This window comes from Triticum urartu, chromosome 7 (assembly GCF_003073215.2).
Source record: "Triticum urartu cultivar G1812 chromosome 7, Tu2.1, whole genome shotgun sequence".
Lineage (NCBI taxonomy): Eukaryota > Viridiplantae > Streptophyta > Magnoliopsida > Poales > Poaceae > Triticum > Triticum urartu.
In genome coordinates this window covers 407603948-407676036 of record NC_053028.1, presented here as the reverse complement: position 1 = coordinate 407676036, position 72089 = coordinate 407603948, and the positions used below count along the sequence as shown (strand labels likewise).

The following is a 72089-nucleotide window of genomic DNA, read 5'->3' as shown; positions in this document are numbered from 1 at the left end:
GACGATGTCCGCGGTCGGCGTGAGGACGGCGTTGGAGAGGTTGCGGCAGCGAAGCGCTTCGTCTCCGGCGTCGTCGAGTGCTAGCGGTGGCGCTAGGGTTCGTGAGAGGGTGGAAGAAGGAGATAATGACCGCGGTAAGTGTGAATTTATAGGCTCAGGGGCGGCACTGTGCTATTACACAGGTGCCCCTGGCGGTTCGCATTTGAGGAACGCGTGGCCAGTTAGCGGAAGTTTGGGGTTTGTTCCACGTCCCACGCACGCCTAAATTGTCGGGCGGTCGTTCCTGCTTCTCCGGATTTTATGTGGAGGAATGAGCATTAAAAACGGACTTTATGATTGTCTCTATATCTTCAGCTGACAAGGACACAGTGAAGACATTCGACAGTTTCAATAGAATGCATATGACTTGGAGAGATAGAATTTGAGATAGACAGCATAGAGAGATTAGGGTCCGATCACATTCACTTAGTTCAAAAGATTCAACCAAGAAGACATAGCTATAAGTGAATGCTGTAGAGGACAGAACACTAGTATGTATATATCTATATAATCAACATAGTGAAGATAATCATGAAGACATGTTGAGTTCGAAGCCAAACCAAATGTGAAGATATTGCAAGGTAACGCCATGAGTGAAACACTTCAAAATGGAACGTTTGGTGGTGGCGTTACCCACCGTATAGGAAGTATTAGACCCAGACACGGCGCACAATTATCGTGGCGCTCCGAAGTCAAATTCCATATTAATGTATTCACACTTAGAATGTATGTCTTCATTGATTGAAGATACACTTTACTTTGTGTGTTGCACATCTAAGTCATCAATATGCATAAGTGTTAGGATGTGTGCCTGATCACAGAACATTTGAGGATTCCAAGATATTTAGCTCACACCGTAACTTGCAAAATCTCTTCTCATCCAAGGGCTTGGTGAAGATATCCGCCAATTGCTCTTCAGTGTTGACGTGTATGATATCAATGTCTTCCTTCACAACATGATCTCTGAGAAAGTGATGACGAATTTCAATGTGCTTTGTCTTCGAGTGCTAAACTGGGTTGTTGGCAATCTTGATGGCGCTTTCGTTGTTGCAGTAAAGTGGCACTTGCTTCAGATGAATGCCATAGTCCTTGAGTGTTTGCTTCATCCACAGAAGCTGAGCGCAGCAAGATCCAGCAGCAATGTATTCAGATTCAGCAGTGGAGAGAGATACACAGTTCTGCTTCTTTGAAGACCAACATACAAGTGATCGTCCCAGAAAGTGACATGTGCCTGATGTAGACTTGCGATCAACCTTGTCACCAGCATAATCAGCATCCGAAAATCCAACCAAATCAAACTCTGAGCCCTTTGGATACCATAATCCTAGAGTTGGGGTGTGAGCCAAATATCGAAGAATTCGCTTCACAGCTAAGTGATGCGACTCCTTTGGTGCCGCTTGAAATCGAGCACACATGCAAACACTAAGCATAATATCTGGCCTAGATGCACATAAATAAAGCAAAGAACCAATCATGGAGCGGTATACCTTTTGATCGAACTCTTTACCATTGTCGTCAGGACCTAGATGATGTTTGGCTGGCATTGGTGTTGTGAAGCCTTTGCAGTCTTGCATACCGAACTTCTTCAGGCAATCTTTGAGATACTTCTCTTGAGATATGAAGATGCCATTGTGTTGTTGTCGTATTTGAAGGCCAAGGAAGAACTTCAGCTCCCCCATCATGGACATCTGATATTGCTCTTGCATCATATATCCAAACTCTTCACTGTACTTCTGATTTGTGCAGCCGAAGATAATGTCATCCACATATATTTGGCACACAAAAAGTTCACCATCATATGTCTTCGTGAAAAGAGTGGGATCCAGGGAACCAGGTATGAAGCCTTTGCTCTTCAGGAAGTACTTGAGTGTGTCATACCAGGCCCTAGGGGCTTGTTTGAGGCCATACAGTGCCTTGTTGAGCTTGTATACCATGTCAGGATGTTTTGGATTTTCAAAGCCAGGCGGTTGTGCTACATACACTTCTTCTTCAATCTTGCCATTGAGAAAGGCACTTTTCACATCCATTTGATATAGAAGTATGTTATGATGATTTGCATAGGCCAGCAGAATGCGTATGGCTTCAAGCCTAGCCACAGGAGCAAATGTTTCATCGAAGTCAATGCCCTCCACTTGAGTATATCCTTGAGCAACGAGACGAGCTTTGTTTCTGACAACTTGACCATGCTCATCTTGTTTGTTGCGGTATATCCATTTAGTGCCTATAATGTTGTGCTTCCGTGGATCAGGACGCTTAACCAGTTCCCATACATTATTCAGCTCAAACTGTTGAAGCTCTTCTTGCATAGCTTGAATCCATTCAGGTTCCATGAAGGCTTCTTCAACTTTCTTGGGTTCTGATATTGATACGAATGCGAAGTGCCCACAGAAATTTGCTAGCTGAGTTGCCCTTGAACGAGTGAGTGGACCAGGTGCATTGATGCTGTCAATTATTTTGTCAATCTGCACTTCATTGGCAACACGAGGATGTACAGGGCGAAGACTTTGCTCTTGCTGATCTGCGTTGTTGTTGGGAGGAATGTCTTCAGGCTGAGCATTGTCTTCATGTTGATCAGGTGCTGAGATGATAAGTTCTTCTTCAGGATGATCTTCAGAAGGTATAATCTCTCCAGTTCCCATAAGTTTGATTGATTCACTAGCTGGAACTTCATCTAGCACATTTGGCAGTTGCTCTCTTTGTGAACCATTTGTCTCATCGAACCACACATCCACTGTTTCAACCACTTTGTAATGAAAGAGATTGAAGACTCTGTAGGAGTGCGAATCCTTTCCATATCCAAGCATAAAGCCCTCATGTGCTTTTGGTGCAAACTTTGAGGTGTGGTGTGGGTCCTTGATCCAGCACCTTGCGCCAAATACTCTGAAGTAACTGACATTTGGCTTCTTGCCAGTTAGGAGCTCATAAGATGTCTTGTTCAGAAGCTTGTGAATATAAACATGATTGATTGTATGGCATGCAGTGTCAATGGCTTCAGTCCAGAATTTTCTTGGAGTCTTGTATTCATCTAGCATAGTTCTGGCCATCTCAATGAGTGTTCTGTTCTTGCGTTCGACGACGCCATTCTGCTATGGTGTGTACGGAGCTGAGAATTCATGTGTGATGCCCAAGGTATCAAGATATGTATCAAGGCCAGTGTTCTTGAATTCAGTGCCATTGTCACTTCTGATGTGCTTTATCTTGGCGCCAAAATTGGTCATAGCTCGATTGGCGAAGCGTCTGAAGACATCCTGCACTTCAGTCTTGTAAAGGATTATGTGCACCCATGTATATCTAGAGTAATCATCAACGATGACGAAGCCATAGAGGCAAGCAGAAGTAGTAAAAGTTGAGTAGTGAGTGGGACCGAAAAGATCCATGTGGAGCAGTTCGAAGGGTTGTGTAGTAGTCATGATTGTCTTCGAAGGATGTTTTGCCCTTGTCATCTTCCCTGCTTCACAGGCACCGCATAAGTGATCTTTCTTGAACTTGATTCCCTCGATGCCTATGACATGCTTCTTCTTCGCAAGAGTGTGGAGGTTCCTCATGCCAGCATGCCCAAGCCTCCGATGCCAAAGCCAGCATTCTGAAACTTTTGTAAGAAGACATACTGCAAGTTGTGACCCTGCTGAGAAATCTACCACATACAAATCATCCTTTCGGTACCCTTCAAACACTAGAGACTTGTCAGATTCCATTAGTACTAGGCAACGATATTTTCCAAACATTACGATCATGTTCAAATCGCAAAGCATTGAGACAGACATTAAGTTGAAGCCAAGGGATTCAACAAGCATGACTTTATCCATGTGTTGATCCTTTGAGATTGCAACTCTACCTAGACCCAATACCTTACTTTTACCAATGTCAGCAAATGTGATGTGGCTCTTGTCGGATGGACGTAAGGTTGAGTCCATAAGAAGGCTTCTTTTGCCAGTCATGTGATTTGTACACCCACTGTCAATAATCCATTCTGAAGACTTTGAAGTCGCTGGTGTCGTACCCTACAGTGCAGTTAGGGGGATAGGCTTCACGAAGGGAATTGTGAAGCAAAAACATTTGACGAACCAGTGGGTTATGAAAACTTAGATCCAGATTAGGACTAATAGGGAGAGTAGCATGCGATTCAGGAACGAGGTACATAATGATGCCATTCGGGCATTTTATCTTGCGCCCTACAAGATTTTTAAGGTCCTCAGCAATAGCGTCAGGAGATTTTGTTTTTCTGCTGGAGACCTTTCCCTGCAAAAGAGAGTTAAGCTTTCTTAACCACCCACATCTTCAAGGGTGGCTTAGAAGCAATAAGTCTAAGTGCAGCATCTGAGAATTTTGGCTTTGAAGCCTTAGCAAACAGTCTAGCAGGTGGACAATAATACTCATAGGAATAAGCAGAATGATTTTTGGTCATATGAACATGACGATTCGAAGAACCGCTCTCATATTCATATGCCTGAGTATGGTTTCCCTGCAAAACATTTGCGTTAGTGTGACTCAGGTGAGTCCTCTGTTTGTATGAAGCCTTTGGACCATATGAAGCCTTTGGTCTGAGGTTTGTCTTCTTCAAGTGAGGTGTCATGAAGACATTCACAGGAAGATTTTCCAAACACTTTTTCAGAACCCAGATCTTCTTCGTAGGCGGTCCATTCCTGCAGTCAGTACCAATGTACCTGGCAAACACTTCACCATTCTGATTCTTAAACAGTTTATAGTTTGCATCAAAGGATTCATCAATGATAATGGGGTTAGCACAAGTGAAGCCAGATAAATTGGATGGATCTGCTAAAAGTTCCTTTGCAGCAACCCATGTGGTTTTGGGGTACTGCTCAGGTTTCCAGTAAGAGCCATCTGCATTTATTTTCCTCACGAACCCAACACCCTCTTTCCTAGGGTTTCGGTTCAGAATCTGCTTCTTGAGGACATCACATAATGTCTGATGTCCTTTAAGACTTTTGTACATCCCTGTTTCAAGCAATGTCTTCAACCTAGCATTCTCATCAGCAATAGCAGTGGTATCCTCAGCAGAGGGGTTAGTTACCACATCAACAGTTGAAGATATTGGAACAGCAGTAGCAGTGGAACATTCAGCAACAGAAGTAGCATTATCACGCTCAATGCATTTAAGACATGGTGGTTCAAATCCTTCCTGAGCGGAACTGATCTGTTCGGCGCGAAGTGACTCGTTTTCCTTTTGAAGATCTTCATGAGCCGCTCTCAATTTCTCAAGTTCTTGCTTCCTTTGAAGATAATCATAGGAAAGCTTCTCATGAGTTGTTGAGAGAGTATCAAGACGATCTTCAAGTTCCTGATACTTAACGTGAAGATTTTTTATGTCTTCAATTAAGGATTCAGATCGAGTCATTTCAGCACCCAACAGATCATCGCTTCTGTCTAATAGTTTTTGAATATGTTCCATAGCTTTCTGTTGTTCAGTTGCAATTTTAGCAAGTGTTTTGTAGCTGGGTTTTGAATCACAGTCAGAGTCATCATCACTAGATGTTTGATAGTGAGTAGTGCGTGTGTTTACCTTGGCACCGCGTGCCATGAAGCAGTAGGTAGGAGTGGAGTCGTTCTTGTCACTTGCATTGGTGTCGGTGATGAAGTCATTGTCTTCAGTGTTGAAGATGGACTTGGCGACTTATGCTGTAGCCAGACTCGCAATGCCAGAATCAGACTCCTCCTCAGACTCCACCTCTGCCTCCTCAGAAGCGGACTCCTCCTCTGAGTCCATTTCCTTGCCAACAAACGCACGTTCCTTGCCAGATGAGCTCTTCTTGTGTGATGAAGACTTTGAGGAAGACTTGGAAGAAGATTTTGAGTATTTCTTCTTCTTTTTGTCGTCAGAATCATATTCCTTACTCTTCTTCTTCCTTCTGTTCTCATTGTCCCACTGTGGACACTCAGAGATGAAGTGTCCAGTTTTCTTGCACTTGTGACATGTTTTCTTCTTGTAGTCATGAGCAGAAGCTTCATCATTCCTTGAGCTTGATCGTGAAGATTTTCTAAAGCCTTTCTTCTTGGTGAATTTTTGGAACTTCTTCACTAGCATTGCAAGTTCCCTTCCAATGTCTTCAGGATCATCAGAACTGCTGTCAGATTCTTCTTCAGATGAGGAAACAGCTTTTGCCTTCAAGGCACGAGTTCGCCCATAGTTTGGACCGTAGATGTCTCTTTTCTCAGAAAGCTGAAACTCATGTGTGTTAAGCCTCTTAAGTATGTCAGACGGATCGAGTGTCTTGAAATCAGGACGTTCTTGAATCATCAGGGCTAGGATGTCAAATTAACTATCAAGTGATCTCAGCAGCGTCTTGACGATTTCATGTTTGGTGATCTCAGTGGCGCCGAGGGCTTGAAGCTCATTTGTGATGTCAGTGAGCCGGTCAAATGTGTGTTGGACATTCTCATTGTCATTTCGCTTGAAGCGGTTGAAGAGGTTGCGAAGAACACTGATTCTTTGATCTCTCTGGGTTGAGACGCCTTCATTGACCTTGGAGAGCCAGTCCCAGACCAGCTTGGATGTCTTCAAGGCACTCACATGGCCATACTGTCCTTTTGTCAGATGGCCACAGATGATATTTTTGGCAGTAGAGTCCAGTTGAGTGAACTTCTTGACATCAGCAGCAGTGACACCTTCTTCAGCCTTGGGAACGCCGTTCTCGACGACATACCATAGGTCGACGTCAATGGCTTCAAGATGCATGCGCATCTTATTCTTCTAGTAGGGATATTCAGTTCCATCGAAGACGGGGCAAGCAGCAGAGACTTTGATTATCCCTGCAGTCGACATAGCTAAAACTCCAGGTGGTTAAACCGAATCACACAGAACAAGGGAGCACCTTGCTCTGATACCAATTGAAAGTGCGTTATATCAACTAGAGGGGGGGGTGAATAGGCGATTTTTATGAAAGTCTTCAAAACGTGAGAGTTATGAAGACAAACAGCGAAGATTATGCCTATTACTATGCAGCGGAAGTTAGATTACACTAGGCCAGCCATGGTCATGTATTCAATAGAGTGAAAGCACAATGAAAAACAGCTTCAGTGTAATAAGGATCAGGTAGGAAGAAGTTATGAAGCCAAACAGATCATACATTCACGTTGTGAAGACAAAAGATAAAGCAAGCATGCAATGGCTTCACAATGAGTAACAGTAAGAAAAGGAAGTGAAGATGAAACCAGTGACTCGTTGAAGACAATGATATGTTGGACCAGTTCCAGTTGCTGTGACAACTGTACGTCTGGTTGGAGCGGCTAGGTATTTAAACCTTAGGACACACAGTCCCGGACACATAGTCCTGAACACGCAGCTCAGGACACCAAGTCCTCACCGTATTCTCCTTGAGCTAAGGTCACATAGTCCTCGCCCAATCACTCTGGTAAGTCTTCAAGGTAGACTCCCAAACCTTCACAGACTTCGTTCACTTGCAATCCACAATGTCTCTTGGATGCTCTGAACGTGACGCCTAACCGTCTGGAGGATTCATAGTCCTCAAGTGTAATAAGTCTTCAGATCACACAGACAAGAAGACTTAAGTGATGCCCAATTTACTCTGGCTCTGGGTGGTTAGGGCTTTTCTCCTCGCTAGGAATTTTCTCTCAAAGGCTTCGAGGTGGGTTGCTCTCAAACGACAAAAGCCGTGCACTGAAATCTGAGCAGCCCACATTTATGGTTGTGGGGGTGGGCTATTTATAGCCACTTGGCAACCCGACCTGATTTGTCCGAAATGACCATGGGTCACTAAGGAACTGACACATGTCTCAACGGTCAGATTTCAAACTCTCATGGCAACTTTACTTGGGCTACAAGCAAAGCTGACTTGTCCGGCTCTGGACAAGGTTCGCTCTCGTTGTCTTCACTCGAAGACTTAGGTTTTTGTTTTAGGCATCACTTCAGTCATTCTGACTGGTTCTCCTGGACCCCACTTAACAGTACGGTGGTTCCTATGACTCAACACAAAAGAAAAAGAACTACGAAAGATCTAAGTCTTCGAGCTCCATATGCTTCATAACGTGTCTTCTTTTGTCATAGTCTTCAAAGTGAATATCTTCATGTACCACCTTTGTCTTCAATGTCTTCATACCTTTTTAGGGGTCATCTCTGGTAGTAAAACCGAATCAATGAGGGACTTCTACCTGTATTATCCTGCAATTCTCACAAACACATTAGTCCCTCAACTAGGTTTGTCGTCAATACTCCAAAACCAACTAGGGGTGGCACTAGATGCACTTACAATGACGCAACATAAAAAGACAAAAAAAGTAGAAAGAAATTTGGAGGATGTCAAGAAGTCACCTCGGCTATAGAGCAGCAAAGGCCAAGAACCAGATTCCTCCAAAGGGAGTTTAACATTCTAAATAACTTCATAAACGAAATCTTTCGGATCCATATCTTTGGTCTAAAAAAATCTCCACTTATTTCTTTCCAAATCTGTCTCACTGCATAAGGTCATTTTATAATGATTCATAAAGAAATCAAAATAGAATTAAACGATTGAGAAACCATGACAAGCACAAGGTCATTTTATAATAATTCAGAAAGCGCAAATACAAACGCTTACAAGCTTTATGTCATAAAGGATCACAAAGATGTATTTGAAATTTTAACTGGACTTGCCACAAATACAATAGCATATTTAGATGAAAATAGTATAAAAGATGGCACGCAATTCTTTTATCTATTGCGCCAGAAAACTAACATATAGGAGCAAACACTTCTATTCTCTGTCTTGGTTGTCGATAGGATAAGAGAATCCCCTTACCAGCAGCTGGTTGCATCGTCAGAATCTTCTTGTTTACCAATCCTGAAAATCACAACAAGGACCAAACCAATATGTCGGTGATCGACCACGAGAGGGCAACAACCACTGACCAGAGTACTTATCACTGTCAAAAGTTGTTGTGCTTCCTTGCTGAACTGAATGTTGGCATTGTTCTTGCGAAAGCCAAACTACTTGACTAGGAAGCATGTGTTCTTAAATGGATCGCAGAACAGATTATGCAAAATTGCCGCGATTTATTATACTAACCTAAAAATCATATAACCAACAAATACGAAGCCTAGCAGAAAAAGGAGACACGGTATAGCTACAAGTGTAAGGAATGTGCAGTTTTTATCTCACTATAGCAGGGAAACAGATGAGGAAGCAGATGGCCGTGCATCTGCAGGAGTAGCCTCCACCTGTCGCCGGAACCACGGCCGCTCTTCCTCTGTGGCACTTAGGCCAGCACCGCCACTCTTCCTCGGTGGAGAACCGCTGAGCACCGCTGATGCGCTCCTTCCTCTTTCTGCTGTATGGTTGTATCTCTCTTCCACGGAGGGGATGGAAGGCATCCCCTTCCCTAGATCCGGACGGCACGAGAGAGCGGATCGCGAGGTAGCGTGGAGAGGTGTAGGAGCGGGATGGTGGCGACGATTTTTGTCCGGAGAGAGATGGGATCGGGTGCGAGGGTTTGAGGAAGACGGGGCAGGACGCGTGCGCGCGTGTGGCGGCAGTTTTTTTTCTTCGAGCGGCGAGATGGGTGGGACCGTGGGAGCGTGGGCAGGTTTCGTCGTGCGCGGGATGGACTACCCTTTTTTTCTCCATGTGGTCGAGGGGTGGGAGGAGGTATCAATAGGGGAAGGCCTGGTTGAACCATCACGACGACGACGACAGATCCCCCTTTAATAGTAGAGATAGTGGCCATGGGAAGCAGTTTCCCTCCTCAGAGGCCAGCACACCAAGGGGAGGGGGATCCAAGGATCCCACACACACCCTATCCCCTCCAAGCCAGGTTAGTGTGCAGCCTACTACTAGTGAAGGGGGCAACCACCTTGGGCTACATGAACGTAGTTTTAATACCTCCTAGTAGTCTATCAAACCGCTAATCATTAAAAAAACAATTAACCGTGTGACCCTGCAAGTTCGGTACTTGTGGAATTATTTTAAATAAATCTTAGGCACATTTTTAGACTTTTTATTTACAAAAAACACACTCAATTTTTTTACAGATCGATTCAAACCGATGATATATATATATATATATATATATATATATATATATATATATATATATATATATATATAGGGTCGCGCTATTTGTCATCCTGGGTGAGGAATAGTTATTCTTCACCCCCTCTATTTTACCATCAATACACCGTAAATTTACGTTCCGTAAGTTTTGTCTTATTTCCGACGTAAAAAAGGACCATAAGAAAATATATAATCACCGTAAAAAATATTTTATGTTATGTAAAATTAGAAACGTAAAAACATAGTCTAAAATACACATAAACTGTAAATTTTTTGTCTTATCACCTATTTTTTTTATTTTTTTATGTCAAATTTTACGTAGTGAATCAATAGGAATATAACTATTTGAATTCGAAACGTAATTTAATTATGAAATTATCGTAAGATTACCTCGGGTGAAGAATAACTTATTCTGCACCCTGGATGATGAATAGTAACACACTATATATATATATATATTATATATATATAGAGGCGGTTTGGAGGAGGGCTCCCGCTAGCACATCGAGGCCCACACACCCCCGTCCCCTCCAAGTTATGTCGGTGTGCAGTCTACTAGCGAAGGGGCCAGCCACCTTGGGCTACAGGAACGTACTTTTAATACCTTCTCATAGTCTATCAAACTGCTAACCATTAATCGTGTGACCCTGCAAGTTTGGTACTTGTGGACATGACTCGAAACACATTTCAGCTAATAAACAACAGCGGGATCTAAACACATATATTGATTCTCACATACGCATGAACATATCTCTCAGGTGAACCTTTTATTTGTGTACACAATTCCTTTTGCTTCGCGATAATTAACAAAACCCGAGGCGAGACTTTTATCGTTATCTTTGTAAAAGAACTATTTGATCACAACACCAAGTTATCCTAGTTACCACTTTTTGTTCTCTTCTGTCATTTCAGTATTTCGGTATCATGTGATCGTATCATGCTGTGTCTGGCCAGATGATGATGAATACTGTAATACCAAGTGGGCCTGGAAAAGTATCTCTCCATCGTCGGAGAAGCAAATTCTAGTCTTGAACTATCATGTCCCTTGACATATTTTTTGATGTACCTAAAAGTTACTGTTATGATCACTCACTTACGAGTATCGTTTGGCAACCCCAAAGTAATCATCAAGTATGAATGAAGGTGCATGACATTCGCATGGTCTAAGAATGTGAGTATACGTTAACACATGACATGATAGTCCTGATAACAAAGTTACGAAGGGATCTTGTAGTATACCATTAGTTGGGTTTGTCCAACACTATTGTACAACCAACAATGTGCTCTCGTTGTTGAATATATTCTTGTTACTTTAACAACGCAATGCATGAGCTAGTCTTAGAGGGGAAACTAGGAAACCACTTGGGATTTATATTTCGACACATGCAACTGAGTTTTTCTCTGAATTTTACTTTAAAGAAACATTGCAATTATAGCATTAAAGTAAACGTTAACCACGAACATAGAAATAAAGCAATACTTTATTATTGCCTTCAGGGCATATTTCCAACATCTCTCTCTCTCTGTGTGTGTGTGTGTCTCCCTAACCCCCCTCTCTTGATCTCAAATGCATTATATTCACAAGAAGGCCCTAGCGCTCCAGTAGCTTCCTCGAACTAGTCGTCATTGTAGTTGTTGTTGGTAGTGGCAATGAGGAGGAGGAACCCTGCAAGAGGCTGTTGATGCTCTTGATCTCCTCCCTGTGGTCACCATCACCATTTCTTGGCGTGGCGTTCACCAATGCCACCACAGTGCCAACTCCTTCATGTATAATAGAGAAAAAAATAGAAATATCTATCTCGGAATGAATATTGTTTGTTATTCCATGTATTTCACAAACTTCATCAAGTAAAGGTAGAGAATTCATGTTGGCAACAAAGAGAAGATCTAATTCTAGAAACAAAAAAAATCTTTTTTTGAGAAAACACAATGGGGAAAACCCCCATTGTTACTCTATTTTCATTAATAATGGCGAAATAGTTACATATGGTTGTACAGGTTGAAGACCAAAAAATAAAGATCTACAAGTAATCTAGCCATGATAGTGTTCCCTCTTTCAAGCTAGGTTTGGCTTTCTTTATGATGGTATCAAAGTGCTCCTTGAAGCGGGCAATGCAGTACTCCATGTTCTTGGTCCTGTTATCAAAAACTATTATGTTCCTGTGTTTCCATAGACTCCAACGCCCTGCTATTAGGCATTCTTTGGAACATTGGATGTTATTTCTTCTTTTCCCATCCATGAACATTTATGTGAGGTCATAATCAGTGTTCCATTGGAATCCAATAGCTAACGAGAAGTTCTGACTGAAATCACAACTAAAGAATTGGTGCATTAGCTGCTCATTTGGTTCATGCCCACATAATACTCATCTATCAGTCTCAATGTGGAAGTTCTTCCTCAAAAGAAGGTCTGATAACCCACAAGTATAGGGGATCGCGACAGTCTTCGAGGGTAGTATCTCACCCAAATTTGTTGATCCGACACAAGGGGAGCCAAAGAATATTTATGAGCCTTAGCAGTTGAGTTGTCAATTCAACCACACCCGAGAAATAATATTTTTGCAGCAAAGTGTTTAGTAGCAAAGTAGTCTGATAGTTTTGATAGTAGCAGTAATAGTAACAGGGACCGTAACACAAGCAGTTTGTGATGATTGTAACAGCAGCAACAGTAGTAACTTAGCAAAGATCAATATGAGAAAAAGCATAGGCATTGGATCATCGATGGATATTTGTGTTGGATGACATTCATCATATAATAGTCACAACCTAGAGCGATACACAATAGCTCCAATTCATCAATTCAATGTAGGCATGTATTCCGTATATAGTCATATGTGCTTATAATAAGAACTTGCATGGCATCTTTTGTCCTACCCTCCCCTGGCAGCGGGTTGCTACATCTTGAGCTTGCGTTGGTTTTCCCCGAAGAGGAAGGGATGATGCAGCAGAGTAGCGTAAGTATTTCCCTCAGTTTTTGAGAACCAAGGTATCAATCCAGTAGGAGCCCACGCTCAAGTCCCTCGTACCTGCACAAAGCGATAGCTACTCGCAACCAACGCGATTAGGGGTTGTCAAGCCCTTCACGGTCACTTACGAGAGTGAGATCTGATAGATATAATATTTTTGGTATTTTTGGTATAAAGATGCAAAGTAAAATGTAAAAGCAAAGTAAAAAGCAAAACAAGATTAAAGTGATGGAGATTGATATGATGAGAATAGACCCGGGGGCCGTAGGTTTCACTAGTGGGTTCCCTCAAGAGCATAAGTATTCTATGGTGGGTGAACAAATTACTGTTGAGCAATTGACAGAATTAAGCATAGTTATAAGAATATCTAGGCATGATCATGTAAATAGGCATCACGTCCGTGACAAGTAGATCGAAACGATTCTGCATCTACTACTATTACTCCACTCATCAACCGCTATCCAACATGCATCTAGAGTATTAAGTTAAAAACAGAGTAACGCCTTAAGCAAGATGACATGATGTAGAGAGATAAATTCATGCCATATGAAATAAACCCCATCTTGTTATCCTCGATGGCAACGATACAATACGTGCCTTGCTGCCCCTTCTGTCACTGGGTAAGGACACCGCAAGATCGAACCCAAAGCTAAGCACTTCTCCCATGGCAAGAACTACCAATCTAGTTGGCCAAACCAAACGAATAATTCGAAGAGACTTGCACATATAACCAATCATACATAAAAGAATTCAAAGAAGATTCAAATATTATTCATAGATAGACTTGATCATAAACCCACAATTCATCAGTCGAGGGGCTAGGATGATGTAGAAGCCCTCCGTGATGATGGCCCTCTTCCGGCGGAGCTCCGGAACAGGCCCCAAGATGGGATCTCGTGGATACAGAAAGTTGCGGCGGTGGAATTAGGTTTTTGGCTCCTGTTCTGATCGTTTGGGGGTACATGTGTATATATAGGAGGAAGGAGTACGTCGGTGGAGCACCGAGGGGCCCACAAGGCAGGGGGCGCGCCCTAGGGGGGGCACGTCCCCCACCCTCGTGACCACCTGTTTGATCCCTTGCAGTAGGGTCCAAGTCTCCTGGATCACGTTCGGTGAGAGAATCACGTTTCCGAAGATTTTATTCCGTTTGGACTCCGTTTGATATTCTGTTTATCCGAAACACTGAAATAGGCAAAAAAACAGCAACTCTGGGCTGGGCCTCCGGTTAATAGGTTAGTCCCAAAAATAATATAAAAGTGGAAAATAAAGCCCAATATAGTCCAAAACAGTAGATAATATAGCATGGAGCAATCAAAAATTATAGATACGTTGGAGACGTATCAGGCTCCCCAAGCTTAATTCCTGCTCGTCCTCGAGTAGGTAAATGATAAAAAAGAAGTTTTGATGCGGAGTGCTACTTGGCATAATTTCAATGCAAATCTTCTTAATTGTGGTATGAATATTCAGATTAGAAAGATTCAAGACAAAAGTTTATATTGACATAGAAAATAATAATACTTCAAGCATACTAACAAAGCAATTATGTCTTCTCAAAATAACATGGCCAAAGAAAGTTATCCCTACAAAATCATATAGTCTGGCTATGCTCCATCTTCCCCACACAAAGTATTTAAATCATGCACAACCTCGATGACAAGCCAAGAAATTGTTTCATACTCTACCTTTTTCAAAACTTTTTCAATCTTCACGCAATACATGAGCGTGAGCCATGGATATAGCACTATAGGTGGAATAGAATGGTGGTTGTGGAGAAGACAAAAAGGAGGGGAAGATATTCTCACATCAACTAGGCGTATCAACGGGCTATGGAGATGCCCATCAATAGATATCAATGTGAGTGAGTAGGGATTGCCATGCAACGGATGCACTAGAGCTATAAATGTATGAAAGCTCAACAAAAGAAACTAGTGGGTGTGCATCCAACTTGCTTGCTCATGAAGACCTAGGGCAATTTGAGGAAGCCCATTATCGGAATATACAAGCCAAGTTCTATAATGTAAAATTCCCACTAGTATATGAAAGTGACAACATAAGAGACTCTATATGAAGAACATGGTGCTACTTTGAAGCACAATATATGAGACTCGCTATATCATGGTGCTACTTTGAAGCACAAGTGTGGAAAAAAGGATAGTAGCATGCCCCTTTTTATTTATTTTATTTTTGGGCCTTCTTTTTTTGGCCTTTCTCTTTTTTTATTGGGACAATGCTGTATTGAATGATGATCATCACACTTTTATTTATTTACAACTCAATGATTACAACTCGATACTAAAACAAAGTATGACTCTATATGAATGCCTCCGGCGGTGTACCGGGATATGCAATGAATCACGAGTGACAAGTATGAAAGAATTATGAATGGTGGCTTTGCCACAAATACTATGTCAACTACATGATCATGCTAAGCAATATGACAATGATGGATATGTCAAGATGAACTAGATGGTGGAAAGTTGCATGGCAATATATCTCGGAATGGCTATGGTAATGCCATAATAGGTAGGTATGGTGGCTGTTTTGACGAAGGTATATGGTAGGTGTATGATACCAGCGAAAGTTGCGCGGTATTAGAGAGGCTAGCAAGGGTGGAAGGGTGGGAGTGCGTATAATCCATGGACTCAACATTAGTCATAAAGAACTCATATACCTATTGCAAAAATTTAGAAGTTATCAAAGCAAAGTATTACGCGCATGCTCCTAGGGGGATAGATTGGTAGGAAAAGACCATCGCTCGTCCCCGACTGCCACTCATAAGGAAGACAATCAATAAATAAATCATGCTCTGACTTCATCACATAACGGTTCACCATACGTGCATGCTACAAGAATCACAAACTTCAACACAAGTATTCTTTAAATTCACAACTACTCAACTAGCATGACTTTAATATTATCACCTCCATATCTCAAAACAATTATCATGCTTCAATCTTTTCTTACTATTCAACACACTCAAAAGAAAGTTTCACAAATCTTCAATACCAAGCATATTATTATTAGGCAAATTACCATGCTATTAAGAAACTCTCAAAATAATTTAAGTGAAGCATGAGAGATCAATAGTTTCTTTAAAACGAATCCACCACCGTGCTCTAAACAGATCTAAGTGAAGCACATAGAGCAAAATTATCTAGCTCAAAAGATATAAGTGAAGCACATAGAGCAAAATTATCTAGCTCAAAAGATATAAGTGAAGCACATAGAGTATTCTATCAAATTTTAATTCATGTATGGCTCTCTCAAAAGGTGTGTACAGAAAGGATGATTGTGGAATACTAACAAATAAAGACACAAATAATACAAGACGCTCCAAGCAAAACACATATCATGTTGGTGAATAAAAATATAACTCCAAGTAAATTACCGATGGAAGTGGACGAAAGAGGGGATGCCTTCCGGGGCATCCCCAAGCTTTGACTTTTTGGTGTCCTTGATTATCTTGGGGATGCCATGGGCATCCAAAATCTTAGGCTCTTGCCACTCCTTGTTCCATGGTCCATCAAAAGAATTCACCCAAAACTTGAAAACTTCACAACACAAAACTCAAAATAGAAAACTCGTGAGCTCCATTAGCGAAAGAAAACAAAAGACCACTTCGAGGTGCTATAATGAACTCATTCTTTATTTATATTGGTGTTAAACCTACTGTATTCCAACTTCTCTATGGATTATAAACTATTTTACTAGCCATAGATTCATCAAAATAAGCAAACAACACACGAAAAACAGAATCTGTCAAAAACAGAACAGTCTGTAGTAATCTGTAGCTAGCGCAAGATCTGGAACCCCAAAAATTCTAAAATAAATTGCTGGACGTGAGGAATTTATCTATTAATAATATGCAAAATTAATTAACTAAATAGCACTCTTCAAATAAAAATTACAGCAGTTCTCGTGAGCGCTAAAGTTTCTATTTTTTACAGCAAGTTCAACAAGACTTTCCCCAAGTCTTCCCAACGGTTCTACTTGGCACAAACACTAATTAAACACAAAAAACACAACAAAAACAGAGGCTAAATAATTTATTTATTACTAATCAGGAGCAAAAAGCAAGGAATAAAAATAAAATTGGGTTGCCTCCCAACAAGCGCTATCGTTTAACGCCCCTAGCTAGGCATAAAAGCGAGGATAGATCTAGGTGGCTCTCATGATAGTTTCATAAGGTAATTTTATTTTATTTCTTGGAAAGTGTTCCATGCCCTTTTTTAATGGAAATTGAAATCTAATATTCCCTTCCTTCATATCAATAATTGCACCAACCGTTCTAAGGAAAGGTCTACCAAGAATAATAGGGCAAGAAGGATTGCAATCTATATCAAGAAGAATGAAATCTATGGGCACATAGTTCCTATTAGCAACAATAAGAACATCATTAATTCTTCCCATAGGTTTCTTAATAGTGGAATCCGCAAGATGCAAGTTTAGAGAGCAATCATCAAAATTACGAAAATCTAGTAAATCACACAAAGTCTTGGGAATAGTAGAGACACTAGCACCCAAATCACACAAAGCATAAAACTCATGACCTTTAATTTTAATTTTAATAGTTGGTTCCCACTCATCATAGATTTTTCTAGGGATAGAAACTTTCAACTCAAGTTTTTCTTCATAAGATTGCATCAAGGCATCAACAATATGTTCGGTGAAGGCTTTATTTCGATTATAAGCATGTGGAGAATTTAGCACGGATTGCAACAAGGAAATACAATCAATCAAAGAGCAACTTTCATAATTAAATTCCTTGAAATCCAATATAGTGGGTTTAGAAACATCTAGATTTTTATTTCTTTCAATCCAACTTTCATCAATTTCATCATCAAGATCTAAACACTCCAAATTTTTAGAATGCCTTCTAGGTAAAGGAAGATGATATTCAGTTTCATCAAGATTCATATTGCAAAATAAAGATTTAATTGGAGACACATCAATAACTTTTAGATATTCATCTTGATTTTCATAGGAATTGGAAGAACACGCTATAATAAAGGCATCTTTGGAAGCACGCAACCTGGCGGTTCTTTCTTTACACTCATCAATTGAAATTTTCATGGCTTTTAGAGACTCATTAATATCATGCTTAGGTGGAATAGATCTAAGTTTCAAAGCATCAACATCAAGAGCAATTCTATCAACATTCCTAGCCAAATCATCAATCTTAAGCAATTTTTCTTCAATCATAGCATTAAAATTCTTTTGCGAAGAAATAAATTATTTAATATTAGATTCAAAATCAGAGGGCATCTTATTATAATTTCCATAAGAGTTGTTGTAGGAATTCCCATAATTATTAGAATGATTACTAGGATATGGCCTAGGATTAAAATTCCCTCTATAAGCGTTGTTACCAAAATTATTCCTACCAACAAAATTCACATCCATAGATTCATTGTTATTCTCAATCAAAGTAGACAAAGGCATATCATTAGTATCGGAGTAAACACTCTTAGTAGCAAATAATTTCATAAGTTCATCCATCTTTTCACTCAACACATTAATTTCTTCTATCGCATGCACCTTTTTATTAGAAGTTCTTTCAGTATGCCATTGAGAATAATTAACCATAATATTTTCTAGGAGTTTAGTAGCATATCCTAAAGTGATTTCCATAAAAGAGCCTCCCGCGGCCGAATCTAAAAGATTTCTAGAAGCAAAATTCAATCCGGCATAAAGTTTTGTATAATCATCCACAAATTCAAACCATGAGTAGGGCAATTATGTATCATTAGTTTCATTCTCTCCCAAGCTTGTGCAACATGTTCATGATCAAGTTGTGTAAATTTCATTATATTGTTTCTAAGAGAGATGATCTTAGCGGGGGGAAATACTTAGAGATAAAAGCATCTTTACACTTGCTCCACGAATCAATACTATTCTTAGGCAAAGACGAAAACCAAGCTTTAGCACGATCTCTAAGCGAAAAAGGAAATAGCTTCAATTTAATGACATCATTATTGACATCTTTTTTATTTTTCATATCACATAAATCAATGAAGCTATTCAGATGAGTAGTGGCATCTTCACTAGGAAGGCCGGCGAATTGATCTTTCATGACAAGATTCAACCAAGTAGTATTAATTTCACAAGATTCAGCATCGGTAAGAGGAGCAATCGGAGTGCTAAAGAAATCATTATTATTGGTATTGGTGAAGTCACACAATTTGGTAGTATCCTGAGCCATCGCGACAAATAAGCAATCCAACACACGGGCAAACAAAAAGCAAGCGGACAAAAAGAGGCAAACAGAGAGGGAGGATAGTGAGAGAGAGAGCGAATAAGATCGCAAGGGTGAATTGGGGGGAGAGGAAAACGAGAGGCAAATGGCAAATAATGTAATGCGAGATATAGGGATTATGATGGGTACTTGGTATGTTGACTTTTTGCGTAGACTCCCCGGCAACGGCACCAGAAATCCTTCTTGCTACGTCTTGAGCTTGCGTTGGTTTTCCCCGAAGAGGAAGGGATGATGCAGCAGAGTAGCCTAAGTATTTCCCTCCGTTTTTTAGAACCAAGGTATCAATCCAGTAGGAGCCCACTCTCAAGTCCCTCGTACCTACACAAAGCGATAGCTACTCGCAACCAACGCGATTAGGGGTTGTCAAGCCCTTCACGGTCACTTACGAGAGTGAGATCTGATAGATATAATATTTTTGGTATTTTTGATATGAAGATGCAAAGTAAAAAATAAAAGCAAAGTAAATAGCAAAACAATATAAAAGTAATGTAGATTGATATGATGAGAATAGACCCGAGGGCCATAGGTTTCACTAGTGGCTTCTCTCAAGAGCATAAGTATTCTACAGTGGGTGAACAAATTACTGTTGAGCAATTGATAGAATTGTGCATAATTATGAGAATATCTAGGCATGATCATGTATATAGGCATCACGTCCGTGACAAGTAGATCGAAACGATTCTGCATCTACTACTATTACTCCACTCATCGACCGCTATCCAGCATGCATCTAGAGTATTAAGTTAAAAACAGAGTAACGCCTTAAGCAAGATGACATGATGTAGAGAGATAAATTCATGCAATATGAAATAAACCCCATCTTGTTATCCTCGCTGGCAACGATACAATATGTGCCTTGCTGCCCCTTCTGTCACTGGGTAAGGACACCGCAAGATCGAATCCAAAGCTAAGCACTTCTCCCATGGCAAGAACTACCATTCTAGTTGGCCAAACCAAAAGGATAATTCGAAGAGACTTGTAAAGATAACCAATCATGCATAAAAGAATTCAGAGAAGATTCAAATATTATTCATAGATAGACTTGATCATAAACCCACAATTCATCGGTCTCAACAAACACACCGCAAAAAGAAGATAACATCGAATAGATCTCCACAAGAGAGGGGGAGAACTTTGTATTGAGATTCAAAGAGAGAGAGAGAAGAAGCCATCTAGCTACTAACTATGGGCCCGAAGGTCTGAGGTAAACTACTCACACTTCATCGGAGGAGCTAGGATGATGTAGAAGCCCTCTGTGATGACGGCCCTCTTCCGCAGAGCTCCGGAACAGGCCCCAAGATGGGATCTCATGGATACAAAAAGTTGCGGCGGTGGAATTAGGTTTTTGGCTCCTGTTCTGATCGTTTGGGGGTACGTGTGTATATATAGGAGGAAGGAGTACGTCGGTGGAGCACCGAGGGGCCCATGAGGCAGGGGTGCGCCCTAGGGGGGGGCGCCCCCCACCCTCGTGACCACCTCTTTGATCCCTTGCAGTAGGGTCCAAGTCTCCTTGATCACGTTCGGTGAGAGAATCACGTTTCCGAAGATTTTATTCCATTTGGACTCCGTTTGATATTCTGTTTATCTGAAACACTGAAATAGGCAAAAAACGGCAATTCTGGGCTGGGCCTCTGGTTAGTAGGTTAGTCCCAAAAATAATATAAAAGTGGAAAATAAAGCCCAATATAGTCCAAAACAGTAGATAATATAGCATGGAGCAATCAAAAAATTATAGATACGTTGGAGACGTATCAACAAGCATCATACATGATTTTGCATCATGCCATGTTTATGTGATGGTTGTTTAGCATGATGTTTGCTTCTTTCCGGTTGCGCTTCTCCTTGATAGTTCCAGTTATGTTGCGATTGTGAGGATTCGTTCGACTACGTTGGTTCGTCTACTTCATGGACTCGGTCTTCTTCCTAGCAGGATTTTAGGCAAGATGATCGTCACCTTGTATCTCACTACTATCTTTGCTATGCTAGTTGTCTCTATGCTATCGCTATCTCGCGCTACCTGCCACTTGTTTATCAAGCCTCCCAAATTGCCATGATAGCCTCTAACCTTTTCCACCATCCTAGCAAACCGTTGTTTGGCTATGTTACCGCTTTGCTCAGCCCCTCTTATAGCATTGCTAGTTGCAGGTTGTTCCATGCTGGGACATGGATATCATGGATATCATGGGATATCACAATATATCTTATTTAATTAATGCATCTATATACTTGGTAAAGGGTGGAAGGCTCGGCCTTTTGCCTGGTGTTTTGTTCCACTCTTGCCACCCTAGTTTCCGTCATACCGGTGTTATGTTCCTTGATTTTTTGCGTCCCTAACACGGTGAGGGTTTATGGGCCCCTCTTGACAGTTCTCTTTGAATAAAATTCTTCCAGCAAGGCGCAACATTGGTTTTACCATTTTCTCAACATAATAACTAAACCTGATATTAAATTTGACGCATAGGGAGTTAGCGCTACTCGAGGAGTAAATCAACATAATACAGAGGGCAGTGATGATGGTGTTGGTCCCAAACTAGAGTCATGTGTGGCTTCCCCCAGGGAAACTCGGGTCTCAGTTGCTGTACGCTGAGCTCATCCGGTCGTGGCCTGAGACGAGATACGCGCGGCTACTATCAGGGTGTCGGCATGCCGGGAGGTCTTGCTGGACTTGTTTTACCATTGTTGAAATGTCTTGTGCACCAGTATTCCGAGTCTGATCGGAGGCTCCCGCAATGGAGGATTGTCTCCGCAGATTGTGAGCTTGTCATGGGCTAAGTTGGGACACCCCTGTAGGGTTTAAACTTTCGAGAGCCGTGCGGTTATGTGGCAGATGGGAATTTTTAATATCCGGTTGTAGTGGACTTGAACTAAACTCAATTAAAATACACCAACCGCGTGCGTAACCGTGACTGTCTCTTTTCGAGTGAGTCGAGAAGAGAACACGGTGGGGTTATGTTTGAACGTAAGTAGTTCAGAATCACTTCTTGATCATTACTAGTTTGCGACCGTTTGCGTAGTTTCTCATCTTATTCTTGTACTCGTAAGCTAGCCACCATACAATGCTTAGTCGCTTGCTGCAACCTCACCACTTATCCACTCCATACCCTTTAAGCTTGGCTAGTCTTGATACCCATGGTAATGGGATTGTTGAGTCCTTGTGGCTCACAGATTACTACAACAACATGTGTAGGTACAGGTAAGAGCAAAGCTTTGACCTGAGAGCGATGCTTGCTTGTCTTGGAGTTCTTCTGCTTCTTCTTCTTTGATCAAGGGATAGGTTCCGGGTCGGGGAGCCTGGGATTACTAGGGTGGATGTCGTTCTTCTTTTTCATTTGTTTTCATCCGTAGTCGGATCCTGCTCTTCTGTATGATGATTGCTATGTATTGATGAATTGTTGTATTCATGTTGTAGCCTATGGCGAGTGTAAGCCTTTACCTTGTATTCTCATCTATTCAGTACATGGTATGTTGTAATGATATCCACCTTGCTATGCGCTCGAAATGCGATTTTGCCCCGATCATGAATTCATCAGGTCATTGGGATAGAATCGCATCTTGAGCGCTACAAGTTGGTATCAGAGCCTTACGACCTTAGGAGCCCCCTTGATTTATCGAACTGCTGCCGTTGTTGTGTCTAGAAGAAAACTATTTTGAGTCTTAGTTATATCGGAGAGTAGGACTTCTTTTTACTCCTTATCCCCTTCGTCGCTCTGGTGAGGACTCCTGACGTGGATATTTTGACTTGACTCTCCTCTTTTTCACTCAATTTTTTTAGGATCACGTGGGTATTGTTGGATCGTTGCGATATCATTGTGATGGGGATTCTGTCTTGGTGCCTCCTATCATTTAGGGGTTGTGGCAGTGTCCCGGGGAGTTGAGCTCCAAGGTGTTTTTGTCGCAGTGCTTATCATTTCAGTTCCAGAATACCAGAGTTCGCCGACATCAAAAACGCTTCTATGCTCTTTGTGGTGAGAGTAGTTTGACGACACCCAGTACTGGAGAGAGTGATCAGATGCATTGCCACATCTAGTATATCGGATGTTTTCGAAGGTCTGAGGTACACGATTTCCGAGGTTTTCTTGGTTATGTGTTGACGGATGGATACAGTTGGAGTGTAGGACTTGTTAGTTGTGTGAGATATTTGTGTCTCCCTCTATCCCCAACACCAGATTGCATAACCAAAAATTCAGGAGTTAATAGGTGGGAATTCAAGTAGTTATCTAGGATATCTTTCTGATAGATGCATGATATGAGATTGGGGTTCGACGTCTAGTGGTCCGCCTGTCCATGGTTGGTTTTACAGTGGTCTCATGTGTCTTAAAGAGTCCTTGGCTATGCTGACTCGGGGACGCTTCGTATGTCATGTGCACTGCCTTGTACATGATGGTGTTGTATGATCGAGCCCGTGCGGGCCCCACCACAAAAATTTCTGACGAAATCTCTATCATATGTTTGTTTTGGCTTATTCCACAAGCCAATCCTTTGTTTTGTTTTGAGTTGTGGTATTCAAGTTGCTTTGAAGTCAAGTGTTGATTCCATACCTTTTCCTAAGCGGTGTTCTCATATTTCTATGGGAGTGCTAATCATTCTTGTTTATCGAGATTGTCATGTCAATCCCTTTTCGACCGATGCACTTCTCTTCAAGTTATTCCATACGGGCGCCGTTGAGGAGCCTGAGGATTGTCCATTTCATCCGGCCCAAGTTGCCTTTGTTTTTCCCGCCCTCCCATCCTTTTTCTTCAAGGACTCAGATTTCTTAATCAAGTATCCATCTTTTGGATGTGAAGTTTCTTCGTTCTTTCCTTCAATGTTCATACCCGGTGATTATCATGAAGATGGTCAGGAGTTTCAAGTTTATCATTCTTCTTTCTTTTTTCTTCTCCGGTAGATTCAATTCAAGCTTTCGGTGTTGATCATATTCCTTTCCTTGTTTCAAATGCTTTCTCATGCTGATGCACCTCTTAATCATTCACTTCTCGCTATTCATTTGTTTTGGAGTGCTGAAGATATCTCAGAAAGCTCATCTTTTCATTCAAGATTCAATCAACCTGTTTCGAGGTTGTTATCTCATTCAAGCCATTTAATTAATCGGTGCAATCTCCCTTTCAAGTAATCATCCAATGGTGTATCTTTGAGTGGGCCCTAACCCACATGTCTTTTCCCAGGATCTTATTTAACTATTCTAATTTTTTCGGAGTTATTCTCAAAGTGTGACGTAAGAATGAATTATCATCAGTCATATGTCTTTCTCCAAGATCTTTCAACTTTTCATCGTTGGTTCAACCTTTCTATTCTTCATTCCGGAGTGCCTCAACAATTCATGGTGGTGTTTCTCATCGTCATTATCGGATTTGAAGACCGAAGAAGAGTTTCTCTTCAATCTTATCCGTTCTCTCAAAGATGCGTACTTCTAGCTTTATGCCATCCTCTCATAATTGTTTTCGATTATGATAACTCTTTCCACCCATCCATAGCAATTCAGGAGACTTTTCAGTTTGATTCTCCGGAGCCCATCATGTCAGAATTAGTCATGCTTAGCTTTCAGCTCTCATTCTTCAAATCTTACCGGTACATCGCTCAAGTATTCTCTAGTCAGCTCGTGATTTCTCCATTCTCTTGTATCTAAATTTTCCCAAGTATCTTCATTCGTTTTCTAATTCTTCCCAGTGATTCGTTCTGTTTTCTTCATTCGTTTTCAAATCTTACGGTGGTTCGTTCAAGATTCCCCGTTCGTTGTTATCGTTTCAATTCATTTATTCTTTCCAAATCCTATCGGTGATTCTTTGAAGAATTTCTCAAGTTTGCGCTATATCTTCCATGACCCTGTCAACGAGAATGAGTAGTATGCCAAATCCATTGCTTGTCATCAATTTAAATTGGTGAAAGGATACGCATATCATAATTCTTATTCTTATTTCATCAAGATGATTTAATTCCTTCTTCCGGAGTTCATTCGTGATATCAATTTGTCGGCGCTAAGTTGTTAATCTTTTGTTTCCGGAGTTCCAATCTCTCTCATTTAACTCGCGTGAAGCTCCATCTAAATCATTGCAAAGATTCACCTTGTGTTTTCAACTTCTCTTTCTTTCTATCATACTTTTAGTACTGGAGTTCTTTTCAGCTTACCTTTCGTTTGATCATTCTTTTATTACCGGAGTTCTCACGAAGACTCAACATGGTGCTTCGTCAAGGGTTCTTTTCATTCTTCAATTGTTCTTCAAGATTCATCTTGAAGCTAAGATCTGCCAAGCTATACTCTAAAATAGACATGGTGCTCAACACATGTTTTGTTTTGAGGAGTTCAAGCATTCTTCATGTTTCATCTGAAGTGCAATTCTTCCTACCTTATCTTTTGAGGTGGTGTTATGTCATTCTTGGTAATTTCCCTTAGTGTTTCATGATTCACAACTTTTCAAGAGTGATATATCTAAATCCAACATTTTCTCTTTGTTCAAGAGATCTTTTCAACCAATCAATCTTTTTTTTGGAGTTATATTGGGTTATATTTCACCTACGGCCTTCCCTAAGGAATGTAGCTATTTGTGGTGCTTATCAATGATCCAATTTTCTCCCTCTCATCTCGGTGAAGAAGTTTTCATCTCCTTGTTTATCTCAATCCAATCAACTGTTTCCGTTAGTGGCCGGTTGTCACCTCATAATTTTGGGATGTTTTCCATAAGCCCACTACAAGCTTATTCGTTTGGTTGTTGATTCGTTCAACAACTCCGTTTGAGTCTTCCTAGCAAAGTTGCTCTTCAAGTTTACTTGTCATGGAAGAATTATTTTCTTCTTTGTTCTTTTCATTCTATTCTTTCATTTGTTCCGGAGGCTTTGCATTGTTGCTCTCGTCAAGTATCACCCCATCATCTCGTTTTGCCAAGATCGTGTTCTTTTCTTTTCCTTGTTTATCCATTTAGCCGGACTCTTGTGTCGTCTCTTCAAGTTCTTCACACCTTATCAAGTCTTGCCTCTCTTTTCAACCGGAGTGTTCTCTGAGTTCTTTCGTTCTTATTCCTTCTCTATTTCGTTTAACCAGAATGGTTCCAAAGCCTATCTTATCCGTTCAGCCTCTTTGTTCTCATCGTATTCCTTGTTACTCTTGTCTAACGGAGTGTTTTCATTTTCATTATCTCCGTCATGTCATTTCTTCAAGTTTCAACCTCTCAAGGTTCCTGGTTATGCTCATTTGCCAAAGAAGCAACTTTGGTCTACCTCTTCCTCTTCCGCTTCTCTTCAGTGCCATCCTTAGATCTCGGGACGAGATATCTTGTAAGTGGGGGAGTGTTGTGATGACCCGAGACCGACGCTTTAGATGCCTTCCATTTATTCCTGTTGGTACCGTGTGTTTTAGTTACTTTGTTGCATTCATCATGTCATCTCTTGCATCGCATCATGCCATCATATCATTAATTTTATAACTCTTTTAAATAAATTGTATGGATCTTCGATCCATTTAAATTGAGGAAGGGTGACTTCTCTTTATAACTTATCCTCCCAATATTAGGGAGCTATTATAAAATATTCCATTAACGTGGAATTACCTTTGGCACACTTGTAAAATATCCCCCATGCCCAAATTCTATCCCTAGCACCTCCTTTCTTCTCCTTTTCTTCTTTGTTATTTTCTGCTTTTTAGAAAATAAGAGTAAGAGGGGGAGAGGAGCAAGCCCACCTGTAGCCTCAGGCCGGCCGGCCCAAGGTCCAGCCAAGGCCCAACTCTAGTGCCTATCTAACCGTACCCCCAATCCCGATCGATCCCCTCTGCTACCTCTTGAGCTTGCGTTGGTTTTCCCCGAAGAGGAGAGGATGATGCAGATGAGTAGCGTAAGTATTTCCCTCAGTTTTTGAGAACCAAGGTATCAATCCAGTAGGAGGCCATGCTCAAGTCCCTCGTACCTACACAAAACGATAGCTACTCGCAACCAACGCGATTAGGGGTTGTCAATCCCTTCATGGTCACTTACGAGAGTGAGATCTGATAGATAGTATTTTTGGTATTTTTGGTATAGAGATGCAAAGTGAAAAGTAAAAGGCAAAGTAAAAAGCAAAGCAAGATTAAAGTGATGGAGATTGATATGATGAGAATAGACCCGGGGGCCATAGGTTTCACTAGTGGCTTCTCTCAAGAGTATAAGTATTCTACAGTGGGTGAACAAATTACTGTTGAGCAATTGACAGAATTGAGCATAGTTATGAGAATATCTAGGCATGATCATGTATATAGGCATCACGTCCGTGACAAGTAGACCGAAATGATTCTGCATCTACTACTATTACTCCACTCATCGACCGCTATCCAGCATGCATCTAGAGTATTAAGTTAAAAACAGAGTAACGCTTTAAGCAAGATGACATGATGTAGAGAGATAAATTCATGCAATATGAAATAAGCCCCATCTTGTTATCCTCGATGGCAACGATACAATACGTGCCTTTCTGCCCCTTCTGTCACTGGGGAAGGACACCACAAGAACGAACCCAAAGCTAAGCACTTCTCCCATGGCAAGAAAAACCAATCTAGTAGGCCAAACCAAACTGATAATTCGAAGAGACTTGCAAAGATAACCAATCATACATAAAAGAATTCAGAGAAGATTCAAATATTATTCATAGATAGACTTGATCATAAACCCACAATTCATCGGTCTCAACAAACACACCGCGAAAAGAAGAAGATTACATCGAATAGATCTCCACGAGAGAGGGGGAGAACTTTGTATTGAGATCCAAAAGGAGAGAAGAAGCCATCTAGCTACAAACTATGGACCCGAAGGTCTGAGGTTAACTACTCACACTTCATCGGAGAGGCTATGATGATGTAGAAGCCCTCCGTGATGACGGCCCTCTCCGGTGGAGCTCCGGAACAGGCCCCAAGATGGGATCTCGTGGATACAGAAAGTTGTGGCAGTGGAATTAGGTTTTTGGCTCCGTCTCTGTTCGTTTGGGGGTACATAGGTATATATAGGAGGAAGAAGTACGTCGGTGGAGCTTCGGTGGGCCCACGAGGGTGGGGGTGCGCCTGGGGGTATAGGGCGCGCCCCTACCTCATGCCCACCTCGAAGCTTCCTTGGCATAGGGTCCAAGTCTCCTGGGTCATATTCGGTGAGAAAATCACGTTCCCGAAGGTTTCATTCCGTTTGGACTCCGTTTGATATTCCGTTTCTTCGAAACACTGAAATAGGCAAAAACAGCAATTCTGGGCTGGGCCTCCGGTTAATAGGTTAGTCCCAAAAATAATATAAAATTGGAAAATAAATCCCAATATAGTCCAAAACAGTAGATAATATAGCATGGAGCAATCAAAAATTATAGATACGTTGGAGACGTATCAGGCATCCCCAAGCTTAATTCCTGCTCGTCCTCGAGTAGGTAAATGATAAAAAGAGAATTTTTTATGCGGAGTGCTACTTGGCATAATATCAATGCAAATTTTCTTAATTGTGGTATGAATATTCAGATTAGAAAGATTCAAGACAAAAGTTCATATTGACATAGAGAATAATAATACTTCAAGCAAACCAACAAAGCAATTATGTTTTCTCAAAGTAACATGGCCAAAGAATGTTCATCCCTACAAAATCATATAGTTTAGTCATGCTCCATTTTTGTCACACAAGAATGCTCTCATCATGCACAACCCCGATGACAAGCCAAGTAATTGTTTCATATCTTAATAATTTCAAACTCATAAACTTTCACGCAATACATGAGCGTGAGCCATGGATATAGCACTATGGGTGGAATAGAATATAATGATGGGGGTTATGTGGAGAAGACAAAAAGGAGAAAGTCTCACATCAACGAGGCTAATCAATGGGCTATGGAGATGCCCATCGATTGATGTTAATGCAAGGAGTAGGGATTGCCATGCAACGGATGCACTAGAACTATAAATGTATGAAAGCTCAACAAAAGAAACTAAGTGGGTGTGCATCCAACTTGCTTGCTCACGAAGACCTAGGGCACTTGAGGAGGCCCATTGTTGGAATATACAAGCCAAGTTCTATAATGAAAAATTCCCACTAGTATATGAAAGTGACTAAACACGAGACTCTCTATCATGAAGATTTTGAAGCACAAGTGTGGAAAAAAGGATAGTAGCATTGCCCCTTTTTATTTATTTTCTTTTCTTTTTTTGGCCTTCTTTTTTTTCTTTGGCCTTTTTTTGGGGACAATGCTCTATTGAATGATGATCATCACACTTCTATTTATTTACAACTCAATGATTACAACTCGATACTAGAACAAAGTATGACTTTATATGGATGCCTCCGGCGGTGTACGGGGATATGCAATGAATCAAGAGTGACAAGTATGAAAGAATTATGAACGGTGGCTTTGCCACAAATACTATGTCAACTTCATGATCATGCTAGCAATATGACAATGATAAACGTGTCATGATAAACTGAATGGTGGAAAGTTGCATGGCAATATATCTCGGAATGGCTATGGAAATGCCATAATAGGTAGGTATGGTGGCTGTTTTGAGGAAGATATAAGGAGGTTTATGTGTGAAAGATCGTATCATATCACAGGGTTTGGATGCACCGACGAAGTTTGCACCAACTCTTGATGTGAGAAAGGGCAATGCACGGTACCGTAGAGGCTAGCAATGATGGAAGGGTGAGAGTGCGTATAATCCATGGACTCAACATTAGTCATAAAGAACTCATATACTTATTGCAAAAATCTACAAGCCATCAAAAACCAAAGCATTACGCACATGCTCCTAGGGGGATAGATTGGTAGGAAAATACCATCTCTCATCCCCGACCGCCACTCATAAGGAGGACAATCAAATAACACCTCATGTTTCAAATTTGTTGCATAACGTTTACCATACGTGCATGCTACGGGACATGCAAACTTTAACTCAAGCACTTCTCAAATTCACAATTACTCTACTAGCATGACTCTAATATTACTACCTCCATATCTCAAAACAATTATCAAGCATCCAACTTTTCTTAGTATTCAACGCACTCAAAAGAAAGTTTCACAAATCTTGAATACCAAGCATGTTATTATTAAGCAAATTACCATGCTATTAAGACTCTCAAGATAATTTAAGTGAAGCATGAGAGATCAATAGTTTCTTTAAAAAAACCACCACTGTGCTCTAAAATATCTAAGTGAAGCACATAGACCAAATTATAACGCTCAAAAGATATAAGTGAAGCACATAGAGCAAAACTACATAGCTCAAAAGATATATGTGAAGCACATAGAGTATTCTATCAAATTCTAATTCATGTATGGCTCTCTCAAAAGGTGTGTACAGCAAGGATTATTGTGGCACACTAGCAAACAAATACACAAATAATACAAGACGCTCCAAGCAAAACACATATCATGTTGGTGAATAAAAATATAGCTCCAAGTAAATTACCGATGGAAGTAGACGAAAGAGGGGATGCCTTCCGGGGCATCCCCAAGCTTTGACTTTTTGGTGTCCTTGGATTATGTTGGGGGTGCCATGGGCATCCCCAATCTTAGGCTCTTGCCACTCCTTGTTCCATAATCCATCAAAAGAATTCACCCAAAACTTGAAAACTTCACAACACAAAACTCAATAGAAATCTTGTGAGCTCCGTTTGAGAAAGAAAACAAAAGACCACTTCAAGGTACTGTAATGAACTCATTCTTTATTTATATTGGTGTTAAACCTAATGTATTCCAACTTCTCTATGGATTATAAACTATTTTACTAGCCATAGATTCATCAAAATAAGAAAACAACACACGAAAAATAGAATCTGTCAAAAACAGAACAGTCTGTAGTAATTTGTAACTAACGCAAACTTCTGAAACTCCAAAAAATCTACCAAAATTGGAAGACCTAGACAATTTTTTTATTGATCAGAAGCAATTCGAATCAGTATTTTATCACGTTCTGATGATTTTTAATAATTCGGGCACTGAACGTAATGTTTCTGGAAATTACAGCAAGATCAAATAACTATCATCCAAGAAGATCCAATAGGTCTAACTTGGCACAAACACTAATTAAAATACAAAACCACATCCAAACAGAAGGTAGATGGGTTATTTATTCCCTAACAGAATAAAAACACAAAAAACTAAAAATAAAATTGGGTTGCCTCCCAACAAGCGCTATCGTTTAACGCCCCTAGCTAGGCATAAAAGCGAGGATAGATCTAGGTATTGCCATCTTTGGTAGGCAATCCATAAGTGGCTCTCATGATAGTTTCATATGGCAATTTTATTTTCTTTCTAGGAAATTATTCCATGCCCTTTTTTAATGGAAACTGAAATCTAATATTCCCTTCCTTCATATCAATAATCGCACCAACCGTTCTAAGGAAAGGTCTACCAAGAATAATAGGGCAAGAAGGATTGCAATCTATATCAAGAACAATAAAATCTACGGGCACATAATTTCTATTTGCAACAATAAGAACATCGTTAATTCTTCCCATATGTTTCTTAATAGTGGAATCCGCAAGATGCAAGTTTAGAGAGCAATCATCAAAATCGCGGAAATCTAGCAAATCACACAAAGTTTTGGGGATAGTGGAAACACTAGCACCCAAATCACACAAAGCATAAAACTCATGATCTTTAATTTTAATTTAATAGTTGGTTCCCACTCATCATATAGTTTTCTAGGGATAGAAACTTTCAACTCAAGCTTTTCTTCATAAGATTGCATCAAGGCATCAATGATATGTTCGGTAAAGGCTTTCTTTTGACGATAAGCATGTGGAGAATTTAGCACGGATTGCAACAAGGAAATATAGTCAATTAAAGAGCAACTTTCATAATTAAATTCCTTGAAATCCAATATAGTGGGTTTAGCAACATCTAGATTTTTATTTCTTTCAATCCCACTTTCATCAATTTCATCATAGAGATCTAAATACTCCGAATTTTTGGAATGCCTTCTAGGTAAAGGAAGATCATATTCAGTTTCATCAAGATTCATATTGCGAAAAAAAGATTTGATAGGGGACACATCAATAACTTCTAGATCTTCATCTTGATTTTCATAGGAATTGGAAGAACGCGCTTTAATAAAGGCATCTTTGGAAGCACGCATCCTAGCGGTTGTTTCCTTGCACTCGTCAATGGAAATTCTCATGGCTTTGAGAGACTCATTGATATCATGCTTGGGAGGAATAGATCTAAGCTTTAAAGAATCAATCTCAAGAGAAATTCTATCAACGTTCCTAGCCAAATCATCAACTTCAAGTAATTTCTCTTCAAGCAAAGCATTAAAATTCTTTTGTGAATCCATAAACTCTTTAACACTATTCTCAAATTCAGAGGGCATCTTATTATAATTTCCATAAGAGTTGTTGTAGGAATTTCCATAATTATTAGAAGGATTACTAGGATAAGGCCTAGGATTAAAATTCCCTCTATACGCGTTGTTACCAAAATTATTCCTACCAACAAAATTCACATCCATAGATTCATTGTTATTCTCAATCAAAGTAGACAAAGGCATATCATTAGGATCACAAGAAACACTCTTAGTCTTAGTAGCAAATAATTTCATAAATTCATCCATCTTTCCACTCAAAACATTAATTTCTTCTATCGCATGCACTTTTTATTAGAAGATCTTTCAGTATGCCATTGAGAATAATTAACCATAATATTATCTAGGAGTTTAGTAGCTCTCCTAAAGTGATTTCCATAAAAGTGCCTCCCGCGGCCGAATCTAAAAGATTTCTAGAAGCAAAATTCAATCCGGCCATAATTTGTATATCATCCACAAATTTAAACCATGAGTAGGGCAATTACGTATCATTAATTTCATTCTCTCCCAAGCTTGTGCAACATGTTCATGATCAAGTTGCTTAAAATTCATAATATCGTTTCTAAGAGAGATGATCTTAGCGGGAGGAAAATACTTAGAGATAAAAGCATCTTTGCACTTGTTCCATTCCAAGAATCAATACTATTTTTAGGCAAAGACAAAAACCAAGCTTTAGCACGATCTTTAAGCGAAAAAGGAAATAGCTTCAATTTAACGACATCATTATCGACATCTTTTTTCTTTTGCATATCACATAAATCAACGAAGCTATTCAGATGAGTAGCGGCATCTTCACTAGGAAGGCCGGCAAATTGATCGTTCATAACAAGATTAAACAAGGCAGTATTGATTTCACAAGATTCAGTATTGGCAAGAGGAGCAATCGGAGTGCTAAGGAAATCATTATTATTGGTATTGGTGAAGTGACACAATTTGGTAGTATCTTGAGCAATCGCGACAAACAAGCAATCCAACACACGAGCAAATAAAAGGCAAGCGAGAAAAAGGCAAACGGAGAAAGGAGGAGGAGAAGGAGAAGGAGAGGGCGAATAAAACGACAAGTGTGAAGTGGGGGAGAGGAAAACGAGAGGCAAATGGCAACTAATGTAATGCGAGAGATAGGGATTGTGATGGGTACTTGGTATGTTGACTTTTTGCGTAGACTCCCCGGCAACGGCGCCAGAAATTCTTCTTGCTACCTCTTGAGCTTGCGTTGGTTTTCCCCGAAGAGGAGAGGATGATGCAGCAGAGTAGCCTAAGTATTTCCCTCGGTTTTTGAGAACCAAGGTATCAATCCAGTAGGAGGCCATGCTCAAGTCCCTCGTACCTACACAAAATGATAGCTACTCGCAACCAACACGATTAGGGGTTGTCAATCCCTTCACGGTCACTTACGAGAGTGAGATCTGATAGATAGTATTTTTGGTATAGAGATGCAAAGTGAAAAGTAAAAGGAAAAGTAAAAAAGCAAAGCAAGATTAAAGTGATGGAGATTGGTATGATGAGAATAGACCCGGGGGCCATAGGTTTCACTAGTGGCTTCTCTCAAGAGTATAAGTATTCTACGGTGGGTGAACAAATTACTGTTGAGCAATTGACAGAATTGAGCATAGTTATGAGAATATCTAGGCATGATCATGTATATAGGCATCATGTCCGTGACAAGTAGACCGAAACGATTCTGCATCTACTACTATTACTCCACTCATCGACCGCTATCCAGCATGCATCTAGAGTATTAAGTTAAAAACAGAGTAACGCTTTAAGCAAGATGACATGATGTAGAGAGATAAATTCATGCAATATGAAATAAACCCCATCTTGTTATCCTCGATGGCAATGATACAATACGTGCCTTGCTGCCCCTTCTGTCACTGGGTAAGGACACCACAAGATCGAACCCAAAGCTAAGAACTTCTCCCATGGCAAGAAAAACCAATCTAGTAGGGCAAACCAAACTGATAATTCGAAGAGACTTGCAAAGATAACCAATGATACATAAAAGAATTCAGTGAAGATTCAAATATTATTCATAGATAGACTTGATCATAAACCCACAATTCATCGGTCTCAACAAACACACCGCAAAAAGAAGATGATTACGTCGAATAGATCGCCACGAGAGAGGGGGAGAACTTTGTATTGAGATCCAAAAAGAGAGAAGAAGCCATCTAACTACTAACTATGGACCCGAAGGTCTGAGGTAAACTACTCACACTTCATCAGAGAGGCTATGATGATGTAGAAGCCCTCCGTGATGACGGCCCTCTTCGGCGGAGCTCCGGAACAGGCCCCAAGATGGGATCTCGTGGATACAGAAAGTTGCGGCGGTGGAATTAGGTTTTTGGCTCCGTCTCTGTTCGTTTGGGGGTACGTAGGTATATATAGGAGGAAGAAGTACGTCGGTGGAGCTTCGGTGGGCCCACGAGGGTGGGGGCGCGCCTGGGGGTATAGGGCGCGCCCCCCTACCTCGTGCGCACCTCGAAGCTTCCTTGGCGTAGGGTCCAAGTCTCCTGGGTCATATTCGGTGAGAAAATCACGTTCCCGAAGGTTTCATTCCGTTTGATATTCCGTTTCTTCGAAACACTGTAATAGGCAAAAAATAGCAATTCTGGGCTGGGCCTCCGGTTAATAGGTTAGTCCCAAAAATAATATAAAAGTGGAAAATAAAGCCCAATATAGTCCAAAACAGTAGATAATATAGCATGGAGCAATCAAAAATTATAGATACATTGGAGACATATCACCCTCCTCGTTCCCTCGCGTTGCCACATGCACATCCATGCCTCCTACTCGATCCCCCTCCTCCTCTTCGGGTTCGTCTCCAGCGCCTCGACGCCCAGCTCGCCTTCTGCCGTTGAAGACCCGCGCCGGGGTCTGCTTCACTGCACCGCTCACAGGCCCTCTCCTCTCGTGCACCTCGTCCCCGACGCCGGCAAGCCGCCGTCGTGCCCCGCGACTCCTCCTGCAAGTTATCGCTGTTGCTGCTCTACTTCAGGTCGAGCAGAAGAGGACGCTCACGCCCCTGCCTCGCCTTGGTTCCCGCCGGATCCCGTCGTCCCCGCCAACCACGTGTCGCTGGAGGTCGCCTCCGTGCCAAGTTTGCCACTGCCCAGCTCGATCACCTACTCGCGTTGGCCTCCTACCGCTCCCTACAACGACCTCGGCGCACCTCCTGCCCCGTCGGCCATCTCCGTCGTCCTCGCCCTAGACCCGGCCGAAGCTCGCCTTCCGGCTCCGGATCCGCACCACTCGCGTGCATTCCTGGCACCGCGGGACCGCTGCTTCATCATCCACCATGGCTGCAGTGGCCACCATGGACACCTCTTTCCCAAGCTCTTCCTCCTGTGGGGTGTAGAGCTGCACCACCACCCCGAGGCCCTTTGTCGTCTTCGTTTCGGAACTCCAAGTAGCCGATGGCATTAGGGTGCGCCAAGTTCCTCTACGACCCATGTACGACTACGTGGATCCACCAAGCACCCTTCGGATAAGCCAAGTTCGACCACTTGGAGACGACAAGTTCCTCTCCGGACATGTACAACTATCATCGCGGAGACCGACAAGTACCACGACAACCCCGAAGGGATTCGAATCCGTCAAGTTCCTCTTCGAAACATGTACCACTACTTCCACTATGACCATCCTGAGAATGTCTACTTCCCCTACACCGCATCGAACTCGACCCGCTCCGAAAATGCACGCTTCAAAGGTATAATGACGAGACGACCGCCCGTGAACGAATGCATGTGTGTTGTATGAGATGCACCACTTGCTTGCACCGTGTCCGAGTTGTCATTGCATGTTCCTCCTCGTTTTCTGTGCCGTCGACCCGTGGGAACCCGGTAACCAGGATCATGCCACCATCTTTTGCATGTTCCATAGATCCACACTTCCTTTTGCACTGATATCTCCATGAGCTACCAGAACCGATATGTTGCCATGGCACCCTTTTTCGTTCCGCCATGGTGACCAAATGCTTCATAACTTGCTCTTGTCAACATTTCCATAAAATTGCATAAAAACGTGTATATTTCATCCGCATCATGTTAACAACACTTAAAATGTTTAAAATTGTTGTTTGCATTAAATTGCTAAATATACATATGGGATTTTCGAAATTGTTGTTTGTTGTTTCCGGCCTCATTTAAAATGCCTAGATAGGTAGTTTAATTATGCTTCACCTCTTGCCATGTTTAACAACATTTAATATTGTTGAGTAGCTTAAACGAGAGTGAGTGAAATATTCGAATGTGGTGTTTTGTCAATATGCAACTCGTTGCATATTGAGCTCCACTTAATGTGTAGTATTGTTTGTTACACTTTGCCATGCCATGCCTCATTAAAATGGACATGCATCATACATGATTGTGCATCATGCCATGTTTATGTGATGGTTGTTTACCATGATGTTTGCTTCTTTCCGGTTGCGCTTCTCCTTGATAGTTCCGGTTATGTTGCGATTGTGAGGATCCATCCGACTACGTTGGTTCGTCTACTTCATGGACTCGGTCTTCTTCCTAGTAGGATTTCAGGCAAGATGACCGTCGCCTTGGATCTCCCTATTATCTTTTCTATTCTGGTTGTCTTGATGCTATCGCTATGTCGCGGTACCTACCACTTGTTTATCAATCCTCCCAAATTGCCATGATAGCCTCTAACATTTTCCACCATCCTAGTAAACTGTTGTTTGGCTATGTTACCGCTTTGCTCAGCCCCTATTATAGCGTTGCTAGTTGTAGGTGCAGTTGCAGGTTGTTCCATGTTGGGACATGGATATCATGGGATATCACAATATCTCTTATTTAATTAATGCATCTATATACTTGGTAAAGGGTGGAAGGCTCGGCCTTTTGCCTGGTGTTTTGTTCCACTCATGCCACCATAGTTTCCGTCATACCGGTGTTATGTTCCTTGATTTTTGCGTCCCTAACACGGGGAGGGTTTATGGGCCCCTCTTGACAGTTCGCTTTGAATAAAACTTTTCCAGCATAATAACTAAACCTGGTTTTAAATTTGACGCATAGGGAGTTAGCGCTACCCGAGGAGTAAATCAACATAATACAGGGGGCAATGCTGATGGTGTTGGTCCCAAACTAGATTCGTGTGCGACTTCCGCCGGGGAAACTCAGGTCTCAGTTGATGTACGTTGCGCTCATCCTGTCGTGGCCTAATACGAGATACGCGCGACTACTATGAGGGTGTCGGCATGCTGGGAGGTCTTGCTGGACTTGTTTTACCATTGTCAAAAAGTCTTGTGCACCGGGATTCCGAGTCTGGTCGGAGGATCCCGCAATGGAGGATTGTCTCTGCGGATCGTGGGCTTGTCATGGGCTAAGTTGGGACACCCCTGCAGGGTTTAAACTTTCGAGAGCAGTGCCTGCGGTTATGTGGAAAATGGGAATTTTTAATATCCGGTTGTAGTGGACTTGAACTAAACTCAATTAAAATACACCAACCACGTGCGTACCGTGACTGTCTCTTTTCGAGTGAGTCGAGAAGAGAACACGGTGGGGTTATGTTTGAACGTAAGTAGTTCAGGATCACTTCTTGATCATTACTAGTTTGCAACCATTTGCGTAGTTTCTCATCTTATTCTTGTACTCGTAAGTTAGCCACCATACAATGCTTAGTTGCTTGTTGCAACCTCACCATTTATCCATTCCATACCCTTTAAGCTTTGCTAGTCTTGATACCCATGGTGATGGGATTGTTGACTCCTCGTGGCTCATAGATGACTACAACAACATGTGCAGGTACAGGTAAAAGCGAAGCTTTGACGTGAGAGCGATGCTTGCTTGTCTTGGAGTTCTTCTACTTCTTCTTCTTCGATCAAGGGATAGGTTCTGGGTCGGGGAGCCTGGGATTAGTAGGGTGGATGTCGTTCTTCTTTTTCATTTGTTTTCATCCGTAGTCGGATCCTACTCTTCTGTATGATGATTGCTATGTATTGATGAACTATTGTCTTCATGTTGTAGCCTGTGGCGAGTGTAAGCCTTTACCTACATGGTATGTTGTAATGATATCCACCTTGCTATGCGCTTGAAATGCGATTGTGCCCCGATCATGAATTCATCACATGATTGGGATAGAATAGCATCTTGGGCGCTACAAGTAGATCGAAACGATTCTGCATCTACTACAATTACTCCACAAATCGACCGTTGTCCAACATGCATCTAGTGTATTAAGTTCATGGAAAAACGGAGTAACGCCTTAAGCAAGATGACATGATGTAGAGAAGATAAACTCACATATGAATAAACCCCATCTTTTAACCCTTAATAGCAACAATACATATGTGTCATGTCCCTTTTTGTCACTGGGATTGAGCATCGCAAGACCGAACCCATTACAAAGTACCTCTTCCCGTGGCAAGATAAATCAATATAGTTGGCCAAACCAAACCAATAAATCGGAGAAGAAATACAAAGCTATAGTAATCATGCATAAAACAGTTTAGAGAAAACTCAAATAATATTCATGGATAGACCTGATCATAAACTCACAATTCATTGGATCCCAACAAACACACCGCGAAAAGTCATTACATCAAATAGATCTCCAAGAAACACCGATGAGAACATTGTATTGAAGATCAAATAGAGAGAAGAAGAAGTCATCTAGCTACTAACTATGGACCCATAGGTCTGTGGTAAACTACTCACGCATCATCGGAGGGCAGCAAGGATGATGTAGAGCCCCCTCCATGATCGAATCCCCCTCTGGCGGAGTGCCGGAAAAGGCCTCCAGATGGGATCTCGTGGTTCTGGAACTTGCGGCAGCGGAAAAATTGTTTCGTGGATTCCTTTGTTGGTTTCATGATTTTAGGGAATTTATAGAGGCATTGTTAGGTCAATCGCAGCCTTGTGGGCCCCACAACCCACCAGGGCACGCCCTACCCCCTGGGCGTGCCCTGGTGCCTTGTGGGCCACAGCTCCATCTTCTCGTACGCTCCGAAAGCTTCCAGGGTCTCTTATGTCCAGAAAAAAATCACCAAAAAGTTTCGTGGCATTTGGACTTCGTTTGGTACTAATATTCTGCAAAAATGAAAAAGCAGCAAAAAACAACTCACACTGGGCACTAAGTTAATAGGTTAGTCCCAAAAAATGATATATTGTTGCTTAAAAGTGTATATAAAACATCCATGATTGATAATATAAACAATAAAAAATATAGATGCATTGGAGATGTATCAGTGAGCAAGCCAGGTTGGCACTTGATTGCATTTCATAAACCGATGGTTGTTCATCGAGTGTCACCTTTGCCTCATTCATGTACGTTGAATAACCGTGCTACAATGAAAGAAAAGTTTAAATTTGTAGGTGCAGTTGTAGATGCTGATAGATATATGAATTATTAAAAGATCACAAAACACACGTCTATGGCATACTGTGTGCGGTTTTTTGCGTTAATGATCCATAAGTCAATTACCTGTGTGATGCTTTCTAATAACGCAAGTGTACCATCATGACTGCCCTTAACCGATTTAATCAACTACACGTGTAGAATTTTTTGGAGCTAGGTCAGCCAATTTTCTCTTTTCTCAAACACGAGTATTTTACGTGATTCGTCTGTGTTGATTGTTTCCCCCACCTAAGTTTCGAGTTTTGCAGGAAAAAAATTCAGTAGATGCGCAATTTCAAAATTTATTCCTCCCACCACATCCCCACGCATCACATTTCCGCAGTATCTCCACCCTTCCCCCTCCCGGCAGTTCAAACTGCCACCGCCACAACGACAACTTCAACCACATCTATGTTTTGCCCGAGCCTCATCATCCAATTAGGTAACCCACCGATCTCTATCACAGACCGGCCTGATTGCTTAAATGACGCATGCGGGACATCCTCATGCCTCCAGATCCCCACCGCCCCTACTCGAGAGCATCACCGCGTAAGCCCAACCACATATCACGTGGGGGTAGAGGAGCTAATGGCGGTCGATGGCGTGACAGCCGTTGGGTGTGTCGACCCAGAGGCAGGGGCAGAGCTACGTACAGCTAGCCGGTGTCACTGGCACCGGGTGCAATTTGCACTTACTTATTGGTTTAGTGTGTAGGCCATTCAATTATTTCATATGTAGGCATGTGTTCTTCTATGTGGACACCGGGTAATTTTAGCTCTGGATCCGCCCCTGCCCAGAGGAACACCTCGCCTTCAGCGCCGCCGTCTTGGGGAGGGCTCTAGCCCAGATGAAGTGCCCCAGCAACTACCCCTCAGGATTTACCAAGTATGAACTAATCAGTTCAATCTTACCAATACCAGTTGCAATGGCTATATGTTATATGGTTGATGCGTTAAGCATGTTGTAGTAAACATGCCTAACCCATCTTAGCTATTTTCCCTATCTTTTTATAAACAACTGAGCCATTCTCTACTCTAGCAGCACTTGCCTTGCGATGTTTAACTCTGTCAATTTCAATTTTATCAGTACCAATTTCAATGTCTATAGTAGGTTGTTTATAGTTAAACGCGCCTTGTTTATTTCAGTATTGCACACTATGTCATGTTCAAGTATGAACTATCCAGCTCATTTTCACCAATACCAACAACAAACCTACAGAACATGACTTAGACTACCGCTAAGCCCGTTGTAATTAATAGTTCTATCCTTTTTTAATCTGTCAGTTTGCTACCGTGCTACTCTTCTCAATGAAGATATCACTAGCGATGCTGTCATTTTATTTCCATTTTCTATTTTTGGTGGTTGATAACCTTGTAGTAGTTAACATGCCTTTCCATGTACTTACGCAAGGCCACAATGGGCAATGTTGTTGTTTGTCGTTGAGGTTAGCTGCATCCCATGTCTTTTAGTATTTTACATCATTCGTGCAATTTCAGTTTAGCTTGTAACATTTACTTGATTCTTGTAGGTACACATGTCAACGCCACTGATCCACTCTTCGACCTGGATGAACACCTCGCCTCCGCCGCTACCAACTTGGGGCGGGCTCTGGCCGAGATGAAGTGCTCCAGCAACTACCCTTCAGGATTTACCAAGTATGAACTGGCCAGTTCAATCTTACCAATACCAGTTGCAATGGTTATGTTTTGTACGGTTGATGTATTAAGCATGTTATAGTAAAAATGCCTAACCCGTCCTATTTTCTCTACCTTTTTATAGGTAACTGGATCATTCTCTGCTCTATCAGTACTTGCCTTGCGATGTTTAACTCTATCAATTTCAATTTTATCAGTACCCGTTTGGTTGGCTATACTAGGTTGTCTGTAGTGAAATGTGTATTGTTTATTTCAATACTGCACACTGTGTGATGTTCAAGTATGAACTGTCTAGCTCATTTCACCAATACCAACAACAAACTTACAATACTTGACTTAGGTTGCTATTAAGCCTGTTATAGTAAACAGTTCTATCCATTTTATTTAATTCGTCCCTTTGCTATCATTCTACTCTTCGCAACGAAGATATCACTAAAGATGTTGTTGTTTTATTTCCATTTTTTTGGTGGATGTTAACCCTGTTGTAGTTAACATGCCTTTCCATGTACTTCCGCAGGGCCACAATGAGCAATATTGTTGTTTGCCGTCAAGGTTAGCTGCATCACATATCTTATAGTATTTTACATCATTTATGCAATTATATTTTAGCTTGTAACATTTACTTGCTTTTTGTAGTTACACATGTTAGCGGCACTGATCCACGCTTCGACCCGGAAGAACACCTCGCCTCCGACGCCGCATACTTTGGGCGGACTCTGGCCTAGATGAAGTACCCCAGCAACTACCCATCAAGATTTACCAAGTATGAACTGACCAGTTCAATTTTACCAATACCAGTTGCAATGGCTATGTTCTGTATGGTTGATGTATTAAGCATGTTGTCGTAAACACGCCTAACCTGTTTTAACTATTTTCCCTATCTTTTTATAGGCAACTGTGCCATTCTCTACTTTAGCAGCACTTGCCTTGCGATGTTTAACTCTGTCAGTTTCAATTTTATCAGTACCAGTTTCAATGTCTATACCAGGTTGTCTGTAGTTAAATGTGTCTTATTTATTTCAGTACTGCACACTGTATGATGTTCAAGTATGAACTGTCCAGCTCAATTTCGCCAATATTAGTTACAAACTTACAATACTTGAATTAGGTTGTTGTTAAACTTGTCGTAGTACACAGTTCCATCCTTTTTTAATCCATCCCTTTGCTACTATGCTACTCTTCGCAATAAAGATATCACTACAGATGCTGTCGTTCTATTACCATTTGCTATTTTTGGTGGATGTTAACCTTGTTGTAGTTAACATTGTCTTTCCATGTACTTACGCAGGGCCACAATGGGCGATGTTGTTTGCCATCGAGATTAGCCGCATCCCATGTCTTGTACTCTCTTCATTCCAAAATATAAGTTTTTTTAGAGATTCCAATATAGACTACATACGAAGCAAAATGACTGAATCTATATTCTAAACTATGTCTATATATATCCGTATGTAGTTCATATTGAAATATCTAAAAAAGACTTGTATTTAGGAACGAAGGGAGTAGTATTGTACATCACTTGTGCAATTGTAGTTTAGCTTCTATCATTTACTAGTTACCTATAAATGATGTAAAATAATAGAAACTAAACTGCAATTGCACAAAAATAAAACGGTGCATATATGGAGCGTGTGTGTGATAGTAATATCTATCGCACACAGTTATGAAATGGACACGTTGACGATAGAAGAGGCAACGCATAGATTTTACAGTTTTTAACTCCGTGCGATAACATACCTATTACAAACATATTCATAGATTAAATGTTTGTGATATCCATATTTTCTACACGAGTATAGCCGCGTAATCGTTTCGGATATCTCTCCGATCAGACGTAACATCAGGGCCTAACGTGTGGGATAGGCCATGACTTCTCACGTTTACTGTACGGAAATTGTCAGTAGTCGCTCGCCTATCGCCGACGGTTTCTAGATCGTGTGGGAAGGACCCCCTATCACGCACACAGGCAAGACGACGGTTTAAAACTCTGTCGCGAAAAGGTGATAAAACCGCTTGTATAGCACGTAACGGTACTAGTGTGAACACGCAACCCCTCCATTGGTGCGTCGAGGCCATGGACGCACCATGGGTGTTGTTCGGCGCAAACATGGCGCGCCGTGCCCACCGTGTGAGGCAGCGGGCACGGGAGGCGACGGCGGCCCTCGCGGCGGTGGACGTCGGCGAGGTAGAGTTGCATTCTTCGACGCCCCGTATGGTGCACCAATCCGGACACCGCAACCGTGTCGTGGTGGATGTCACCGGCTCGTCCCAGGACGGTTCCATCGTCAATCTGACGTCCACCGGCACCGCCCGGGTTCCGCGCTCCGACGAGGAAGAGTAGGGCATGGGAGACGGCGGCACCTTGAGTCCCGTGAGTCGGCCGTGTCACATGTCCTACTTTACCTTGACGGCGACCGGACCAACACTCTGGGGAGCACAGCTGGCCGCCGGACATGTGCACGGTAGAACCAAGGGAGTTCCGCTTTGATTAGGTATCATATTGCATGTATGTAATAATATGGATTCGAGGTTTCTAGTTTGAAGTATCCGGTTGTAGAATCAAATACTTAAGACTTGATCGGTCACTGCCGGTCGCGTCACGGGCGTTTGAAGGGTTCGATTTGCCAAGCCCGGCTGTAGATGCTTTTATATTTTGAAATAGAGGGAGTATAGAAGTATTAAAAAAATACCAACGACGCAGCAAAGCGCGTCCAACTCTTGTGCTGGTTGATGGGTTCATTTATAAATCTGCTAGTTGATGTGATCATTTATAAAGAGAGCTTTACCTCTATTTCTTTGTGGTAATTTGATTTGAATTTGAACCTTGTGTTGATCGATTACTTTCATCTACCCTTGTGCGACCGGCGGACGTGTGCGTGCGCTGCGACTGCGATAGGCGATAGGCGATAGGCATGGCCGTGTAGTGTGGAGAAGCCGGCGGCCGGTTGCCGCCCAGCGATATCAACCGTCCACGTACCCCCACAACCCCAACAAAACCAAACCAATTGTCCTTCCCTTATCCTCCCAGGGAAGGGAAGGGAAGGAGCCGCAACCGCCCTTATCTCAGCGCAGATAATTTAGATTAGATCATTCTTATTATTGCATACGTATAATATAATCACCCTCGTCCAGAGGAGAGGAGAGGAGAGTCCCCAGCTAAACAAATCATCTCTTTCTTCTTCCCCAAAAGGCGAAGCACGAGATTCTGCCCAGAATACCCCCGCCGTTGCCGCGCCCGCGGGTATATATACCGCGCCCGCCACCTCCAACCCGCCACACACACACCCCCATACATACATACACACCGGCCAACCCGCACCACAGATCCTCCCCGCCGGCCGGCAACGATGGTCGGCCTTCTCCCCCAGACCAATGCGGCGGCGCAGGCCGAGGTCCTCGGCGACGCGTGGGACTACCGCGGCCGCCCCGCCGCCCGGTCCACCACCGGCCGCTGGGGCGCCGCCGCCATGATCCTGGTGGCGGAGCTCAACGAGAGGCTCACCACGCTGGGGATCGCGGTCAACCTGGTCACGTACCTCACGGCCACGATGCACGTCGGCAACGCAGAGGCGGCCAACGTCGTCACAAACTTCATGGGCACCTCCTTCATGCTCTGCCTCCTCGGCGGCTTCGTCGCCGACTCCTTCCTCGGCCGCTACCTCACCATCGCCATCTTCACCGCCATCCAGGCATCCGTGAGTACTCCTCTCCTACCTTTGACTTTGCTGCTTTGCCGTCCCTCTCCCTCGCCGTGCAAGTTTTAACTGCTTGACCCCTTTTTTTCTTCCTAAATAAAAGATCCCGGTCTTTTGGTGGTAGGTTGTTAGTTAGTATTACTCTTCAAAACAAGAGAAATATCAATCTGTAATACGTAGTTCCTTTTTTTAACAAGTGGAACACACGTATTAACTCGATCGATATACTGCTGTGAAAAGAACGGCCACCAAACCAACACTGTTTAATCATCATGGGTCTAATATATGCTTCCAAGATCGCGTATGGGACTATGGGTCCTCCGTATGCCAAAGTGGATGATTAGGACTACTACTTCATCCTCTTAATTCGGAGATCAGTAATTCGCATGAGATTAAATCTGAAATTTTCCCATGATATCTTTTTTTTCTTTGCAAGGAAGAATTTTATCTCTCTCTTAAGTACAGAGTAATAGTTGCGATAGATAGTAATCCAGAAGCATCTATACGTACGTGCAGGGCGTGACGATCCTGACGATCTCAACGGCGGCGCCGGGGCTGCGGCCGCCGGCGTGCACGGCGGAGGGCGGCGGGATAGGGACCTGCTCCCGCGCTTCGGGCGCCCAGCTGGGCGTGCTGTACCTGGCGCTGTACCTGACGGCTCTGGGCACCGGCGGGCTCAAGTCGAGCGTCTCCGGCTTCGGGTCGGACCAGTTCGACGAGTCGGACCGCACCGAGAAGTCGCAGATGATGCGCTTCTTCAACTGGTTCTTCTTCTTCATCAGCCTCGGCTCCCTGCTCGCCGTCACCGTGCTCGTCTACGTCCAGGACAACCTGGGCCGGCCCTGGGGCTACGGCGCCTGCGCTGTCTCCATCGCCGCCGGGCTGGTGGTGTTCCTCGCCGGCACCCGCAGGTACCGGTTCAAGAAGCTGGCCGGGAGCCCGCTGACCCAGATCGCCGCCGTGGTCGTGGCCGCGTGGCGCAAGCGCGGCGTCCAGCTGCCCGCCGACACCTCCATGCTCTACGACATCGACGTGGGCAAGGTGGCAGCCATCGAGGGGGCCTCGACCAAGAAGAGCAAGCTCAAGGAGCGCATCCCGCACACCAAGCAGTTCCGGTAAGCTAACGAGTTACTACTTGGTGCACGCTCTCTTGCTTGCTTAACTCATTTCCTACTTACTCCAGTAGATTATTATGATAATCATGGATGACATGGGTCAAAGTTGCATGCGTGGCCTTAGAAGTCGTGAGAAATACTAGTCCAGCCAGTATAGAGACCACATATGGTACTGTTGACTGCCCCCAGCATGCTACTAGTGGACAAGAAGCTCGTAGCGTAGTGCAATAAAGAGCAGAGGAATAAGGCTGGCCAATTTAGTGTCTCTTAATCATTAAGTTGATAATTCTAAGCTCTAGTCACTTGGAATGGAAGGAATGCAAGTTGGTGTTAGATTCAGCTTTTGCACCGCAAGCCTGTCCCCTCCAAATCCGTTCATCATTTTCTCCCAACTTGGCCCTGCGTACCACGCGCCAACGGTGAATCTAGGACGAAAACGACCCATCCAGGCCCAGGCCCAGGCCCAGGCTAGGGTAGCCAGCCAAATGCTAGTACTACTACATTTTCTCACCCCCTAGAGAGAGACCTACTGACATGCCGGGCCGATCCACTTGCATACTGGTGTGTTTAGGGCGAGTGAGGAAAGGATAACCATGGTTGGCAGGCGACAAATGGCGAGTTTGGCAACCAGCGTACCAATACCAATAATTGCCACTATTCTATAGCAATAGCGATGGTACACCGTGCCCCTGTCCCCTCCCTCTTTCCTCTCCTCTCCATCGGTCCACTGATCCTGGCTGCCCCCGTCCTGTCCTGTCCCGTGGAACCATCTGCAAGCACCAAGCCTCCTCCCTGCAAGAATACAAGAGGTGTTGCAAGTGCGGTGTGTCATGTCATGTGCTACGTTACGGATTCAGAAACGCCTGATGGGACGCACTACATGCACTGGACTCATGCTGGATAGTAGGAGTATTACATACTCCTAGATAGGGATAGGCTGGCTCCTGGAGGGATGATGCTTCGGTGCCTTAAGACATCTACTTTTGTGTTCATGACATGTGGATAGGTACCGAAGCTGCGTCCCTGCTGGAGATATGGTCATGTACGGTGGGGAAGGAGGATCGTATCGGGGTCGGGGGCTCTGCTCTCGAGCCTGGTCGGTAGGCAAAGGCAAAAACTCTCTGATTTGCCCTGATTTGACCAGACTAGTTAGTAGTTATAGGGTTTTGTGTACGAAACCTAGTCAGCATTTAGCAGACGGCCAAGAAACCGAGGACGGCTATTCCAAATGGGCCTTGTGTTTCGAGTCTACTCCGTCCTTTGCAACCGACGGCTTCTCTAACACCAATACTATACTGGAGAATTATTATTCCACAACTGTCAAGCTAGTCTCAGAGCCACACATGTCATTACCACTTATCAGCAAAAGCAGCTCTGCATTGTCACCCCATAATCAGGCACTACTCCTATATAGGAGTACTGTACAGAAATCGTAGGTCTCTGACAAGCGGAAATCAAGTCTTTTGTGCCTGACAAGCTAGGAGAATTTCACTTGGAAATGAAATATGACCTGCACAAGTCTTGAAATATTTTATGTTGTTGTTATCAAATCAAACACACACGTTTTGACCGAAACTCCTTTTGCTAATGCTCCACGCCCACGGTAGGCCAGTAGAGAGAGCTAGACGGAAATCACCTCAATTATTAGGTGGGGTGGGTGTTTCTGCAGAGGAGAGGACCGAGACGTGTGCGTACCGAAAGCTTTGCGTGATTGGGGCAGTGGAAAAACGAAAAGGCCCATCAACAAGAGAAGAAACCCCTAGACACAACACAGGAAGAAGAAGAACTAGTGGTAGTAGTGGTACGTCGTGTCTCGTGTGTACTACTCTACTAGCAACGAAAGGAAAGTAAATTTGCCCGTTGCTTAGCCATCCCAGTGGTGCTAGCTGATGGGGACAAGAAGATCTAGGCAAACCTTTCTCGCTCACATGCGTCTGCCCTTCCTTTTTGCCATGGCTCACTTGGAAGCTGGGATCCACGCCACATCTCTCCTGTTCACGCTCGGAAAAGCACCGGAGATCATCCCAATCCCATGGACCATACTTCATCATAGCCTCTAAAAGGACTAAACCCATGTGTTGCTTGTGGTTGCCCTCTCTCGGCAAATGGTTGTCTAGGTTGATGAAGATGATGGGGAAATTAACCAGATCCACCACCTAGTTATTCATTAATCCCACCGTTAATTAGCCGCTCCTATTAGGGCACTGTTAATTGACATTATAAACAAACAAACGGTCCATCGCTGTTCGCTTCCTTTGCAAAAAGGCCGCGTGTCGTGTCTCACGTGTGGAGGTGGACGCTTATAATTTTTTTCCCATGCCGATCGACCTTGACACGGACAGGGTTATTTGGAGGGCTTTTTGGGGATAATGGTTTCTTGACAAGTTCCCGCCCATGATTTCAGCTCCATATATGGTGCTGACATGATTCTTTTGTTGAATACTATTATCATAATCATCACATGATTAGGCTGGCCCAGGTTCTACCTGGGGTAGCATAATCATCATGAACACACAGGTTTCCTTCCCTAAATAACTGGACAGAACATGTCTTGTGCCTGGTGATGCTAATTGGCTGTCGGTCACCTAAACCTATTTGTTTAATCCCTGTATGTTCCATAGATACATACTACCTCTCTCTCAATTTACAGGGCGTGCGCGTACTTCTAGGTTGTCAATTTGACCAACCTAATACAAGTCATATATTATAAAAAATATATCAACATAAACTTCGGAGTTTCTACTTTCAAAAGGTATAATTTTTGTGTTATATAGTTTACATTAGGATGATAAAATTAGCTACCTAGGTATGCGCGTAGGACTTGTAAACTGAAACGGAGGTAGTACATTCATGACCCGTTATTAAGTTCGGGTCAGGGAGATAAAACTCTGAATACTCCTACTTAGCTGTCGACGATTCCCTTCCAAAGAACTTGGTTGTTCTTCGCTTTGGACCCGTAGGTAGATGCTCGGCCTAGGATGATTTGTTGTTTTTGATCCGTGTCTCCATCCGACTGCAGAATCTTGTAGCTGTGACCACTGCTTTTAGCTTGCACTCGTTGCATCACAGGCTGTAGTGGCCAAAAGTGAAAGGAACGTCGCATGGTCTCTGTGTGTGTCAATTAAAATAAAATCCAATGCCTCATGTATGAACCGTATTTTTTCAAACTACGTACTTAGTTTTCTGATACGAAACAGCACTTGTTGCTGAAGCTAATAGTAGCAATATTTTCTTTTATGTGGTTTATTATCATGTCTCATGTGCAACTCTGAAGACACCAGCTTCTGAAACTTGTCACTAGACAACTGCTCGACTTAGCTTCTCAAATTGCTGAATTTAAACGAAGACGGTTCAATCGATTCAAGTTGATTTGATTTGCACTGTGATCCTTGTCCATTTCTTTCTTTATACTATGTAAAACTAAAGAAAAACGTATAACCGTAGTACTAGTTCTTGTTCTGATAGACCTCAACTTATCTTTGCAGTTTCTTGGACCATGCGGCGATCAACTCGGACCCCGCCGGCGAGCCGACCAAGTGGCAGCTTGCGACGCTGACGGACGTGGAGGAGGTCAAGACGGTGGCGCGGATGCTTCCGATATGGGCGACGACCATCATGTTCTGGACGGTGTACGCGCAGATGACCACCTTCTCGGTGTCGCAGGCCACCACCATGGACCGCCACATCGGCCCCTCCTTCCAGATCCCGGCGGGCTCCCTCACCGTCTTCTTCGTCGGCTCCATCCTCCTCACCGTCCCCATCTACGACCGCATCGTCGTGCCCGTATCCCGCCGCCTCAACGGCAACCCGCACGGGCTCACCCCGCTCCAGCGGATCGGCATCGGCCTCGTGCTCTCCATCCTCGCCATGACCTCCGCCGCTCTCGTAGAGGTCAAGCGCCTCCGCGTGGCTCGGGACTCCGCAGTCCCGGCGGGCGCCCCCGTGCCCATGACGGTCTTCTGGCTCATCCCGCAGTTCTTTTTTGTCGGCGCCGGCGAGGCCTTCACCTACATCGGCCAGCTCGACTTCTTCCTGCGCGAGTGCCCCAAGGGGATGAAGACCATGAGCACGGGGCTCTTCCTCAGCACGCTCTCGCTCGGATTCTTCGTCAGCTCGGCGCTCGTCACCGTCGTGCACAAGATCACGGGTGACCGCCGGCCGTGGATCGCCGACGACCTCAACAAGGGCGAGCTCTACAAGTTCTACTGGCTCCTCGCGGGGGTCTGCCTCGCCAACCTCGTCGTCTACCTCTTCGCCGCCAGGTGGTACAAGTACAAGGCCGGACGGCCCGGCGCCGACGGCAGCGTCAACGGCGTGGAGATGGCCGACGCCGAGCCGTGCCTCCACTGACTGACCAGGCGACGCGCCTGTCCGTCCGTTCGTGTTTCTCAATCGGACGGCCTTGATTTCTTCGCATGTTGTACCATACATATACTAGTATTGGATGGATCGTCGCGCGGTCGTCCACGTGTGCCTACGTGTAGTATAATGGGATTAATAACTTCTTAGAGGTGGGAAATGGAAAAGCTGGCGAAAGGGTTAGCGGGGCGGGGAAAGGGTGTCGGTGACTGAATGTCGCTGCATTTTGTGAAAATTCCCGCCCAGATGTAAAATCACGCAAATGAATGAAAGAAAAAGGAAAACTTGTGCTCTTTTGGTTGACCTGGGGTTTATCATGATCAATTTATTTTCTCATGTTAAGTTGGATGGAATTATTCTTTTTATTTTCAAAATACACTCAACTTTTTACAAATCGATTCAAAATGATGATTTGGATGACTGTCTCTTCCATCTATATATACTAGCTGAATGCCCGTGCGTTGCCACGGAGCAGGACAATCTATATAGGAAACAATCTACCGACTTTCTATTGTAAACGGCCAATGCAAATGGTCATGCAGTTTAAGACCGCATCCCAACGAATGTCTAATCCTCACGTTGCTCTTGCAACACCATGCATTCCTTTGATATTCTTCATCCAGTCCAAGAGCTTCCTTCTCAAACGCCTGACCCTGATCTTTTCTTACGTTTCAAATTGTCTCTAGATCCACACATTGTGTTTCTTCTCCTTTTGAACTTCGCCAAATCTCCATCACGACTCTTTTTTTGTAGGTACCATCACGAGTCTCAGCAAACACAAAGGTACACATCACCGAGCATTAATATTGTCATAATGATATGATTAGTGAGGTAAAGAAAGTGTGATATAGGCTGCAATCGGTTTCACATGATGGTTGTGCACTAAGAGCCTCTGGTTAAAACATGGATAATGAATGGTTAGACATCTGACAACAACATCTCTAACTACCATTTGGAAACGTTGACCATGATGAAAAGATGGAAACCATGTTGGGTTCTTGCCATCAATGATCAAACCATGTTAGAACAATGATGGATGGTCACGATGCTTCCTACATATTCAATCAACGCTGCCTTTTTGCACGTACGAAAATCGTATGTGATTTATGTACGTGAAGCATATCAGTTAGTCAAACCACTTATGCTTACTTATTGCAATCATCTCAAGCATAATAATAGGCTCTGATGTGTTCACTTGTTCTTCCATACAAAAGGCTAGCGTTGCGTACAATCTTGTGTTAAGGGCTAATAATATACTTTATCAATTTTATTTTTCCTACAGGAAACATGTTGAAGTCTACCCATGACTGAAAGTGCGTTATATCGACTAGAGGAGGGGGAAAGGGGGGGTGAATAGGCGATTTTTATGAAAGTCTTCAAAACGTGAGAGTTATGAAGACAAACAGCGAAGATTATGCCTATTACTATGCAGCGGAAGTTAGATTACACTAGGCCAGCCATGGTCATGTATTCAATAGAGTGAAAGCACAATGACAAACAGCTTCAGTGTAATAAGGATCAGGTAGGAAGAAGTTATGAAGCCAAACAGATCATACATTCACGTTGTGAAGACAAAAGATAAAGCAAGCATGCAATGGCTTCACAATGAGTAACAGTAAGAAAAGGAAGTGAAGATGAAACCAGTGACTCGTTGAAGACAATGATATGTTGGACCAGTTCCAGTTGCTGTGACAACTGTACGTCTGGTTGGAGCGGCTAGGTATTTAAACCTTAGGACACACAGTCCCGGACACATAGTCCTGAACACGCAGCTCAGGACACCAAGTCCTCACCGTATTCTCCTTGAGCTAAGGTCACATAGTCCTCGCCCAATCACTCTGGTAAGTCTTCAAGGTAGACTCCCAAACCTTCACAGACTTCGTTCACTTGCAATCCACAATGTCTCTTGGATGCTCTGAACGTGACGCCTAACCGTCTGGAGGATTCATAGTCCTCAAGTGTAATAAGTCTTCAGATCACACAGACAAGAAGACTTAAGTGATGCCCAATTTACTCTGGCTCTGGGTGGTTAGGGCTTTTCTCCTCGCTAGGAATTTTCTCTCAAAGGCTTCGAGGTGGGTTGCTCTCAAACGACAAAAGCCGTGCACTGAAATCTGAGCAGCCCACATTTATGGTTGTGGGGGTGGGCTATTTATAGCCACTTGGCAACCCGACCTGATTTGTCCGAAATGACCATGGGTCACTAAGGAACTGACACATGTCTCAACGGTCAGATTTCAAACTCTCATGGCAACTTTACTTGGGCTACAAGCAAAGCTGACTTGTCCGGCTCTGGACAAGGTTCGCTCTCGTTGTCTTCACTCGAAGACTTAGGTTTTTGTTTTAGGCATCACTTCAGTCATTCTGACTGGTTCTCCTGGACCCCACTTAACAGTACGGTGGTTCCTATGACTCAACACAAAAGAAAAAGAACTACGAAAGATCTAAGTCTTCGAGCTCCATATGCTTCATAACGTGTCTTCTTTTGTCATAGTCTTCAAAGTGAATATCTTCATGTACCACCTTTGTCTTCAATGTCTTCATACCTTTTTAGGGGTCATCTCTGGTAGTAAAACCGAATCAATGAGGGACTTCTACCTGTATTATCCTGCAATTCTCACAAACACATTAGTCCCTCAACTAGGTTTGTCGTCAATACTCCAAAACCAACTAGGGGTGGCACTAGATGCACTTACAATCTCCCCCTTTTTGGTGATTGATGACAAACTAGTTGAAGTTTTCAACGGGGAATATAGTCTGTGAAATTGTAAAGGAATTGTCTTCATAAGTTGCAAGGGCTCCCCCTGAAGATGTGCATATAAGTTAATTTGCTTTTGGAATGCAAATGCACATGGCAGGTTGTACTTGTGGAGATCCACTTCAGCTTATGATGACAATCCACTATGCATGTGAAAGTATATGAAGATAATGACATGCATAATGGAAAATGGACGTCTGCAGAATGAGATAAGTGCGGAATTTATCGTCGCACATGCGGAATTTATCTTCGCAAACAGAGTGGAAACAAGTAGCAGACGACCATCGAGTTTTAGTGTTTACAACTCAAAGAACCAAATGAAGCAAAAACAAGAGTTGTAAACACGAAGCAAAATATAACAAAACATAAGGCACCCGCCCATATTGACCCGCTTGAAGACTATAAACATCATATGCTTCTCCCCCTTTTGTCAGTAATGACCAAAAAGGTTTGAAGACATAGAGTTTTCTACGCGTTCCCAGGCGCAGCAGGGTCGGTGGAGTTGTTTGGCGGTGCAGAGCTTGGAGGTGCTGAAGCAGGTGGCGGTGATGTAGCATCGTCGTCTTCATCAATGATTCTGGCAGTGACTGTGGCAGCAGATGAAGAAAACTCAGAGTCTTCAAGTGATGGTGTGTTGCGCATCACAGCCCTTCTAGGAGGTGTGGTGTCAAACTTGAAGCGCTCTGTGAAGCCATCCTCTTCAAGTTCAGCTTCAGTACATATCATTGAGAGCCCTTTCCATGTACGACGGCAGGTTTCGTGTGTAATGAAGGCATTCTTGGTGGCAAGGTTTCGAAGACGATTAACATCCACCAAGAGGCTCTTCATCTGACGTTTTAGCTAGTCGTGATGCCTATCCTGCTTTTGGTGAAGGGCCACAAGAAGCTCTCGGTCAGTGAGGGCACGAGCGCGCTTCTTGGGTCTTTGAGCATTTGTGCTGTCTCTGGCTTCAGTAGATGCTGGGTGTGGCGCACGTGTAGTGCCAGCCAACGGATACACCTTGGATATGGCTTCAACACCTTCAATGTTCTGTGTGAAGCTCTGGTGTTCTGCATTCTGAAGACTTATTGGTTGCTTGGCAGGTTCGGATATATGGCTTCATCAGAGGTATCCACATCTGGCAGGAAGATCCGATGGTTTCGGGCTGAGGGCTGATACGAGATCGCAGAGTGCAGTTTGATTAGCCTCATCACCCAAGGAGCATAGAACTTCAAACCAAATAATTCTGAGCCTGACGCTGCAAGTTGGCGTATGAAGAGATCCTGTGCGTTGAAGCATTTGCCATGCAGGATATAGAATATGAGAGTCTTCATTGCACCCTCAATCTTGGCATGTGGTGAGTGTCCCTTAATGGGCCAGAGAGTCCGCCGGATGATGTGATATATGGTCCTGGGCAGGTACTCTAGGTCTTCAACGAAGAACTCAGTGGATAGGGTGCATCATGGGCAATGGCTTCATCATTGAGAGCATCTGACTCATATTGGGTTCAGGCCTCTGGAATATGCTCTCAATAGCTTCAGAATGTAGTTGACAGCCTTCCTCGAAGAATTCGCCTGGAGTGGGCAGGCCGGTGAGCTCAATGATATCAAATGCATTGGCTTCATGATGGACATTGCCGGTCATCCACTCCAGGATCCAAGTCTTCGGATCTCTGTTGTATCCTTTTATATGGAGGGTGGCATAGAACTGAAGCAGAAGCTCTTCATTCCAGTGCTCTTCATCAGTCACAAACGGCAGCAGACCCACTTGCCTGAAGCAATCCAGCCTTCCTCTAAGACAGGGCAGACCAGCAATGGCTTCAACCTCAAGGCGCTTGTGCGGGAAGATGCGACCTTGGTTGTATAGAGATGCATGAATAATAGCTGCGCTGAGAATAGCTCCAGAACCTATCTGATACAATCCTTTCCCTTGAATAGGGGTTCTTGGAGCTATTGAAAAATGTATTGTCTGCCTTGAAGTTATTGATGTCAAAGGAACCAGGTGCTGATGCAGGACCTGGGAACCTTGGCAGCCTTGGGACTGGCTTCTGGACATGAGGCCTGTGCTCAATATGATAATCAAACTGTGGACCTGCAGCAGACTCAGGAACAGAAGTGTCTGGCTCAGTAGCTTCGCTGTCCGCTGAAGCATTTGGTGGGGCGGGCTCCACATTGGCTTCAGTGTTTGTGGTGGCAGCCGCAACATTTTCTTCCTCCGCTTGTGTAGTTGGAGGGACAACCTCAGGCACGTTCTCCTGGAGAACTGCATCTTGATGGAGCGGGGAGTGGGTTCTGGTGGTGCTTCTTCATTGTCTTCGGCTGATGCAGCCGGAATTTCTGCAGTATGGACTTGAGGCCTTGGACCTTTGCGAAGCCTACGGAACGCAGACGACGCTTGTGGGGTTGGAGTGGGCTGGGCCTCAAAGTCTTCTTCCTCCTGAGGGCGATCCGCCCATGACTCATCTTGTGCCATTGGCGTCAGAGGACGACCAATGCTGATGAGTTCGCTTGTTTCAAGCTGAGGAAGGGCTGCATCATCTTGCACATTGTCCTGGCGACCAATGTCTTCAGCAGCTGGGTGCGGCTGCTGGAATATCTTCAGCTTCAGGAGCCTCTGTGGGAGCAGGCTCATGAACTGTCAGTCTGACGTTCTGCATTGGGGTGAATGACAGAGAGGGGTTCAACCATCAAGGGCTCTGTGGGAGCAGCCCGAGCTTTCTTGATCTTGCGCTTCTTCTTGGTGGTCAGAAGGAGAGGCTTCAGAGTGTTTCCTTTCCTAGCTTCAGCCTCTGCATCGTGTCTTCTTGAGCTCTGAAGCGGTTGACCGGCTCTTTGGCTTCGAGCCAGTCGTGGCGGTTGGGAAGACAATCGGAATAGCTTCTTGTCTGGTGCCTCTGGTTCATTCACAGCAGGCTGCTTCTTCTTCTTCGCGGCCATCTTGGGGTCGATGCCAGGACGCCCAAGTGCCTTGCGCTTCTCGGCCTCATTGTAGGCCTGCACACATCGTTCTGCCAGAGACTTCATCCGCTCACGCGAGCCCTGAGCTTCAGCACGCTTCTTCAGAAAATTTTCCTTGAGCTCATGCAACATGGTTTTGAAGCTCTTCACTTCCTGCACGCTGAGCCTGGCCATGTGCTTCTTGAACTGAGCCTTTTCATGATCAATTTTCTGCTTCAGCTCAACAATGCGCTGAGCAATGGCCAAGTTCTGAAGCAATTGCGCCTTGGAAGGCGACGCTGAGGCCAACGGGCAGCTGCAGATCTTCGAAGCTTATGTCCTGGTGAGGCAAACCATTCATCGATGAAGTTGTGGATGATGGCAACATCAAAGAGAGGTTGTTGAAGATTTCAGCTTCTTCTTGCTTTTGATGAAGCTGCTCAAGAGCGTCATCTCCAAGATCTTCATCGCTTGATAGATCAATGGCTTCGCTGCGCAGAATGGCAGCAGCAGTGAGCTCTTTGCCGTGTGTTGCTGGGGCTCCTTTTCCTTCTGGGGCTTGGAGACGCGGGATACGTCTTCAGACTGCACACTGACTTCAGGAGGTGCAGTTTTCAATGGCTTCGCCCTTGAGATTTTTGAGGCAGGGGCCGGCTTTGAAGCTTTTGGTTTCTTCGTCTGCTTTGGCTTCGGCACAGCAGGAGCTTCATCAGACTCAGAGTCAGCTGGAGGGTCATTTACGGCAGTCCCTTGGACTAAGATGTGGTGATCAGGCCCTCAAGATTGGCAAACGGACCGATGACATTGGGTTCCGCGTCGCGTGTGCCATCTGCCCTTGGTGCGGAGGGACCAGGGTTGAAGTCTAACCCAAATTTCTTCTTGTTTAGCTTCGCTGACTGTTGGGCAAACTGAAAGTTGCGCTTGAAGAGATTGTCGTCACGACACCAGAGGAGTGAAGACGGATGCGCATCATCAGGCTGTGGTCCTCGGACCATGCATGGGTAGAAGCCTTGAGCAATGGCTTCATCTCTGGTCTTGGGTACGAGATTCTTGTATAAGATGTCCCCCCATGGCTTCTTGATGGCACATTTCTCAGCATACTCCTGAGTGACGAAGCGGTATTTGAACCACTGTTCTGCCCAATAGCGTCGAATCCATTGGATTCGGGTCTTGCGCTGCCCATAGCTCTCTTCTGGATCTGTTTTGTACATTTCTGCCAAGTCTTCAGGCAGATCTTTGGAAGTTCCCTCACGTCTCTGTCTGCCCCCTTCCTTGCTGCTGCTTCTGAAGCCATAAACTTTAACTTGAAAGGCTTCAAAACTTTCAAAGGCTTCAAAGGCTTTCTTTCTGGACCAACAGGAACTGGCTTCAGGAGAGTTTATGTGATGCTGTAGGAATTCTGCAAAATGAATGCAGACTATGAGAACCAAGGGATTCTCCCACGGACATGTACCTGTGACAACATTAAGGTGCGAGGGAAGGGGAAGAGGTCATATGCATTCTCAGAAGATTTTGAAGATAAATCAGTTTAGAAGACATTGACCTCATCGTGCGAAGACATTCACTCATAGATAAGGAGTTGGTTCCAGATTTGTACGAATCCACGGATCAGTACAAGTGAGGAATCTAAATACTTTGTGAAGCATAAGTGAATATACTTGGCATATTATGAGATGCAGTATGAAATAGATCCAACTTGTGTGAATAGAAACTGCTTGTGGTAGAAAGTGACGAATCTATAGGATCAAAGGGGTCGTAAAAAGGAAGTTTTATTTACCACACGAAGAACTGCTAGACGGAGTGGAAGAGGAGGCCGAGCAGTCCGATCGTCTGTGCCCTAACTTGGCGACGGAGGACACCTACGGCGAAGGCGGAGAAGACGATGTCCGCCGTCGGCGTGAAGACTGCGTCGGAGAGATTGCGGCAGCTAAGCGCTTCATCGCCGGCGTTGTCGAGGGCTAGCGGTGGCGCTAGGGTTCGTGCGAGAGTGGAAGAAGAGATAATGACTGTGGTGTGGCGCATATTTATAGGGACAGAGGCGGCTCAGTGTTATTACACAGGTGCCCCTGGCGATTCACATGTGAGGAACACGTGGCCATCATGCAGCATATCGGAGGTTGTTCCACATCCCACGCACGCCTGGATTATCGGGTGGTCGTTCCCACTTCTCCGGGTTTCAGGTGAAGGAATTAGCATTGAAAGCAGACTTAATGTTTGTCTCTGTATCTTCTGTTGACAAGGACGTAGAGAAGACATTTGACAGTTTCAAAAGAATGCATATGATTTGGAGAGATAGAGTTTGAGATAGAAAGCATAGAGAGGTTAGGGTCCGATCACATTCACTTAGTTCAAAAGATTCAACAAGAAGACATAGCTATAAGTGAATGCTGTAGAGGACAGAACACTAGTATATATATATATAATCAACATAGTGAAGATAATCATGAAGACATGTTGAGATTGAAGCCAAACCAAATGTGAAGACATAGCAAATGTAACACCATGAGTGAAACACTTAGAACATTTGGTGGTGGCGTTACCCACCGTATAGGAAGTATTAGACCCAGACACGGCGCACAATTATCGTGGCGCTCCGAAGTCAAATTCCTCATTAATGTATTCACACTTAGAATGCATGTCTTCATTATTGAAGATACACTTTACTTCGTGTGTTCCACATCTAAGTCATCAATATGCATAAGTGTTAGGATGTGTGCCTGATCACAGGACATTTGAGGATTCCAAGATATTTAGCTCACATCGTAACTTGCAAAATCTTTTCTCATCCAAGGGCTTGGTGAAGATATCTGCCAATTGCTCTTCAGTGTTGACGTGTATGATATCAATGTCTTCCTTCACAACATGATCTCTGAGAAAGTGATGATGAATCTCAATGTGCTTTGTCTTCGAGTGCTGAACTGGGTTGTTGGCAATCTTGATGGCGCTTTCATTGTCGCAGTAGAGTGGCACTTGCTTCAGATGAATGCCATAGTCTTTGAGTATTTGCTTCATACACAGAAGCTGAGCGCAGCAAGATCCAGCAGCAATGTATTCAGATTCAGCAGTGGAGAGAGATACACAGTTCTGCTTCTTTGAAGACCAACATACAAGTGATCGTCCTAGAAAATGACATGTGCCTGATGTAGACTTGCAATCCACCTTGTCATCAGCATAATCAGCATCCGAGAATCCAACCAGATCAAACTCTGAGCCCTTTGGATACCATAATCCTAGAGTTGGGGTGTGAGCCAAATATCGAAGAATTCGCTTCACAGCTAAGTGATGCGATTCCTTTGGTGCCGCTTGGAATCGAGCACACATGCAAACACTAAGCATAATATCTGGCCTAGATGCACATAGATAAAGTAAAGAACCAATCATGGAGCGGTATACCTTTTGATCGAACTCTTTACCATTATCGTCGGGACCCAGATGATGTTTGGCTGGCATTGGCGTCGTGAAGCCTTTGCAGTCTTGCATACCGAACTTCTTCAGGAAATCTTTGAGATACTTCTCTTGAGATATGAAGATGTCGTTGCGTTGCTGTCATATTTGAAGACCGAGGAAGAAATTCAGCTCTCCCATCATGGACATCTGATATTGCCCTTGCATCATATATCCAAACTCTTCAGTGTACTTCTGATTGGTGCAGTCGAAGATAATGTCATCCGCATATATTTCGCACACAAACAGTTCACCATCATATGTCTTCGTGAAGAGAGTGGGGTCGAGGGAACCAGGTGTGAAGCCTTTGCTCTTTAGGAAGTATTTGAGCGTGTCATACCAAGCCCGAGGGGCTTGTTTGAGGCCATACTATCGGCGTTCTGGGAACGGGGGTCCCCAGACTTGCCTGCCTGCGGCCTGCGGCGTGGCTCAAAGGGGGGGCCCAGCGCGGCCCATCTTCACCAACACAAACCCAAGACCCTCGCGAGGGGCCAAGCCTCGCGGGGCGGACGACGCGGAGCTTCCTCAGGCGTGGCCTCGTCAGGCTGGCTCACGAGGAGGCGGAGATATCAAGGCGGGGTACCTCACGAGGTACCCGTGACGCAAGCCATGACGACCGGGGGCGCCAGGCGGGTGCCAGCCCGCGCAGCGTCCTCCCTTCCTCTTTGGTGCAAAGGGGGCAAGTGCAGCCGCGGAGTACCGAGGCATCAGGCAAAGGTTTCCATTTCGGTGCAACGAGACCAAGACCAGGAGGACTACGAGACGGAGGTCACTGTGGAGCCCAAGACGGCATCATCACCAGAGCTTTGCGCAGGCGAAGACTACTTTTGTCAGGATAGTTGATACTACCTATCCCCCTTCAAATTAGCCCGCCATTGTTGGCTCCCTTCCCGCACGATATTTGGGAAGAGGACCAGGGCCTCTATAAATAGGACCAGCCACCCACAGAGCAAGGGGACAAGACGGAGAGTAGGCAGAGGCAGGGAAAGAGAGAGAGAAGATCAGAAAGAGAGAGAGAGAAAGGTGACTGAGCTCCTCCCAGTAGTTCATCACCCCAGCCAAGAACAGACCCTCGCGCGGCAGTTCTTCCTTGTATTGTTCATCATCATCAGCCCAAGAGGCAATCCACCACACCACACACTGGAGTAGGGTATTACACCACAACGGTGGCCCGAACTAGTATAAACCATGTGTCTCTTGTGTTGTTCTTTCCTTAGTTCAGATCCTAGCAGGGCGGAGGGGTGCAAGTAGGTAGGAGGCGAAATCTCCGCGCGCACCCCAGTGTTCGAACCTCAAGGCTCTGCCGGAACCCAAAATCCGACATTTGGCGTGCCAGGTAGGGGTGCGCCGGAATCCACCTTCTACCGCTTCGCGCCCCGTCGCGTCGTCATTACCATGTCCGGCGACCAGGCGGGCAACCCAGATCCGTGGGCGGCGTGGCCCGCCCGCGCAAAGCCGCTTGCCTCGGGCGACCCCGTGCCCCAGGCAGCTTGCGGTCCGCAGGGCGCTGCGGGCCGTGGGCGACGCGGACAGGCTCCGACAGCTCTCACACCGCGACAAGCGCGGTCGGCAGCAAGGGCCACCAATCACGCCGCGACCACGACACCATACACCTGCAAGGAGTAGGCGAACTCGAAGGCCGCGCTCACAGTGGCCCGAGAGCTGCTGTAGTGCAGGCTACTGGAGGGCGACCACGACGTGCTGCTGGAGCGAGTGGCAGAGCTCCTGGGCTTCGCCGCCTCGGGGGCTCACCCCTTCTCCACCCAGCTCCAATCTCAGGCCCAGGGCGGCCCGCACGGGCGCTCTGCGCACGCCCGCGGGCTCCAAGGCTACTCCAACGCCAGCGAAGCTGTCAGCGCCGGACCGGCGGCGGTGCTGCCCCCGCTCCTGGTCCGTGAAGAAGAAGGACTCGACGTGACCCGCGACCCAAGTGGACAGCCGCGCTACCACCCCACGGTGGGCGCGTCAGGCAGGACCGCGTGGCATGCGGGGCATTACGGCATGGCATTCGGGACGACGGCACCGGAGGAATATGTGCCCCTCATGATGAACCGAGGACACCCACACGAGAGCGAACAAGGCTCGCTCCTCAGCCCAAGCTGGGGGGACGAGGCGCCAGAAGCTGAGCCTTTCCGGGAGCCCCGGGACGGTCCCACTGGCCACGATGGCGCCAACAATTATTGGGTACCGCTAGTTTTTTAGGAGTAGGCATACGCTGACCATGGATCGCAGGAGGTGCAGGTCGCCACAGCGAGCCGCTGCCCCGCTCCCACAGTCTCCTGCCCCTCGGGAGGAGGGCGCAGGGGGCTGCAGGAGAGGGTCCGGGATCCGACGTCACCACCGCGGCGTTCGGAGCAAGGTGCTCTCAGGAGGTAGGCCCTCCGCTGGGGAGGTGCCTCAGGGCCTGCCCCCGGCGGAGGACCCGTGGTCATCGGGGGAACCGCTGGCGACCGCTCTACCCCATCGGCAGCGTCCTGGTTTCCGGTCGTCGTCGATGGCACTAGAGTGTTGTGCAAGGCGGGGCCCTCATCTGGAGATATGAAGCAAGGCCGGTACCTGTGAAGAAGGCCTAGTGCCTGTGAAGCTCGCCGCCCCGTGACACTCTCACGTAATTATGAGTGGGGCTGTACACGCCCCGAAGTCTCAGGGGTGCCGCCTCAGGCCCTGGGGCTCCCTCCCACGCCCAGTGGCAGCACTTAGCTCCGCGCTAGTGAGAAGACGTCCAAGACTAGACTAGGTGCCGAACGCGGCCTTTTGTTTGCTTTCGTCGCTTTTCCCTTTGGTTGCCGTTTTCCCCCGCTGGATTCGAATTTGAGATTTGTGTGTGTTCGGGGAAGGGGTGCTTAGTCTCGTTCGAGCAATTTCTCGCATTTCGGTTACCGCATCGCCTCAGCTTCCTCCCCTCGCGAGCCGGGTCAGGCCTAGCTTGCGCGCAGCCCAGACTGCCGCCGACGTGACCTCTTAGGAGGATGTTTTACTGCAGATCCTATGAACCCAATCAGGGAACACCCGAAACACCACAACCCCCCACGGGCTGCCTCAGGGCCAGCAAGGAACAAAGGTAAACTAGCCGACCAGCGAGTCGCTTGGGCCAACCACTTGGCGCGGGCGCATGGGCAATGTAGCGCCTACTAATACGATGAGCACATGTTTTACATAAGGGGCTCCCCCTCCAAAATGCTCACAATGCAATCAGGCCAAAACCTGAGCTCTATTCATGCAGGGTAAGGAAGTAGGAGCAATGCACAATTAGTCGGATGAATCTCCCAATGCGTTCTCAAGAGCACCACCTGAGCCGTTGTTGGTGTCGCTGAACTCGCCATCGCTGTCCGCATCGCCGCCAGTGGTGTCAGGGCCGTTCACCACGCCGCCCTCGTCGGCCGCCACGATCGCGTCGTCGTTGTCTGAAGCGAAGGCCCTGATAAGGGCGTTCACATTGTCCTCCACCCAGCGCGCCAGGTCGCCTCGGACGGCTTGGGGGACTGGGGCGATGGCGGCGTCAAAATCAAAGTGGGGATCCATGTCTTGGAGGTGCCTGAAGACGCGAGAAAAGGCGCTCCCAAGCAGGCTGCGGCTCCTCTCCTCCACCAACCTGTCAGCCCTGACCGACCGCGCCTCCAGCTGCGTCACCACGTCAGTGAAGAACTGAAGATTGCCAGCATAGTTGACTGCGTGCGGCTCGCCAACAGCCGCCTCGCAAATGTTGCCCAAGGCTGCGTTGGCTATCTCCCGGAGCGTGGCAAGCATGGGGCCGTGCTCATGCTCCAGGATCTGCCGCTGACGGATCTCGTCCGCATTCTGGCCCGCGACGACATCAGCCTCCTCCACCCGCTGGCAAAGAAGGAGCACCTCGGCCTGGGAAGCGGTTAACTCGCCTTGCGCCACCTCAAGAGCTGCCCGGAAAGCGTCGGCCCGCCGCGTCGCCTCCTCTAGCTTGGCCCTCAAGGCAGCAGTCCTGCCTTCAGCTTTGGCCCGGATCAACCCCAGCTTCTCGTCGAACTCGTGTTCGAGGTTCAAATGCGCCATCGCCACTCGGCGTCCGACCTCCTCCAGAACGCGGGCTTCCCGTGCAGCGACATCATCCTCCGCCTGCATCACCAAGCGCTCCCTCGTCTCCAGACGCTCGTACTCACGGGTGCGTTCGGCGGCTTCCAGCGTCAGCGCCTCCTCACGCTTCTGGAGCTCTGCTGAGTCGCCGGAGGCCACCTTCATCGATGCGAGAGCTGCCTCGCGCAGCTCCACCTGCTCCTCCAGTGAGTGGCACCAGGCCAGGAGCTCCCGAGCCCGCTCCTCCACCGCCGTTCGCCGCCGGTCAGCTTCCCGAGCCTCCTCAGCGGCCCAAGATCAGGCCTCCCGAGAGGCCACCAGCGACGCCTTGGCCTCTGCGTCGTCAAGATCACGCTGACGGCGCGCAAGGGCAATGGCGCCCTCCAGCTCGCGCCTCTTTGCAGCCAGGCGCAGGCCCTCGGCCTCAAGGTGCGAGTCTTCATCGGCAAGCTCCTCTCCAAGCAGGCTTACCGCGTCAGCCTCCCTTCGAAGGAATCCTTGGCGGAGAGCGCGACGCTCCCGAGCACGCTCGAGCACGTCCTCCACACCATCATCTGCCCCAAGCAAGCGCCGGGGGCCGCAAGCCAGCACTCCCCCGCCGGGCTGGGGGCTGGCACCCTCGCGACGGTCGGGAACGCCGCGTCAGAAGCCCGGCCGGGGGCCAGCCCGTCCCCAGGTGAAGAGCGCAGGAAGCGCCTCAGCCAATCACAGTCCACGACCAGGCGAGAAGCCCACGGCGGGCCGGCCATGCCACGAGAAGGCCCGCGAAGGATCGTGAGGTGCGCAGGGCCACGATACGCCTCGGGACGGTTCGCCTCGTCAGTCGCCCTCACCACAAGGGCTCCACTGCTTGGAGTGCTTGAGGACGATGGAGGGGGCGAAGCCAAGGGGGACGGCTCCTCAGCCGTCTCCGCAAGCTCGGCTGGAAGGGTCCTGCGGAGCAAGAGTCAGTAAGAGCAACAGGAGGATCAGGAGCTGGGAAAGGAGAAGGCTTACTCATCAGTGGCAAAGTACTTCCTATGCTTCAGCAAGCGACAAGGGTAATCGTCGCCCAAGGCCTCCCTTCTCTTCCGGAGGGCCTAAAAGTCCACGCGGAAGCGGCCTAAGAGTCAGGCGCGGGGATCAACCTGCGAAGAAGATGGAGTGTCAAGGCGATCTGCATCAGGGGTGCCTGCCTGGCATGCGCCGCAAATCGCCTCGCCAAGAGAAGCCGTCGGAGCCTCGATGGCCTCGGTCAAAGGCGCAGAGAGCAGTTGCTTGTCACCCTCAGCCTCGGCGGCGCGGGCCCCGATAACTGCTTCCTCACGAGCCTCGCCCGACGCTGTCACCCCGCCGGGAGCCCCCTCGGCCTCTGGCGCCTCGAGCCTCCCTGCTCTGCCACTTGAGGAAGAGTCGCCTGGGCCGACTGGAAGGGCAGTCACCACCACTGGGTTCTCACGAGGCCCCTGAAGGCCGACGGGGCGCGGCCCCCACTCATCGAAGATAGGCATCTGCCTCACAAGATCGCCCCCGCTCTGGCAGAGGTACAACAAGGCCCCTCCCTGCTGGATACTGCCAGGGTTGGGGTCCCCCGTCAGGATCAAGAGCGCCGTCCTTAGCACTTCCGGTGCCAGGTCCTCTTCCTGGAGCCTCATACGATCATCGCGCCCGCTGAAGGCCCACATCCGGCGGGAGTGGCGCTGGAGAGGAGCAACGCGGCGTAGCAGGAACTCCTTCACCACCTTGGGCGCTGTCACGCCAAGCGACCTCAAGAACATGAAGCGGTGCCAGACGAAGACGAACCGAGGGCTCTCAAGCGTCTCCTGGCCCCAGCCCGAATTGGGGACCGCAGGCGAAGTTGGCTCCGACAGCAGGGGGCTGGGCACCCCGGCATCCACATACAGCCACCGCTCGCGGAACCCTGCCACGGGCGGAGGGAGCTTGAAGTCAATCCCAGAGGCCGCCGTCTCAGGCGTGGCAACGAAGCTCACACACACCCAGCGTTGGGTAGGGTCAACAGGACGCAGCGAGAAGAAGTGGCACAACAAGGCAACCGAAGGAAGGATGCCCATCATAGCCTTGCAAACAAAGGCGAAGACCGAAAGGAGAGCGATGGATTCGGGACCCAGATGCATCATGTGGATCTGATAATGGGAGAGCACGGCATTGAGGAAATCAGAAAAGGGAGGAACCAGACCCGCCCACAGGGCGTCGGCAAAATACGGGACCTCGGTGGCTATCCTTCCGATGGAGAAGTGGGACGCGGGCCAAGCCGTCGTCCTCTCGCATTCATTGAAGATGGTGGCCAGAGCCAAGCTGACTTTGCCCAAGCCCTCGGCGGGGGCCGCCAACGGCGGCGGGCAAGGCGGAGACACGGGTTTCTCCCCTCTTCCCTTCTTCGTCGGAGCCATGGCGATGGGAAGGGGGGGAGGTTCAAGATTGAGTTGGAAACAGAAACCAGAGTTCGAGCGGAGGAAGGACAGAGGGCACTCGAGCAACCAAACAGGGGAACGGCTATGTACGACTACGGGTCCGCCTAGCACGGCGCAAGATAAGGAGGGCGTGGGGGAACAGTGCCGCCCACGTCCAATCAACCACCACGCGGCGCCCAAGGCCGCAGGCTGTTAGGGCCCGCGGCGCTTCATTCTTGCCCTTCCGCCTCCCAGCACGGCCAAGTCCGGGCGCGCCTTGGGCCCGGGGGCTACTATCGGCATTCTGGGAACGGGGGTCCCCAGACTTGCCTACCTGCGTCCTGCGGTGTGGCTCAAAGGGGGGGCCCTAGCGCGGCCCATCTTCACCAACACAAACCCAAGACCCTCGCGGGGCGGACGACGCGGAGCTTCCTCTGGTGTGGCCTCGTCAGGCTGGCTCACGAGGTGGCAGAGAGATCATGGCGGGGTACCTCACGAGGTGCCCGTGACGCAAGCCATGACGACCGGGAGCGCCAGGCGGGTGCCAGCCCGCGCAGTGTCCTCCCTTCCTCTTTGGTGCAAAGGGGGCAAGCGCAGCCGCGGAGTACCGAGGCATCAGGCAAAGGTCACCGTGGAGCCCAAGACGGCGTCATCACCAGAGCTTTGCGCATGCGAAGACTACTTTTGTCAGGATAGTTGATACTAGCTGTCCCCCTTCAAATTAGCCCGCCATTGTTGGCTCCCTTCCCGCTCGATATTTGGGAAGAGGACCAGGGCCTCTATAAATAGGACCAGCCACCCACAGAGCAAGGGGACAAGACGGAGAGTAGGCAGAGGCAGGGAAAGAGAGAGAGAGAGAAGATCAGAAAGAGAGAGAGAGAAAGGTGACTGAGCTCCTCCCAGTAGTTCATCACCCCAGCCAAGAACAGACCCTCGCGAGCCTGTTCTTCCTTGTATTGTTCATCATCATCAGCCCAAGAGGCAATCCACCACACCACACACTGGAGTAGGGTATTACACCACAATGGTGGCCCGAACCAGTATAAACCCTGTGTCTCTTGTGTTGTTCTTTCCTTAGTTCAGATCCTAGCAAGGCGGAGGGGTGAAGGTAGGTAGGAGGCGAAATCTCCGTGCGCACCCCAGTGTTCGAACCTCAAGGGTCTGCCGGAACCCGAAATCCGACACATACAGTGCCTTGTTGAGCTTGTATACCATGTCAGGATGTTTTGGATCATCAAAGCCAGGCGGTTGTGCAACATACACTTATTCTTCAATCTTGCCATTGAGAAAAGCGCTCTTCACATCCATTTGATATAGAATTATGTTATGATGATTTGCATAGGCCAGCAGTATGCGTATGGCTTCAAGTCGAGCCACAGGAGCAAATGTTTCATCGAAGTCAATCCCTTCCACTTGAGTATATCCTTAAGCAATGAGACGAGCTTTGTTTCTGACAATTTGACCATGCTCATCTTGCTTGTTGCGGTATATCCATTTGGTGCCTATTATATTGTGCTACCGACGATCAGGACGCTTAACGAGTTCCCATACATTATTTAGCTCAAACTGTTGAAGCTCTTCTTGCATAGTTTGAATCCATTCAGGTTCCATGAAGGCTTCTTCAACTTTCTTGGGTTCTATTATTGAGACGAATGCGAAGTGCCCACAGAAATTTGCTAGTTGTGTTGCCCTTGAACGAGTGAGCGGACCGGGTGCATTGATGCTATCAATTATTCTCCCAATCTGCACTTCATTGGCAACACGAGGATGTATAGGGCGAAGATTTTGCTCTTGCTGATCATTGTCATTGTTAGAGGGATTGTCTTCAGGCTGAGCATTGTCTTCAGGTTGATCAGGTGCGGAGATGATAAGTTCCTCTTCAGGTTGAGCTTCAGAGGGTATGATTTCTCCAGTTCCCATTAGTTTGATTGATTTACTGGATGGATCTTTGTGAACCGTTAGTCTCATCGAACCACACATCCACTGTTTCAACCACTTTATAATGAAAGAGATTGAAGACTCTGTAGGAGTGCGAATCCTTTCCATATCCAAGCATAAAACCCTCATGTGCTTTTGGTGCAAATTTTGAAGTGTGATGTGGATCCTTGATCCAGCACCTGGCACCAAATACTCTGAAGTAACTGACATTTGGCTTCTTGCCAGTAAGGAGCTCATAAAATGTCTTGTTCAGAAGCTTGTGAAGATAAACACGATTGATTGTATGGCATGCAGTGTCAATGGCTTCAGGCCAGAATTTTCTTGGAGTCTTGTATTCATCAAGCATCATTCGGTCCATCTCAATGAGTGTTCTGTTCTTGCGTTCGACGACGCCATTCTGCTGTGGCATGTACGGAGCTGAGAATTCATGTGTGATGCCCAAAGTATCAAGATATGTATCAAGGCCAGTGTTCTTGAATTCAGTGCCATTGTCACTTCTGATGTGCTTTATCTTGGCGCCATAGTTGTTCATTGCTCGATTGGCGAAGCGTCTGAAGACATCCTGCACTTCAGTCTTGTAGAGGATTATGTGCACCCAAGTATATCTAGAATAATCATCAACAATGGAAAAGCGATAGAGACAAGTAGTAGTAGTAAGAGTTGAGTAATGAGTGGGACCGAAAATATCCATGTGGAGCAGTTCGAAGGGTCGAGTTGTTGTCAGGATTGTCTTCAAGGGATGTTTGGCCCTCGTCATCTTTCCTGCTTCACAGGCACCGCATAAGTGATCTTTCTTGAACTTGATGCCCTCGATGCCTATGACATGCTTCTTCTTTGCAAGGGTGTGGAGGTTCCTCATGCCAGCATGCCCTAGCCTCCGATGCCAGAGCCAGCATTTTGAAGCTTTTGCCAGAAGACATACGGCAAGCTGTGGTCCTGCTGAGAAATCTACCATGTACAAATCATCCTTCCTATACCCTTCAAACACTAGAGACTTGTCAGATTCCATTAGAACAAGGCAAAGATATTTTCCAAACATCACGATCATATTTAAATCGCAAAGCATTGAGACAGACATTAAGTTGAAGCCAAGGGATTCAACAAGCATGACTTTATCCATGTGTTGATCCTTTGAGATTGCAACTCTACCTAGACCCAATACCTTACTTTTACCAGTGTCAACAAATGTGATGTGACTCTTGTCGGATGGACATAAGGTTGAGTCCATAAGAAGGCTTCTCTTGCCAGCCATGTGATTGGTACACCCACTATCAATAATCCATTCTGAAGCTGCTGGTGTCGTACCCTACAGTGTAGTTAGGGGGATAGGCTTCACGAAGAGAATTGTGAAGCAAAAACATTTGACGAACCAGTGGGTTATGAAAGCTTAGATCGAGATTTGGACTGATAGGGAGAATAGCAAGCGATTCAGGAACGAAGTACATAATAAGACCATTCGGGCATTTGATCTTGCGCCCTATAAGATGTTTAAGGTCCCCAGCAATAGCGTCAGACGATTTTGGTTTTCTGCTGGAGACCCTTCCCTGCAAAAGAGAGTTAAGCTTTCTTAGCCACCCACATCTTCAAGGGTGGCTTAGAAGCAATAAGTCTAAGTGCAGCATCTGAGAACTTTGGCTTTGGAGCCCTAGCAAAAAGTCTTGCACGAGGACAATAGTACTCATAAGAATAAGCAGAATAGTTCTTGGTCTTATGAACATGGCGGTTTGATGAACTGCGCTCATATTCATAGGCCTGAGTATGGTTTCCCTGCAAAACATTTGCGTTAGTGCAACTCAGGTGAGTCCTCTTTCTGTATGAAGCCTTTGGACCGTATGAAGCCTGTGGTCTGGGGTTTGTCTTCTTCACCTGTGGTGTCATGATGACATTCACATGAAGATTCTCCAAACACTTTTTCGGCACCCAGATCTTCTTCATAGGCGGTCCATTCCTGCAGTTAGTACCAATATACATGGCAAACACTTCACCATTCTGATTCTTAAACAGTTTATAGTTTGCATCAACGGATTCATCAATGACAATGGGGTTAGCACAAGTGAAGCCAGATAGAGTGGATGGATCTGCTGAAGGTTCCTTTGCAGCAATCCATGTGGTTTTGGGGTACTGCTCAGGTTTCCAGTAAGAGCCATCAGCATTCATTTTCCTTACGAACCCAACACCCTCTTTCCTAGGGTTTCGGTTCAGGATCTGCCTTTTGAGGACATCACATAGTGTCTGATGCCCTTTGAGACTTTTGTACATCCCTGTTTCAAGCAATGTCTTCAACCTAGCATTCTCATCAGCAATAGCAGTGGTATCCTCAGCAGAGGGGTTAGTTCCCACATCAACAGTTGAGGATATTGCAACAGTAGCAGCAGTAGAACATTCAGCAACAGAGGTAGCATTATCATGCTCAATGCATTTAAGACATGGTGGTTCAAATCTTTCCTGAGCTGAACTGATCTGTTCGGCGTGAAGCAACTCGTTTTCTTTCTGAAGATCTTCATGAGCCGCTCTCAATTTCTCAAGATCTTGCTTCCTTTGAAGATAATCATAGGAAAGCCTTTCATGAGCTGTTGAGAGCGTTTCATGACGACTTTCAAGTTCCTCATACTTAACGTGAAGATTTTTTATGTCTTCAATTAAGGACTGAGATCGAGTCATTTCAGCGTCTAACAGATCATTGCTTTTGTCTAACAGTTTTTGAATGTGTTCCATGGTTTTCTGTTGTTCAGTTGCAATTTTAGCGAGTGTTTTGTAGCTGGGTTTGGACCCACAATTAGAGTCATCGTCACTAGATGTTTGATAGTGAGTAGTGCGTGTGTTTACCTTGGCACCGCGTGCCATGAAGCAGTAGGTAGGAGCGGAGTAGTCCTTGTCATTTGCATCGGTGTCAGTGATGGAGTCATTGTCTTCAGTGTTGAAGATGGACTTGGCAACGTATGTTGTAGCCAGACTCGCAACGCCAGAATCGGACTCCTCCTCAGACTCCACCTCCGCCTCCTCAGAAGTGGACTCCTCCTCTGAATCCACTTCCTTGCCAACAAACACACGTGCTTTGCCAGATGAGCTCTTCTTGTGTGATGAAGACTTTGAGGAGGACTTGGAAGAAGACTTTGAGTATTTCTTCTTATTCTTGTCATCAGAATCATACTCCTTGCTCTTATTTTTCTTCTTGTTCTCAATGTCCCACTGCGGACACTCAGAGATGTAGTGGCCAGGATTCTTGCACTTGTGGCATGTTTTCTTCTTGTAGTCATGAGCAGAAGCTTCATCATTCCTTGAGCTTGATCGTGAAGACTTTCTGAAGCCTTTCTTCTTGGTGAATTTTTGGAACTTCTTCACAAGCATAGCAAGCTCCTTTCCAATGTCTTTAGGATCATCAGAGCTGCTGTCAGATTCTTCTTCAGATGAGGAGACAGCTTTTGCCTTCAAGGCACGAGTTCGCCCATAGTTGGGACCGTAGATATCTCTTTTCTCAGAAAGCTGAAACTCATGTGTGTTGAGCCTCTCAAGTATGTCAGACGGATCGAGTGTCTTGAAATCAGGACGTTCTTGAATCATCAGGGCTAGGGTGTCAAACGAACTATCAAGTGATCTCAGGAGTGTCTTGACGACTTCATGCTTGGTGATCTCAGTAGCGCCGAGGGCTTGAAGCTCATTTGTGATGTCAGTGAGTCGATCAAACGTGAGCTAGACATTCTCATTGTCATTCCTCTTGAAGCGGTTGAAGAGGTTGCGAAGGACACTGATTCTCTGATCTCTCTGGGTTGACACGCCTTCGTTGACCTTGGAGAGCCAGTCCCAGACTAGCTTAGATGTTTCCAAAGGACTCACGCGGCCATACTGTTCTTTGGTCAGATGACCACAGATGATATTCTT

The 72089-nt window shown here is 45.3% G+C and overlaps 1 protein-coding gene across 1 annotated transcript; it reads left to right on the top strand.

Moving 5' to 3' along the window:
- Positions 1-44801: 44801 nt before the first annotated feature.
- On the top strand, positions 44802-51021 carry LOC125524998 (protein NRT1/ PTR FAMILY 6.3-like). Its single transcript, XM_048690024.1, has 3 exons — positions 44802-45244; positions 45761-46359; positions 49845-51021. Exons 1-3 carry the CDS (start codon positions 44897-44899, stop codon positions 50707-50709), a joined length of 1812 nt encoding a protein of 603 aa, XP_048545981.1. The 5' UTR covers positions 44802-44896; the 3' UTR covers positions 50710-51021.
- The last annotated feature ends 21068 nt before the right edge of the window (positions 51022-72089 follow it).

Excerpts from the sequence above, each read along its gene's own strand:
- LOC125524998 (XM_048690024.1), top strand. The coding sequence starts at position 44,897 with ATGGTCGGCCTTCTCCCCCAGACCAATGCGGCGGCGCAGGCCGAGGTC. Across the intron at positions 45,245-45,760 it reads TCACCGCCATCCAGGCATCC|GGCGTGACGATCCTGACGAT; the intron begins GTGAGTACTCCT and ends ACGTACGTGCAG. Across the intron at positions 46,360-49,844 it reads CCGCACACCAAGCAGTTCCG|TTTCTTGGACCATGCGGCGA; the intron begins GTAAGCTAACGA and ends TTATCTTTGCAG.